This window comes from Canis aureus, chromosome 19 (assembly GCF_053574225.1).
Source record: "Canis aureus isolate CA01 chromosome 19, VMU_Caureus_v.1.0, whole genome shotgun sequence".
Taxonomy (NCBI): Eukaryota; Metazoa; Chordata; class Mammalia; order Carnivora; family Canidae; genus Canis; species Canis aureus.
In genome coordinates this window covers 17,662,557-17,734,645 of record NC_135629.1, presented here as the reverse complement: position 1 = coordinate 17,734,645, position 72,089 = coordinate 17,662,557, and the positions used below count along the sequence as shown (strand labels likewise).

The 72,089-nt window shown below is 35.4% G+C and overlaps 1 long non-coding RNA gene across 1 annotated transcript; it reads right to left on the bottom strand.

Annotated features, from left to right (window-relative positions):
• Positions 1-44,569: 44,569 nt before the first annotated feature.
• LOC144291194 (uncharacterized) lies at positions 44,570-71,014 on the bottom strand. Its single transcript, XR_013358523.1, has 5 exons — positions 70,936-71,014; positions 70,013-70,085; positions 67,846-67,992; positions 49,856-49,963; positions 44,570-45,022 (listed from the first exon to the last, which is right to left on the bottom strand). It is a non-coding gene; the product is annotated as an uncharacterized LOC144291194 (long non-coding RNA).
• Between the last annotated feature and the right edge of the window lie 1,075 nt (positions 71,015-72,089).

The following is a 72,089-nucleotide window of genomic DNA, read 5'->3' as shown; positions in this document are numbered from 1 at the left end:
AGGAATCCTCTGATCCGCACTAGTAGGTCTAGTTAGGTCTGCCTTATAGACTCCTGACATCCCCCAAAGAAAAGAAACTTGGCAATAACCAAATTGCTTTTTGCCTCGTCCAAATTCCTTGTTCTGTTTCTCTCTGCCTATAGTCATTTTTGCGCAGCTCCACAGAGCTTCTTTCTATCGGCTAGATGGGGATGTTACCCAATTAGATCTGATTTTTTGCTCAAGTAAACTCTTAAAATTTTGAATATGCCTCAGTTTACCTTTCAACTGTTCTGTTGTCAGAAGAGGGATCCAAAGGAGGCCTCCTTCCCCATCCCAAGACCCCCTTGGAACAACCCAGCATAGGTACCTGTTGAATTCCTTGAGCCTGCTGCTCTCTTGCTATCTATAGAAGGGGTGCTTAAATCCCTCTGGGATCCTAGCTCTGCAATTTTTGCATTATGGGCTTTTGGACTTTAAACATTATTTTTTCTGGATTGGGTCCCAATTAGAAACTGGACTAGGTGCAGGGTGGACTAGGTTCAAGTGGGATGGTGTGGGATTTAGAAACTGGGTTAGTGAGGTGCAGGAGTGAGTCCAATTTACAAACCCAACAGGAATGGGTCTGGACTGGGAATGAACCTGGAGGGAACCCAGGGTTGCGCTGGGCCCCACTTAGAAAGCATACCAGATGCAGGGTCGGACTTGGGGTGGGTCCAGAGTCAGAATGGGTCCACCTGAGAAACCAGGCCAGGCTCTAGCAGGCTGGTAAGAACTAGAATCTGGGTGGGATCCGAAGTTGGACTGGCTGACTAAAAACTGGATGAGATCTGGGGCTGAACTGGGTCTCACTTAGAAGCTGGACTTGGGGTGTTCAGGACTGGGGTCAAATTGGATCTGATTTAGAAACCAGGCTGGGTCCAGTGTTGGACTGGGCCCCATTTAGACAGCAGACCTGATATAGGCTTGGACTAGACACAGGTCCAGGGTCAGAGAGGAACCGACTTAAAAACCAGGGCTGTCTCTGGCTGGGCTGAGTAAGAACTAGAATCTGGGCGGGATCTGGAGTTGGACAAGGTCTGACTTAGAAGCTGAACTGGAACTGAGGTTGACTGAGTGAGGCAGGACTGGGACCAACTTAGAAGCCAGGCCGGGTCTAGAACTGGATTGGGTCCCACTGAGAGACTGGATTTGGTGCTGGCTGGACCGGTGTCCAAATGTGTCTGATTTAGAAACTGTGTGGGGTGAGGTGAGATTAGGTTCTGCTTAGAAACTGGACTTGATGCAGCTTAGATTGAGTCTGGGGTTGGACCAGGTCCAATTTAAAACCAGTGTGAGGCTGGTCTAACTTGGAAGCCAGAATTGGTCTGGAGCAGACTGGGTATGACTTAGAAATTAGACCATATCTGGGCCAGAGATGGGGCCCAACTTGCACTGGACTGGGTCAGTGTGAGGCGTCAGGCAAGTACCATTTTGTTTTTAAGGATGAAAAGTAGATTAATTCTACCAGAGATAATTTTAAATTACAGTGGCCATAGTGGAGAACTTTTAATCCAAAGTAATTTATCCATTTATGGGGTGCACTAGAGAAAAAGGGATCTCAGCCAAGCTCTGACTATAATGCATTATATAATTTGCATTAGAGCAAAATTATTTTTTTGTCCTTTACAGTTTCTCTTGACCATTATGAGACCCACAGGGACATTCCAGTTGCTCTAGACTCTGTGACAAGATCCTGGGAAAACTTGCAAGAACTGGCAAAGGGTAACAGTTCTTATCAGCCAGCTGTACCACATTTAGGAGAGAAAGGTACAATTCCATGCTGTCTCTTCCTTTCTGATTGACAGGCAAAAAACAATTGTGACAATTAGATCTTTGAATTGTTACCTGTGATTTTACTTTTGGGTACACATCCCTTGCCAGTACTTTTCTCTCCCAGGGAGAGCTCTTGCCTTCTTGTTTGTCTTGTTTTGTGTTCCAAGAACCTGACTTGACTTTTTGCCTGAACGCAGAATAGAGATTCTTGTGTGTGCACACAGTTCCTTATTAGGTTGGGGGCCCTCAAAATATGATTGGACAGAAATGTGGGGTACACTCCTTTTGTGGCTAGGGTCCTACCAACTATTGTCAGCTCTCAAGGGAATTGTCTAAGCCAGTTATTTTTTTTTGGAGGGGCTCTCAATGGTGGAAGCATAGTATCTTTTGCACCCTCTTTGGGGTTGTTCAATACTGCCAGGAATGTTTACTGTTTGTCCTGTCTGAAACCTGACAAGGCATTTGGAATGATTCTTTTTTTTTTTTTTTAAAGTAGTTTTTTGTGGTCCAAACTTGGTCACACTGAAAGCTAATACTCAGAACCTGGTAGGAACTTTTCTTAAAGGCCCTTTCCCCTAACTAAGAGGAAACTGTGTACCTAGAAGGAAAGAAAAACCTGAAGCCTTTGTGGGAGTATTTATTAATATTACATTACAAAGACACCCAGCCTTAAACCTAGAACATGGGAATTTTTGATTTCCATTTTAGTTGAATATTTTCTCCCTGACATAAAGCAGGAAACTGAGGATAATATAGTTGGATGTGTGGGCAGCCTTTTAATATTATTCAGATTGCAGTTTGATTCTTTGAGGAATTAAAAGCAACTACAAAATCTGGTCTCTATAAGAACAGAAATGTGGCTCTGGAAACAGTTCAAAGCCTACTTACCTTTTTTTTTTTTTTTTTTTTAAACCCAATCCTAAGACCTCCCTTATTAATCACAAAAGGCTTTGCAGATATTGTAGAAGATCTGGACTTGGGGAATAGTCATCCTTGGTGAATTTGATTAGTTTCTGTGATCTAGGATAATCTTCAGTAAATAAAAGCTAGTTTAAATCCATTGGTTTAATTAAAACAGGCATGTCTTTAGAATTATCAGCATTAAATATAATACTTTTATTCTACCTAGGTTTACTAAAATTCAAATAAGCTTATGTTATCTCTGCTACAGAACTTGTCAGCAAAAAGCAAACTTCATATGATGGTTAGTTCTTTAATGTCTCATGAAATTTTCATGAATAATCCAAACATAATTGTTAAGAACAAGTAAATTAAATAGATATAAATAACAGAAGGATATAAATGAACTTTTCAACAATAATTATGTTTTGTTGGCATGTCTACTTAAAAAATAGTTTCCAAAATTTTTGGCAACTTGAAATCTTAAACAGAAATAAGTTAAATGATACATATTCATTGACTAGATCATTTCCAAATAAAATGAAATACTGAAACATTAATTACTAAATCCAAGTTTACCTACTTTTGGCTTCCTTTTACAGAGAAACTGAAGATATGTGGGTCTACTAGTACACATGTTTTGTGCCACATGAAAAGTTTTCTATGAGGAACAATATACTTCTGAAAATTATGAAAGGTATGGTATTTATAAATTTGGCAATCCACAGAACGCTAGTGAAACAGTCCGTAATTGCTTACTTCTTCGTTTTCACTAGGAATTAAGAAATCAAAGTGTTAAGAATTCTAATCAATATGTATAGTTAAGGCTACTTAGAAATAACAAAGGTGAAAAGAAACAACTGTGTATGAAAAGAAAGCAAAGAAAGTAAAATGTTCTGGAATGACAAAGGGAAAAAATAGGACAAAATCTGAATGGCTGTAAAAAAGTCATAGAGAGTTCTGTGCAGAAAGAATCTTGTGAAAGGAATTTTGCGTGTGGTCAAGCTGGCTAAGATAGGAGTGGATTTAAGTTTTAAAGAATTAATTTTAACATCAAAAGTGCACTGATGCAAAATTAGAATTTGACTGTCTATTGCTGACAAGACAACTTTCTTGGCCTAGCGGTCTGCTTGTGTGAAAGTTTTTGTTGTTGTTTTGTTTTTGTTTTACCTCATAGGTAATACACTTGGAAAGCATAGATTTTGTGTCTTACCAAAATGGTTCAGTGTGCTTCATGTTGTCTTGGATTATTTAAGTAAACCCAGCTTTCTCAATATTAGAAGAGCTACGTTTTTGAGATGCCTGGGTGGCTCAGTCAGTTAAGCATCCAATTCTTGGTTTTGGCTTAGGTTGTGATTTTGGGGTACTGAGATCCAGCCCCAAATTTGGCTCTGCACTTAGTGTGGACTCTGCTTGAGACTCTCTCCCTCTCCTTCTGCCCCTCCCCGCTGTTCACGCGCTCTCTCTCTTATACATAAATCTTAAAAAAAAAAAAAGAGCTAAGTTTTGTTCACAACCGTGTAATCTTCCATATTTGCCTTTAAAATCTTCTGTTGTCATTTTGGTTAAATATATAATTGGACATTATTTTATAATGATCTGTGATGTTATTTAATCAAATGTTCAGACCTTTTGACATTTTCTCAAAATCAAATTTTAAATGGAGTTTTTGGTCTCAAACTAATTTTGAGATTTCTCACAAGGTCTCTGGAAAAGCTCAAATGATTTGTCTCTTACCTTGTAAAGGAGTCATGATAAACTCTTTAGGCTTATTTGGTATGTTAAGTTATGTGGGAAATAAGTGATGATAAACTTTTTTAGGTTATATGTGTATGGATGTATATTATTAATACAAGTATTCCTGAAATTGACATACTAGAAATTCAACATTACTCTCATTGTCCAATTATTATCTAATTGTTATAATTATTATAATTGTCCTAAATTATTATATACCACAGAAATAACTGCATTTCCTTATCTAACGAATTTTCTCTAGATCTTTAACTATCAGCACAAGTTAGGTGATTTACCTGAATGATCCCTGCTATCTCCTAAGCAAAGCAACTTCGCAATGGTCAACTTGCTTTTTTGGCTCATATAAGTTCCTTGTTCCCACTCCCTTGTGCCTATAAAAGTCTTTGATCTTGTACCTCCTCCGAGCTTTCTTTCTTCAGAATTGGCTGCTGCCTGAATTAGATTTTTTGCTCAAAAAACTTATAGTTTTAAGTATGCCTCAGTTTATCTTTTAACAAGTATAATACCACAGTTTAAAGACCCTTGTCCACTTTGTTCCCATAATCAAATTACAAATTATGGTAGATCAGAACCTGCTTTTCTACTTAGCCATGGGTCCTCTAAGGCAAAATAAATTGGACATTTTGAGCAGCTATTTAGTAATATAGTAGTAGTAGGCAATGGGAATGGGGAAAGATTATGTGCAAATTAGTGTGGATCATTTAAGGGCCCAAGTTAACATTTATTTCAGTAACTTTGATGAGGCCTAGAATGTCTATAAATGGCTATCATGATGAATACACATCTGTCAGTATGTGTTTTCCCAAACCAGCTCATTTCTTTCGACTATATTATAGCTTTTTCACATGTATTAGATGCTTCTCATTTTTTTTTTTTACCTTCCACATCTAATGTGCTATTAGCCCATAATGTACCTTTGTACAAAAAAAGAAAAAAAAATACTACTGGATACATTCAGCACCATACCAGGGCTCATGGTATTTTGTGGGGCCCAGTGCAAAATGAAAATGTGAGGCTCTTTGTTAAAAGAAAATCTTGGAGTGCCTGGGTGGCTCAGTTAGCTAAGTGTCTGACTCTTGGTTTTGGCTCAGGTCATGATCTCAAGAGTCCTGAGATTGAGGCCTGCATGGGCAACGAGGTCATCGAGGAATCATCCTCTCCTCACCAGCTCTGTCTCTCTGTCTCTCTCCCTCTCTCTGTCTCTCAAATAAATACAATCTTATATAAAGAAAGTCTTAATAATTTCAAGACAACAATAACAGAGCATTAAACTAAGTTCAAAAACTTCCTAGGTTTGGACCTTTGTGACTGCATGGGCTACATGCCTATGAACATGGCCCTGGCTATGGTTTGGTCAAAGGAGCAAAAGCTGGATTTTGAACCACATTTGCCTCTCAGAGCCAAATACTCTCAGTCAGGAATAGTGGAATGCCTAGTTAACCGGGCTGCGGTAGATTCCAGCATTGACAGGAGTTATATAAAATAAATTCATTTTAAGATAGTATTGACTGCAATTTGTGTTTGGCTAGAGTATTTTTCTGGATTTTCCCCCTGGATTTCTGGGCGTGCCTGGTTCCCCAGAGCACATATATGCTGGTAAGTGGCAAATGGGGCACTAAGTAACTTTCCTTGCTGATCCAGCTAAGTACCCAATCAAAATTACAGATGGTTTTATTCATCTGTGATTCATTTTCATTGCTTAGTCACTGGGATAAGAAGTAGTATACTATCATAGATTAGACTCGGAAGTTAGATCTGAGTGAGAATCTAGACTGCATTACTTCTTGGTTAAGAACATTTGGCCAAATGACTTAAATTGTTAAGTCCCTCATCTGCAAAATAGGGAAAATATTTGTAACAGAATAAGTTAGATGCACCTCTCTGATAAGCATTCACTAAATAATATTTCTGATTATGCAAAAGTAAACTCAGGTTATTTCTTTAAATAGCAAAGAATCTATTAATGACCAATAGGTTTAGTAAAGAATTATTCAAGTTATTACAAATGATACCATGCAAATCTGAAATAGAATTTCTAAAGTAAATGAATTAAGATCCTTTGTAAAGAGAGAAGGGGTTGTGAAATCAAGAATGAGATAATATCAAACGTATAATGGCATGAAGATTTTCTTTAATAATACTGTAATAGAAGCTTAAATGAGGACTTTAGTTATTTTCTATGTGTGTGTATGTGTGTGTGTGTTTTATGGGAAGAAATTTTTCTTGTTATATTTGTGCTTTCATTTACAAAGACCAATTATTTAAAGATACATCAGCACAAATATTAAGAGACTTAACCATGGATGAACAATACAAAGGTAAATAACTAATACTCTGTGGAAAGAAGGCAAAGAATTTAATTTGGAAAACTTGAGTGTTAGTCAGTTAAAATATTTGCATTGTGCAAAATGATTTCCATAGCAATGGGATTTGGAGGTCTCAAACCAATTTAATTCTAACATTTCATCTCATTTCCTAATATATTTCATCTTGATGAGAGGCCAAAAATTCTTGTGATATCAAATGATATAAATATCAATGGATAAATTTTTGCCAGAAAAACATATTTTAAGTATAGAAAACATGATGTATTGGATATAGTATAGGATTTGGATTCAAACAGACCTTATTCAAATTCCAGCTCCCAACATTAAATAATATTTTTGTAATTTGGTAAGTTATTTCACTTCTCTGGCCCTAAATCCTTCATTCTTAAAATTAATAATGCCCACTTTATAAAGATTGAATTAAAAATGGAGTATAACACAAACAAGTAGCCTTCCAACCTAGTTCTTGCTCAATAAATGATAATTGTTGGTATTTATTAACATTAAGACATATTTCACTTTTATATTTTCATTTTATCTTCCTAAATAGATTATTAGTTCTTTGTGGGTGTCATAGCAAAACTCCTTCCAGGAGGGATGAGATAGATTAAACAAGTACATAAATATAATGATAAATAATACCTGATGGTCTATCCCAATGTCAGGGGGCAATGTGAAGTGGAGGAACTATGACAAATGGAGGAGCTTATGCTTCATCCAGAAAGATAGCTATATTTCATCCTTAGCCAATTACTTTAAAAAAAGGTTTATGTATTTATTTTGGTGGGGAGAGGGGCCAAAGGAGTAGGAGAGAGAATCTAAGCAGACTCCTTACTGAGCACAGAGCCCAATGAGGGGCTGGATCTCATGACATGAGACAAAATCAAGAGTCAGATGCTTAACCAATTGTACAACCCAGGTACCCCATCCTTAGCCAATTATTAATAGTGAGATGTAGGCCCAGTATTGCCAGATAATATTTTTCAAATAAATATGGAAATTTAATATTTTGGTACAGTTTTCTTAATTGGAAACAAATTCATTTTATTTTAACATGACTATCAGCATTATGTTTACAAAGCCAAACATTTTTTGGATCCATTCCACTCAAAGGGCCACCATTTCACAGCATCTAATTTAAGGACTAGTAGATCTTAGAAGAATCTATAGACCTCTTGAAGACATGATTCTATGGCCAGCTAGCTGAGTGGTAGTTCACTGACCATTCCTACCTAGAATAGAATGGCAGTGAAAAATTCAATACACATATTCTTATTACTAGATACAAACCCTAGCATGAATAAATGTCAATTTCCAACTGTACCTATAGAGATCATTTATGAGACTTATTGCCTATGTATTACTTGTCCTATTGACAATCACTCCTTTTTCTTCATTACAACTTCTCTGTGTGCTCCCCCATTTTCAAAAGTAGAAATAGATTTAAAAAAAAAGGAAGAATTAGAATATAGCACAAATTACATTCTGGTAATAGTTTTGACCCATTTTCCTAATTAATCCAAGTGTCAGGATATCTTTGATTACTACTGACTGATTGAAATTAGTCAAAATAATAGTAATCAATGCATTCTTCAGGCCCTTCCTAATCACAAGGGATTAAAGAAGAATTCTTGCTTTATTGCTGTCAAATGGAGGTGTCTTGTAAAGATGTGTAATGAGGTAAGGAAGACAGGAATAAGCCTCAACAGCTAGAGTAGGGTTTCATAGAGGAACAGAATGCTATTGTTCTGGTTCAGAAAGAAGTTTCTGAACTTGTGGTGATTCATCACCTCTTTTAGCATTGCCTCCTGAAACAGGCATTCATTTTTTTCCTAATACAATTATGTTACCCTGCTACTTTCTCAGCTTTTTACTTTCAAATTTTGTATGTTAAAAAAAATAATAATAAAATAAAATAAAAAACAGAATAAAATAAAAAAACACAAAATTTGTATGCTACTATTGAATTTTTCTATCTTGTAATTGTTACTACACTGTTGACTTGCATAACTGCTACTTGTCTCATGGTTTTTATTGCTTGCGCATCAGCTCAAGCTCATACGGAGGGAAGATCTTAAGTCTGTTAGTCACCATTCATATTATATGGTATTGTTCTTGGTAGAATTTTTAGGACAGACACTTAGGATAGGCTTAGCTGGGGGCCTATCAGTCAATCCATGGACAGATGCCTTGAGGTCAGGTGTCCATTTGGCCCAGTTATGGCCAAAGCTGATGGAATCACATGGTTTGAAATCCAAATACTCAATCATAAGAAATTTCTTCCAGTAGGGATGAGATCATGACAGAAACTCTGAGGCTCCTCAGATGGAAAAATTTTAGTTTATAGTGCCTTGAGGGGCAAGTACAGATAATGTTTCCCTATACCCTCTGTATAACTATTGGTTGTAAAGATTCTTGATGATTCACTTTCAATTCAGTAAAACAATGCATTATTCAATATTTAGTTTATTTGTGTTGTGGCTTCTGAACTTAGAGGGGTTACTGTGTCTCTTCTGTTCTTAAGTGGTCAAGACTTTTGATATTAAAATTCTGTTAAGAGTTTGAAAGGTTTTATTTTTTTAAAGATTTTATTTATTTGGAGTGGAGGGAGCACAGAGGGAGAATGAGGGAAAAGCAGAGTCCTCAAGAGCAAAGCACCTGATATGGGACTTGATCCCAGGACTATGAGATCATGGCCTGAGCGGAAGACAGACGCCTAACCAACTGAGCCACCCAGTATTCCAAGAGTTTGTAAAGTTTTAAAATAGAATTAGAAATTTCCATATTACTCTCCACAAAGCTTACATACATAAGAGCTCACTAATATTGTGAAGTGGAACTGCTTATGCCATGTAATTCTGGACAGTGGATTAGTAAAATAAGAAATCAATTATTGGGAGAGATTTATACAAAGTTTGATTTCTAATAGGTAGCTAAAGTATCTGTCTTGAATGTTTGATTTCTAAATAGCTTTGAAGTTCTAGAACTAGGGAATTATGCATCGACTCAGGAGGGAATCCTCCTTTGACATAAACAATGAAACTCTAGGATGAATAATGCCCGTTAAGAACTCATATCTCCATTTTGATAGATCTATAATTTCTTATTCTACTCAAAGTGCAGTAGAGTTCAGGTTTCTGAACAAATGTTAAATTTTAATTCTGAAACTTTATATCTGTGAAGCCATTTTATTTCTTGTTTAAATTCAAAATTAGAATGTTGTATTTAGGGGCACCTGGGTGGCTCAGTGATTGAGCATCTATCTTTGGCTCAGATCATGATCCCATGGTCCTGGGATCGAGTCTTGCATCAGGCTCCCCACGGGGAGTCTGTTTCTCCCTCTGCCTCTATTTGTGTGTCTTTCATGAATAAATAAATAAAATCTTAAAAAAAATGTTGCATTGGTAATAAAGTCCATCTTCTCCTCCAGAAGGATGTTCAGTTGGTTCTCACACATTTACACATGCACACATGTGCATCTGTATACACAATGAGAAGTGGAAAATTGAGATGTTCTAATTACAAATAATTCAACATTCCCTGAAATAATTTGTTTTCTATTCAAGTTTTACTTTAGTAAGTCTCCAAATTGAATGTCTTGTCTGTGGTGGTTGGAAAACTTAGAGAAAAGCTATAGTTAAAAAACAACAAAAACAAGTGATCAGAAAGGGAGATCTCTGTGGGGTATATTAACCTAAGCCAATATTAATGAAAAGACAATTGTCTTTTCATGTCCTTTTTTTCTGCTTTATGTTGATTTTCAGTAAACTTCAAGTTGGAACATAATAAAAATTATGTCCTTTGTGGGGCTTTTGGGTAGCTCAGTCAGCTGTGTGGCCAACTTTTGGTTTCAGCTCAGGTCTGAGATCAAGCCCCGTGTTGAGCTCCCTCTCAGCATGGAGTCTGTTTGAAATTTTATGCCCATCCCCTTGCTTGTGTCCTCTCTCTCTTTCTAAATGAACAAATGAATTCCTTTTTAAAAATTATGTCATTTTCGTAAAACTCAGACCACAAGAACTTTCCCTTATGATTTTCCCTTTTCTAAATTCATGATAATGAACATATAGCTTGAAATCTACCCTTGAAACAAATTTTATATACCACAGTATCATGTTGTTCACTATAAGCATAATGTTATAATGTTATACAGTGGATATCTAGAATTTTTTTTGTTTTGCGTAATTGAAACTTTACACCCATTGAGAAACTCCATATTTTTCTTTCCTCCAGTCCCTGACAACCACCATTCTACTCTCTGCTTTGATGATTTTGACTACTTTAAATACCTTGTATATGGAATGGAATCGTGTAGTATTAGTCCTTCAGTGACTGGCTTATTTCACTTAGCATATCTTCAAGCTTCAACCATGTTGTAGCATATGACAAGAATTCCTTCTTTTTGTGACTGAGTAGTATTCCACTGTATGTATATATCAAATATTAAAATTCATTCATCCCTTGAGGGGCATCTAAGTTGTTTCAATCTCTTGGCTGTTGTGAACAATGTTGCAGTGAACACAGGGGTGCAGATAGCTCTTTGAGATCCTAATTTCAATATTTTTGGATAAACACCCAGAAATAGGATTGCTGGATCATCTGATAGGTCTGTTTTTAGGTTTTGAGGAATCTCCATACTTTTCTTCACACTGGATGCGCCATTTTTTATGTTCCTAGTAACAGTGCACAAGAGTTCCATTACCTCCATATCCTTACCAATGCTTATCATTTTGTTATATTTATTTAATAATGGCCATCTTAATGGGTATATGATATCTCATTGTGGTTTTGATTTGCACTTTCCTGATAATTGGTGATACTGATCATCTTTTCGTATATTTGTTGGCCATTTGGATGATTTCTTTGGGAAAAACAAACAAATCTGTCCCAACCTTCTGCCCATTTTTAAATTGGGACATTTTTTGCTATTGAGTTGTAAGAATTCTTTATGTAAGTTGTATGGTTTGCAAATATTTTCTCTTATTCTTCAGGTTAGGTTTTCACTCTGCTGATTGTTTCCCTTGCCGTACAGAAGCTTTTTAGTGTGATGAGCCCCACTTGTCTATTTTTGCTTTCATTGCTTTACTTTTAGTGTCATGTAAAATAAATCATTTCTAAGCCCAATGTCAATGAAGCTTTTCCTCCAAATTTTATTCTAGGAGTTTTACAGTTTCAGGTATTATATTTAAGTCTTTAATCCAAAAATCAAATCAGTGATTTTTTGTCTATGGTGTGAGATAAGGATCCAGCTTCATTCTTTTGTATGCAGATATTCCAGTATTCCAAACTGTTAGGAAGACTTTCCTTTCCCCATTGTGTATTCTTGGCACCCTTGTCAAAGATCATTTGACTGTATATGTGTGAGTTTATTTCCAGATTCTGTGTTCTGTTCTTTTGGTCTATGTCTGTCTTTATGTTAGTACCACATTGTTTTGGTCACTATGGCTTTGTAATTTGTTTTGAAGTCAAGAAGTAGGAGGCTTCCATCCATGTCTTATTTCTCAGGATTACTTTGGCTATCTGGAGTCCTTTGTGGTTGTATATGAATTTTAGGAAAAGGGTTTTACTATTTCTATGAAAAATACTATTGAGGTATTAATAGGGATTGCATTGAATTCGTAAACTGCTTTGCATAGCATGAGCAACATCAAGTCTTCCAATTCATGGAGTGAACATGTCCTATCTTTCTGTTTATTTGTATATTCTTTCTTTTTTTTTTTAAGTAATGTTTTATAGTTTTCAGTGTTCGGTCTTATTACCTTGGTTAAGTGTATTTCTAAGTGTCTTATTCTTTCTGATTCTGTTGTAAATGTGATTGTTTTCTTAATTTCCTTCTCAGATTATTTGTTGTTATTATTTAGAAGTGTGGTTGATTTTTGTATGTTGATTTTGTATCATGCTACTTTGTTGAATCTATTTATGAGTTCTAACGGTTTCATCATTGTCACTGTTGAATCTTTAGGTATTCTACACATAAGATTATGTCATGTAGAGCGGTACCTGGGTGGCTCAGTTGGTTGGGCATCCAACTCTTGATATTCACTTGGGTCATGATCTCAGGGTTGTGGGATCAAACTCTGAGTTGGGCTCCCTGCTCAGCGTGGAGTCTGTCCTTCTCTGTCTGCTCCCTCTCACCTCATTGCCCATGCACACAAGTGTGTGTGCATGTGCATGTGCTCTCTCAAATAAAGGAATAAATAGAATCTAAAAAAAGAAAAGATTATGTCATGTAGAGAAAATTCTATTTCTTCTTTCTGCTTTGGGTGACCTTTGTTTCCTTTTCTTGCCTATTACTCTGGCTAGGACTTTCAGTATTAAGTTGAATAGAAGTGGTAAGGGTGGGTGTTTTTTCATTGTTCCTGATCCAAAAAAAAAAAAAAAAAATCAGGTTTTTTATTGTTGAGTGTAATGTTAACTTATATGTGGCCATTATTATTTAAGAAAGTTTCCTTCTACTTGATATTCCTACTTTGTTGAGTGCTTTTTTTTTTATTATAAGAGTATGTTGAATATTGTCAAATTCTTTTCTATATCTATTGATATGCCTATGGAGTTTTATTCTTGTGTAATACACTGATTGATTTTAATATATTGAACCATCTTTACATCTCAGGAATAAATTTAGGTTGATCACAGTCCAAATGACCCTTTAATCTGCTATTGAATTGAGTTGGTTTGTGTTGAGGATTTTTGTATCGATGTTTATAAGGAATATTGGCCTTAATTTTATTTTCTTGTAGTGTCTTAATTTGCTCTGGTATCAAGGTAATGTTGGTATCATAAAGTGAGCTTAGTAATGTTGGCTGCTCTTTAGCATGTTGAAAGAATTCGAGGACTGACATTAATTCTTCTTTGAATGTTTAATGGAATTCACCAGTGAGGCCAACTCATCATAGTTTTTATTTGCTGGGAGATTTTTGATTACTGATTCAATCTCCTTATTAGTTATAGATTTGTTCAGTTTATTTATTTATGTATCTCTCTTGGTAGATTACATGTTTCTTGAAATTTATCCATTTTTAAGATTGTCCATTTTGTTGTCATGTATTTATTTATAGCAGTCTCATAATCCCGTCTATTTCTGTGGCATGAGCTGTGATGTCTCTTCTTTCATTTCTGATTTTGTTTAAATGAATCTTTTCTCTTTTTCCTAATTCTAACTAAAGAATTGTCAGTTTTCTTGATCTTTTCAGAAAAACAACTCTGAGTTTTCTTGATTTATTTCTGTTGGTTTTCACTCTCTATTTTGTATACTCCTGCACCAGTCATTATCATTTCCTTCCTTTTGCTAACTTTAGAGTGTTCTTGGATCATAACCTTAGGTATACTTCTTGTTATGTATACTCTTTAATTATAGGCCTTATTTCCTTCCTACTTTCTCAGATTGATTTTCTAAACCCATGGCAATTCTTCAAGCTTTTGGTGTCTTTCTACTGCACTTCCCTTTTACTTAAAAAAAGTCAGCCATATTCCATTATCTCAAATCAAGAAGCTGTGTTAACTTTCTTTTTTTTTTTTAAGAATTTATTTATTTATACATGAGAGACATAGAGAGAAAAAGAGTCAGAGACAAGCAGAGGGAGAAGCAGGCTCTATGCTGCTTCAACAGTGACAATGATGCAGAGAGAGAGAGAGAGAGAGGCAGAGACATCAGGCAGAGGGATCCCGATGTGGGACTCGATCCTGAGTCACCAGCATCATGTCCTGAGCCAAAAGCAGACGCTCAACTGCTGAGCCACCAAGGCATACCAAAGCTGGGTAACTTTTGAGCATGAAATGTAAATCAGACTGTTCATTTGATTAACTTCTATTATTGAGGTAGACTGATGGCATTAATGGTTTACTTTTTCTTTGCTCCCTGTATACACATCCTTTGTGATGTAACCTTAAAGCTATTTCCATAAATAAAAATATATTTCCTTCCCACATGTTATTTACTTTGGCTAGTGTATTCAATGGAAATGCCAGTGTACCAGTTCTAAGCCTGGGCCTCAAGAGGCCTTAAGTACTTGTTTACTTTTTCATTTCTGCTGCCTGCTATGAGAAGACATTTCTAGGGATTCTCTGATCCCATGTGAAGGATGAGAGGCAAATGGAGCAGAGCTGAATCACCTAAGGCCCAGCCTAGAGCAAATGAGCCTGAACTACATCTGCTAAGTGACTTAGACATACGAGAAAGAAATGCTTATTGTGATATGCCAAAACATTTTGTTGTGGCTTTACATGGCCAAAATCACCAGTGTAATTGTGGTGTGTTATTAATCTCAAATTTTCAAATGAGATACAGAGGCTTGAAAAACTAAGGATCTGGTACATAAAATTTAACTAGCTAGTAAATAGAAGAACAAGGATAAAATTGACAGTGACTGCAAAAAAGTGCATGGGCTTCCACTATTCTATGTGAAATCTGATATAGCAATATTTGTGTATGTTCAGTAGCCTACATATAAGATGGAATCCAGTAAGAAATATTAAGTTTATTTTTTATGATTCGAATTATTTTCTTTTACTCTGAATCCAAGCATCTCCCTTCTTACTTGTACTTTTAGTCTGATATTGACTCACTCTTTATCAAACATGTCTGATACTGACCCTTCTTTATCAAACATAATTTTTAATCTTTTTTTAAACTTATATATCGGTTAGGAGGACTTTATACATTACCGAACACTATTGCTACAAATAGTGTGGTGCTTGGAATAAACACTACCACCATGGAGACACAGTTATTTGCTTAAAGAGATACTTAACAAGGTAGAGGTAAACTTTTCTCCCACAGGAAAATATAGCTCATAATTTTACTACCATGGAAATCTAAGGTATAGGAAAAAGAGTTTCAAAAAAATCAACCTATATTAAAAAGGTAAAATTAGTGAATAAAAGCTTCCTCTAATAAAATCCCTCTCTTTAAAAATAACTGTTAATATTTTGTTTTATTTTATTTTTTTATTTGAATGAAAAAGAGAGAAAGAGAAAGAGAAAAACAGAGCATGAGCAGGGGGAGGAGCAGAGGGAGAAGCAGACTCCCCGCTGAGCAAGGAGCCAGCCATTGGTCTGGATCCCAGGACCCTGGGATCATGACCTGAGTCAAAGGCAGATGGTTAACTGACTAAGCCACCCAGGTGCCCCAACACTTTATTTTTGATATAACGTGTATATGCATATTTTCCCCCATCAATTATTTTTCCTTAGTGAGGAGCCTTATAGGTTATTTCCATTGGGGGAAAAAACTCTTACAAATATATCTTTGAGTGCTTATATAATGCTTTATCTTCAGGTTAATGTCAAACTGAGTTAATGAGTATGGGCAAAATTTTCTTAGGTAGTGTCATTTTGATTCCTAGAAATTTGCCCTGATTTGTGCTTCCACACATACAGACACACAAATACTATCTCAATTGGCATTTATAAAAAAATTCCTCATCCTTGCCATGCTTAGTAATTTGGCAGGTTAAAGAAAAGAAATATTTTGATTATATTTCAGCTCTTTGCATAGTAACAGCTGCCTACCCCAATCCTACAGTTTTGTGGCTGGTAGCTGTGCAAATACTCCAAGAGAAGCTTACATATTACTTCTGGGAGCCAAGGTAAGCAAAAAGGACACTTTGGTCCAAATGTTGGAGATAGAGGTGCAGACAAAGAGATGGACAGTCATTGTTGCACCTATCTGAATTGTTGCAAGAGCATGCCCCTACAGACAGAGTGACTTCTTGGGATTTAAAGAGCCAGTGCCTCCCACTCTCTCTTCATTTTTCTCTTTTCCTCCTTTTGGGAATTGAACATTAAAGATTAGGACATTCAAAAGCAACTGCACACTTAGTAGAAATTGGGAAGTTGTTGTGCATACATAGGAAAAGGCAGAGTAGAAGACACGAGTATGTCTTAAGTGTATACCTTAGGCTGATCCTTGGCACAGAGCAGTCTATAAAAATCAAATAAAAATGAAACAAGCCCTGCGGAAGAGGAAAAATCTGATTTCCATGGTTACATAATTAGATTCATATATATCTAGTTTTCAACAACAACAAAAAAAATCACAAGGCATATAAAGAAATAGGAAAGTAATGTCTCATTTAAAAGAAAACAAAGAATTATTCCTGAAAAACACTTGATAGCAGGTCTACTAAACAAAATTTCAAAACAATTGTTGTAAAGATATTCAAAGAACTAAAGAAAACAGAAAAAGTCAAGAAAGTGATTAATAGACAAAATGGAAATATCAATAAAGAGGTAGGAAATCTAGAAAGAAGAAAAAATTATGAAGCTAGAAAGGACAATAATTGAGATGAAAAATTTGCTAGAGAGATTCAAAGACAGATTTGAGGCAGAAGAATGAATCAGCAAACTTGAAGTTAAGGTGATAAACATTATTGAGTCTTAGGAACAGAAGGGAAAAATGTTGAAGAAAAGTGAGGAGTCTAACAGAGTCTTTTAATTTTTTTTTTAAAAGATTATGACGTTTGAAGAGATATAGGGAGAAGCATCCCTTATATAGCATGTAGACAACCTCTCATTTAACTTATCCTGAAACTGACATTGTAAGTGGACAAGTTTGATTGAGATTATCTTGTCCATTTTTTTTATTATTATTTATGATAGTCACAGAGAGAGAGAGAGAGAGAGGCAGAGACATAGGCAGAGGGAGAAGCAGGCCCCATGCACCGGGAGCCCGACGTGGGACTCGATCCCGGGTCTCCAGGATCACGCCCTGGGCCAAAGGCAGGCGCCAAACCGCTGCGCCACCCAGGGATCCCCTAACAGAGTCTTTTAAAAATAAAAATTTACAAGAGACAAAGGACACTATTAGCAAAGATTCAATACAGCAAGAAGATATAATAATTATGAATATTTATACACCCAATAATAGATCAACAAAATATATGAAGTAAAATTTGACAGAATCAAAGGAAGAAATAGACAATTCCATAATAATAGTTGGAGCCTCCAATACCCCACAGAACAACCAGACAGACTATAAGTAAAGCAATAAACTTGAACAGCACAATAATCTAAGTAGATCTTATAGACATATACAGAACACTCTACTCACCACCAACATACACTTTTTTTTAAAGGGAGAAGCAGGCTCCATGCTGGGAGCCTGACGTGGGACTTGATCCCGGGTCTCCAAGATCAGGCCCTGGGCTGAAGGCAGCACTAAACTGCTGAGCCACCCGGGCTGCCCCAACATACATGCTTTTTTTAAGCTCACATGGGTTCTTTTTCAGGTTAGATCCGCGCGTTAGGTCACAAATTAAATTTCAATAGAGTTTAAAAGATAGATATAATACAGACTAGTGTATTCTCTAACAAAAACCAGATGAAGTTAGAAATAAGTAACAAAAAGAAAATTGGAACATATACATATTTGTGGAAATTGAACATTGGATTTTAAAATACAGTGGATCAAAGAGGAAGCCACAAGGGGGATAGGTATGAATGAAAATGTGAAAACGTAACATGTCAAAACTTAGGAGACATAGCAAAGGAATGCTGAGGAAGGAATTTATAGTTAAAATTGTTTTAATTAAAAAAGAAGGGAGATTTTCGAATCAACAACCAGCTTTACAATTCAAGGAACCAGAAAAAGTAGAAAGTAAGTGCAAATTCAGAGAAGGAATGAAATTATAAAGATTAGAGGAGATATACATAAAATAGAGAATAGAAGAACAATAGAAAATATCAACAAAACCAAAAGTTGGTTCTTTGAAAAGAGTGACAAAATTGACAAACTCATAGTCAGATGGATTAAGGAAAGATGGAGAAAAGGGAAGAGAGAAGTCTCATTTTACTAAAATCAAAAATAAGAGTGGAGACATAACTACTGATTCTACAGAAATAAAGAATTATAAGGGTACTCTGAACAACTGTATGCCAACAAATTGGATAACTATATGACATAGAGAAGATCCTAGAAATTTAAAACCTACCAAGCCTTAAGTATGAAGAAATAGAAAATCTGAACAGACCTGTAACAGGTAAAGAGATTGAATCTGTAATCCAAAATCTTTCAACAAAGAAAAGCTGTGTACCTGATAACTTCATTAATGAATTCTAGCAAACATTTTTTAAAAAAGATTTTATTTATTTATTCATGAGAGACAGAGAGAGAGAGAGAGAGAGAGAGAGAGACAGAGGCAGAGACATAGGCAGAGGGAGAAGTAGGCTCCATGCAGGGAGCCCGATGTGGGACTCATCCTGGGACTCCAGGACCACGCCCTGAGCCAAAGACAGACTCTCAACTGCTGAGCCACCCAGGCATCCCTCTACCAAACATTTAAAGAAGTAAAACCAAGATTGGTTTTCCAAAAAATTTAAAAGAAAGGGACACTTTGAAAATCACTATAGGCGGCCAACATTATCCTGATATGAAAACCAAAGAAACTACAAAAAAAATGAAACTGCAGATTGATAATTAATATTCCTTGTGAAGACTGATAGCAAAAATCCTTAACACAATGCTGGAAAGCAGAACTCAGTATTATACCAAAAGAATTCCACTCATGAGCCTACTACAAATATATATACACACATATATATGTAATATAACCATATATTTATGTAATTTAAATGTCAATACTATCCAAAGTGATCTATAGATGAAATTCAATCCCTATCAAAAATATCAATGATTTTTTTTTTTTTGCAGAAATAGGAAAACCTATTCTAAAATTCTTATGGGATCTGTAGGGCTGTGAATAGTCAAAACAATCTTTAAAATGGAGAACAAAGCTGGAGGACTTACACTATGATTTCCACACTCTTACAAAGCTAAATGAAACAATGTGATATTGTTATTAAGACAATAGACCAATGGAATAGAATAGAAGAGGGAGTCAAGAAATAAACCCTCACATATATTGTCAAATGATTTTTTAAATGCTATTTTTTAAAAAGATGAGAGATAGAGACAGAGATTGAGATAGAGAGAGAGAGAGAGAGGCAGAGACACAGGCAGAGGGAGAAGCAGGCTCCATGCAGGGAGCCCGACATGGGACTGGATCCTGGGTCTCCAGGATCAGGCCCTGGGCTAAAGGTGGTGCTAAACCACTGAGCCACCCGGGCTGCCCCCCCAAAAATACTATTTTGAAGTAATCTCGATACCCAGTTTGGGGCTCACACTCACAACCCTTAGATCAAGAGTTACATACTCTACCAACTGAGCCAATCAGGTGTCCCTATGGTCAAATGATTTTTTAACAAGGGTACCAAGGTCATTTAATGAGGAAAGGACAGTCTTCAGTAATTAGTACTGGAAAAATGGAACATTTACAGGCAAAAGAATGAAGCTAGGACCTTACCTGACACCACTTACTGAAATTAAATCAAAATGGATCAAAGACCTAAATGTATGAACTAAACTATAAAACTACTAGCAGAAACATGGAGCAGAAGCTTCCTGACACTTGATTTGACAATGATGTCTTGGGCATAACATCAAAGATGTATGAAACAAAATAATAAATAGACACATCAGACTTCATGAAATAAAAACATTTGTCCATCAAAAGATAATTTCAATGGAGTAAAAAGCAACCCACAGGATGGGAGAAAGTATTTGTAAATCATATATTTGATAAGAGATTAATATCCAGAACATTTATAGTACCTCTTAACTCAGCAACAACAAAAAACTAACAATTCAATTAAAAAATGGGCAAAGACTTGAATAGGCATTTCTCTGACATCAAAATGGCAGTAAGCCCATAAGTAGATGCCCAATGTCACTAATCATTAGGGGAATGCAAATCAACACTATAGTGAGGTATTTCTGCACACCCACTAGAATGGCTACAATCAAAAAAATAGGAAAAAACAAGTACTGGCAAGGATGTGGAAAAATTGGAATGCTGGTTCATTGTTAGTGCAAGCCTTAACTGGCACACCCATTATGGGAAACAGCATGGAGGTTCCTAAAAAAATTAAAAATACAACTACTATAAAAATCCAGGAATTCCACTTCTTGATATATACTCAAAACAATTGAAAGCAAGATGTCTAAGAAATATTTGTAAAAAAAAAAAAAAAGAAAAAGAAATATTTGTATACCCATTTGCATCTGAGCATTATTCATAATAGCTAAAATGTGGAAGCAAATCAAACATCTGTGAACAGATGAGTAGAGCAAGATGTGGTATATATATTGAATGGAATATTGTTCAGCCTTAAAAAGAAAGGAAATTCCGACACATGGTACAACATGGATAAACTTTGAGCACATTATGTTAAATTAAATAAGGCAGTCACAAAAAGACAAATACTGTATGATTTGATTTATGAAATGTGTAAAGTAGTCAAACTCATAGAGACAAAGTAGTACAGTGGTCACCAGGGGCTAGAGGTAAGGGGAGAATGAGGATTTATTTAATAGATTTTCAGTTTTGCAAGCTGTGTTCTGGGGATGGATGGTGGTTATAGTTGCACAAAAATACAAATATATGTAATTCTACTGAACTGTAGGTTTAAAAACTTAAAGTGGTGAAAGTTTGTTACAGTATTTTATCACATTTAAAATATTGGAAAACTGGTACCACTTTTCTGTTTGATTTCTTTAATTGAGAAGTTCAAGTCCATTTCATATATTTATTGATTATTGGTACTTCATTTTCTGTGAAGTACCTGTTCATATCATTTGCCCAATTAAAAGAGTTTTTTTTTCTTATTGATTTGAATGAAGCGTTCTTAAAACAGTCCTCTGTCTGACCTGTCTATGATAAGCAAAAGATTTAATCATTATCTGGGAAATTAGAATAACAAAGAGTTAGTCTGGTGTGGAAACAATTAAGGCCGAACAACACAGATTGGTGATGGGCTACTTTTTCAGTGAACCTGTAATTTGTAGTTCACTCAGATTATATTATTCTTTCAAATCAACTTTCAAAAATAAAGTATTTCTATATCCCTAGGAATTAAAGTCCCAATAAGGTTTTTAAAGTTTTATTTTTCCATAAATTACAATTATTATGGTGTGTTTGGCTTTTATTCTGGGAGATTTTTCAATTCTAAAAGATGTTATAAAAATAAATGAATTGATTTATAAAAAACACTATGCATATTTTTATTTTTTGTTCTCATAATACTCATTTTCTGTCAATTTCTAAGTGAGTAATGTATTGCAGTAATTCTTCACATACACTATTTTGATTTTAATTTGTTGAACAATATTATCCATAAATAGTAAAATAAATAATTGCATGTTAGAAAGCCAATTCAAAAATGCATCTAATTTTCAGCATGGTTTGGTGTTTGTCATCTAGAATATTTGATCCTCCCAAACACTCATATATATTTTGGATACTTTGCAGCATTTCTATCATTATGCCCAAAACAATATGTTAAAATAGAGAACTTAAACTATCCTAGAAACCATTAAACTATCTTCACTAAATACATTTAAATTAACACATTTAAACTCTCACAATTTAAATGAAATTTTAGCTGCTATTAATTAAAATGCGAAGGACCAGGTGTGATGGCGTTGCATAAAACTGATACTTGACACTGCAAATAATTAAAAGACTTCAAAATGGACCAAAAGCTGCTGCTTCGCCTATGGATTTTTAACAGCCAATTGCTTTTTAATATTCAGCAGTGAGAGAAGGATACTTTAAAGCATTTCCTTTCCACTTCAAAGGATGCCCTGTGGGTGTTCTCATCATTCCTTTTATGGAAGTTGAAAAAGAAATATATGTATATAAAACTCAATGTTGAATATATAAATATATGAGTACAGTATGAGGAGTCAGGAGATCTAGAGGTTATTCTCAATCCTACTTCTGACTTAGTGAGTGAGAATATGGTCAATATTCTTAGCTTTTTTTGACCTCCATTCTTTATCCTCCTAAAGGATGGTGGAAATCACAGAGGAATTTACTGTAAAGCTTATGAAGTTTAAGCTTCAGGGACTCTTGCACAGGTCACTTCCAAAACCCTCTGTTACTTGAGTATTTTTATATTCATATTTTAAAAATATTTTTCCTTAGGAGAGGCCTCCTAAATGGAATGCATTCCTAGATTTGCAAAACCTGGGTTCATCACTGGCCAGAATACATTCTCCTAAGATTTCCTCCAGTTCCACACTTCAGTGGGTTTCATATGAAAGCTCAGTAATCATTCATATACAGCAACTCACCACTGTTTCTTACCCATAGTGTTTTCTTTTGTAAGATATTTCTGCTCTTCTTAAATGCTCTATAACTATTTATGAGACTAATTTTCACTGAAATGTTATAAAATCTTCGAAATCTGTCTTCTTTAATGTTTCTCTTTTCTAACTTTTCTTGTCTTTTAGAGTAAAGATTCTCAAATTGTGATTCCATCATCCGGTATGTATATCATAATCACCAGAGTATTTTTTTTAAATGCAGATTCTCATGACTGCAACCTGCATTTACTGAATAATGAAAGGAGAAAAGGGTGGCAGTTATAAGAAATCAGCATTTTGAAGAAGCTGTTTCTAAATGCTTTTTGTGCCCACTAACCTTTAAGAGCACCTGCTTATCTGCATGTTCTGGAAAGTGTATATGAATGTTTCTTAGAAATTAGGGCCAGATGGCAAAGAGAGTAAGAACGCAAGAAAAGATAAATGCAGGTAAAAATTTATGACCCTTTCTCCAAACAGAAGTGATAAGATTATTATATTTTATTATATTACATCGTATTATATTTCATCTTTCAATTTATACTCCCATTTTATTATGTCATTTCTCATTTACATTCTTCTCTGTCCTCTTCACTAGACTAAAGAGAGGAGACACAAAAGTTGAAAAGGAAGGCTGCCTTACTTTCCCTTGCCAGACTTCTTGCTTGGAGGTTTAGAACCCAGGGTACCAGAGGAGGCATGTTTGGGTAGGCAAAGAGAAGACCCAAAGTGGAGAGACTTGGTATCTCCCCTCTATTAACACTATCTCCCTAACTAGTTGAACTGTACAACAAGGGGTTGCCAAATAAAGGTAAAAGGGTAAAGCAGAGGGAGAAAAGGTCTGGTTTGCACTGTTGAGTCTTTCTGAGTCTCTGTGCAGTAGACTGAGTTGAGAACTTCTGCCTGTGTGTTAGAACTCAGGATGAACCACAGCAGGCAAGACATCTACTTACTAAATGTGGGTTGGTATCTGTATGGAATGACCAGTAGACACTCAGAGGACTCTGATATGTTTTGATACTGCAAGAAGAGGTCATTTTAGAATGTTGTTATTGTTAGACCAATCTCACTTTATCCTATGTTCCCTCTCCTGGAAGCTCCTAAGAAACAGCTACAGAACACATTTTAGAAACATAATGTTTACTGTGAGAAGCAATCAGCATTAAAACTTGAAGAACCAAGGGGGCATTTTCAGAGAATTTTTTACCCCCTGTAACATCTGTAGCCAGTATTTTAGGGTGATGGTTTGCTTGAATAAGTGTGCCTGCTAGAAAAACAAAGACATAAGAAAATTATTTTCCAGTAGCCAAAATTTCTCTGCTGTGTTCCAATTTTGTGATCCATTGCTGGGATTCCATGCAGGTCTCGGAGAACATAATCACATGTTCTATATGATTAGAAGAGATAAAAGCAAGCATGAATGTGTGTGTATATGTATGTATGTCACAGAGAAAAACCTACTTCATTTGGTCTGTTTGTTGCGCAATTGAAATGTTTATACCACTTTAACTGTTCAGGTCATTTATCCCCTATTCAATAACCATGCTTTTTACTTGCACTTAAAAATGTAGACTTGCCCCCCAAATTCTCTGGAAATGGAATTTTCTGTAACTAGTTGAAAGTTACACTTTAATAAAGTTTTTGTTGTTCTTTTTTTTTTCTTTTTCGTTTATTTTCAAGTACTTGAGAGTAAAACATGGTTGAAGACAGATTAGAGACGAATTTTAGCAAAAAGTGTAAAGGAACATTTGGTGGGGGATGGGGATTTTCAAAATAACTTTTGTAAAAATAATACTTTAAGGAAACAAGGCAAATACATTAAATTGTTCCTGGATTTTGAGTTCTGAATATTGAAAAGATCTGGTAGGAAAATATTGAATTTGAGTGCTCAAATGAATTTCCATTAATTAGTTATCATGCATGTTCATGGTGCTTATAATCTTCCTTTTAATATCTCAGCCAGCAACTTTAGTCTTTCTGGCCACATTTAAAAATACAGTGGATCTATTAATATGATGTTTGGCATTGACCATCCTGTCTAGTAAATAGCTCTTGGTGATCGAAACTATCCTTACATTTTCTATCTCAGACTTACTTGGTGGTGTTCTTATTGAAGATACTGTGTGTTCAAAAAAGAATATATGATCGGTATATAGAAGTCAGGCCATCCATTTATAGGAACTATTTATAACCATGCTTTTAAAATTCTACCTTTTATTTCAGCTTGATTTTTTTATGTCACTATTAACATTTACCCATATTTTATTGACAAATGTTCTGTTTCACGAAGATACAAAGTAATGCACACAAAATGACAAATGCTATTATCATACATTTTCCTAAATGATAGCTTTGAAATTGGAGGAAATTCCTTCAGGCTGTCTATCAGAAAGGAAAATGAGCCTTGGGAAAGAGACTTAACTTGGTTTATAAAATTATTTGAAGGGAATCATCTTGGGAAGTTGCTTCTGTGAGAACTTTCTGTTGTTCTAGGGTCATTCATTATCTCTAAGTTTGGCAGATTAGTTAGTTGTGTTGTCTCTGATAACAGAAAAAATAAGCTGAAAATTATGACATCAATTCTGATGTTAAAGAGTTAGTTTCAGGGTGCCTGGGTAGCTCAGTTGGTTGAGCATCCAACTCAATTTCAGCTCAGGTCATGAAATCAGGAGTGTGAGATTGAGCCCTGTGTCAAGCTTTGGGCAGTGTATAAACCTGCTTGAGATTCTCTTTCCTGTACCTCTCTCCCCCCTAAAAGAAAGGTTTCACATTGTTGCATTGTTGAGCTCAACCAGGACTCTAGGAGCTATTTGATAATTCCGAGGTGTTTATCACAAATCCATTTTCACTACCCAGGATATGCTTTCGTCTACATATCAGTGGTTCCAATGACTAATGCTGGGCATTACAGCAAAAGATGGCATAGCTTTTAAAAGAAATTCTTAGTTATTTGGAAAACAATGTAATTTGTAAAATTTTTAGGGAAGTAATGCACAATCTGCAATCTAATTAAGTAGATGATTTCCAAATTATATCATGAACCTTACCAATTCCCCTCTTCCCAAAAATTCAATGTCTTTCGGATTTTTCATCCTGTATCCTTTGTCCGGGATTTTAATTCCTTCTAGCCAACAATTTTTAAACCTACAATTTTTTTTTCAATGAAGTATCAGTATTATTACCAAATATTTATTAGTCTATATGCATTTTTAGCTTGCCCTCTCAAAGATATTATCCCTATTTGCCATGGGTTGAAGCAGATGACTTGCCATTTGATTAGCATGGCTGTATGAATCAGAGTGAGAGAAAATGCTAGTGGTGATTGAACCTTCTAGCTTGAACCTTCTAGCTTGTATTTGCTACAGTATACTCATTTCCTATATATAAAAAATAGCATCTTTTGCTTAGTACTGACTTTTTTCATGCCTGAGAAAGTATTAAATTCTCCAAGAGAGGAATAAAGTACTGTAGTTACTACATATTTCTGTAGAAACAGGAAAATAAACTATAATAAAAACTATAAATTTGGATACTTATTAAATGACTGAGGAGTATATTTGGTGCTGTGATAGCTATTAATTGCATTTTAACATCCATAATAGTTGAGAATAGTAGCAAAGCAATCATTATGAATAGTGAAACAAACATAAACTAAAAAGAAATTGCTATCCATTATACTGTGGCTTTTTCTAGCATCAGAGAATTTTTCCCCACTGTGATAATGGTATAAAACATCAATGTAAGCTATAAAATATGAAGCAACTTTCAAAATATTTAATATTATTTCATTATGTACACTTTCATTTTCAAAAATATCTCAAAATAAGATAAATCTATAGTTGAGTTAATGAAACTGGACCTTCCAAGGAGATTGCACTGTATTTCATAAAACACTTCTTTCAGTAATATTTATCGTGGACTTATTGTATGCAAAGGTTGTTACTATGTTGTAGGGATACCAAGATGAATGAAACATATGGCTTGTTTCAATAGAGTATAAACTAATGATAGAGAAAAAAAACATTAATAGAAATATGGATAAGGAACCATCGAGAGCCCTATAGAGTAAGATGTAGGAGAAGATGACCCATGATTACTTGGGAGGAGATTAAGAGATACATTAGACTGCCTTTGCCTTACCAACAGCAAGTAAGATAAACTTCAATTGTCAAAAATATGACTCTTTCCCTCCAAATACTTACCATTTATTTCTTTTCCTTTCCTCTCTCTTTGGGGAATGAGTTTAAAAGAGAAGGGTATATATCCCATATGTATAGAAGATTTCCTCCATTATGAGCACTGGGTGTTATTCTGTATGTTGGCAAATTGAACACCAATAAAAAATAAATTTATTATTTAAAAAAAAGAAAAATGATATAGAAATGCAATAGACCTTAGATTACCCAGAACTAAAAATAAAAAAAAAAAAGATTTCCTCCATTGGATCATGCAAAAGTAATAAATTTACCAATAATACACCTAAAAATAGTGACTTCCTTGGTTTAATTTATGGCATGATAACGTTAAGTTTTGTGACAGAAAAAAACCCTTTAAATTTCTTGTGCAGAGCTCATTGTCTATAGTATAGCAGGATAGACTCACAGTGAGACCTGCCTACATTTGGGACAGGGTAATTGAGTTCCTAGATCTGCACTCTATAATATGCTAGGCTGGCAGTTAATTCCTTTTCTGGTGCATCAATAAATTTCAAAATTAGCATTCATGAGAACTCAAGGAAAACTAGCTAGCCTAAAAGATTTAGGCTTTGTCTACATTTGTCTCCTACATAAAATAAGTAATTTTATAGGATAGTGAAGTGTCCTAAAATATTGGTAACACAGAAGCATTTCACAATTAAAATTCTTTAGCTGGTTCTTGGGTATTTTGGATGAGGACATTAGATCATTCTCAGTACTTACGACTACACAGCAGAAGTAACATCTGGAAAGGAAATAAGTCGTTCAAAATGGGTATAGACATCTGTTTCCTAGTAGAAAAATTGCTCCTATCCTGTAAAATATTTTATCATAATAAGGGATAATAGTGTTTTTGTTTGTTTGGTTATCTTTTTGTTTTTGTTTGTTTGCTTTTAACTTGAGGCCACAGAATTTTCCTGAATAATACTTACTCTCAATATTCTTCCCTTTTTTAAAAGACTTTATTTATTGATTCATGAGAGACACAGAGGGAGAGAGAGAGAGACAGACAGACAGACAGGCAGAGGGAGAAGCAGGCTTCATACAGGGAGCCTGATGCGGGACTCGATCCCGGGACTCCAGGATCACACCCTGAGCTAAAGGCAGGCGCTTAACCACTGAGCCACCCAGGCCTCCCAATATTCTTCCTTTTTAAAGAGCATTTTATTTCGTGGAAAATTCTCATCTCTGTAATGATAATGACAACTAATAAGTGTGGCACGGTGTGGCTTTGGTGTCAGGAAGACATTAATTCAAATCTCAGTATATGTAAACAGAGATCTCTTTAAATTCCCTCTGGAATTCTATCCCCTTATCTATCCTTTACTGAGGAGAGGAAAATCAGTCAAGCTGTTCTTAAATCCTACTCAATAATTTAACCTGGGACTAATGGAAAAAAAGTTAAGATTCTTCTCTGGCAGCCAAAGGCCCTCAAGTGAGAAAATGGAGAATGAGAATGGTTTCAAGGGGGAAAAGTGACCAGAGCAATATGGTAGCAGATGATCTATACAAAAGACATTCAATGATGATTGTGCAGCTTCCACACACTTAGGTACATCCCATGTCAAGTTAGCTTCCTCTAATTGTAGAAACTGTTTTTTACATGTGCCTCTATGTGTACTTTAGTCACTTGAAATAATATGAAGACCAGTGCATCCTTAACTAATAATAGAAGCTAAGTAGATTTGTGCCCAAGCTATCATACTAAAACATGCAAAGATTTTTGTCAAACTTATAACTAATGATTAAAACATAGAAGTGTGATTTTTCCCCTACCATCTTGGAGTATCAAAAGGCATTTTTAACATGATGCTATAATTAATAATCAGTAAAATTTTTCCAGTATGTGGGAAGTTGAAGTATGCTTTCAAAAATGAAATTGGTACTCTACCCCCATTAATGAGTGTTTTAAAATATGTATAGAAATAGTTCTCATTTTCAATAATTCTTCTTGTTCATTACAGCACTTAAAGGGGTAGAGGGTGGGGAGTAAAAATATCATTCTGCAAGTGCAAAAACTTTAACTAGCACCAGATGGTGAGACTGTAAAGAAACTGCTCTTCACATCAAGCTTATGGAAATCAGTCTCTTTCTGCTATAGTCACACATCATTTAGTTCTAGAAACAGGGGTCAGGGCAATACTTGCCATATGTTAACCCTACTATATCTACTTTTTGCTGATATAGGTGCTACATTTTGAGGAATTTGATTTGAGTCAAAGTGTGCTGTAATTTTTATAATAACAAGCCATGACCTTGGATGTATTTTGCCATTGCCTTGATAATGAATTCTCTGGAAAGCTTGAATCTTTTTTTTTTAATTATTATTTGAAATAAAGCCTGATCTTATCTAAGTGCTTTGTGGAACAACAACAAAAACGACTGCTATTTTTTACATGAAACCTGGGCTTTCTATCTGAGGATAGAGAAAATATGGGAAGAGCATATGTGTGTCTGTGTGTTGATGTGGAGGTAGGGAAGTCATGGATGGAAAGGTGGGCTAGAAGTTTGCAGGAGAGGAAGGACCCTTTACAGTCTCTCTGTGGTAATTAAAAATATAAATGCATAAATTGGGGCAGCTGGGTGGCTCAGTGCTTGAGCATCTGACTTTGGCTCAGGTCCTGATCTTGGGGTTCTGGGATCCAGTCCCTCATCAGGCTCTCTCCGCAGGGAGTCTGCTTCTTCCTCTGCCTATGTCTCTGTCTCTCTCTCTTTCTGTCTTTCATTAATAAATAAATAAAAACTTTAAAAAATTTTTAAAAATAAACTCATAAATTCTTGAATAGTCTTCTTTTCTAAAGTTGGAAGCTAATTCTTGTCTATAGTACAAGAATTAGTACACTAGATTCTCTGACTCTCTACTAATGAATGGAATGAGGAAAGTATGATGCTATGTAATTTCCAAGAGTAATTCATAAAAATAATAGCTTTTCTAAGGCTTTCTGTTGGATCGTTTGCCTTGGGGGAAAGACAGCTGTCATTTTTGAGGTAACAAAGATACCTCTATGTGGTATTCTGTGCGAGAAGGACCTGGGGCCTCCTGCCAATAGCCAGCCCTGACTTGTCAGCCATGCCTGTGAGCCAGTTGAGAGCAGAATCTTCAGCTCCAGTTAAGGTTTCAGATGACGATAGCCCTTAAACATATAACTAAACCTCATGAGAAACTCTAAGTTAGAGATGTCCAGCCAAGCCACTCTTGCATTCCTGTCTCATTGTCATTGTGAGCATTTTTAGAAGTTTATTGTTATTTTTAAGCTACTAATTTTTGCAGAAATTTGTTACTCAGCAATAAATAACTAATGTGCACAAGTTGTTTATGCTCATTATTTTACCATCATAACGGTAGTCAGATACTATTGTTATTATCTTTTATTTTATTTTCTTAGACGAGAAACTGAGGCTTTGAGAGTTTAACTAAATCACTACATTGTTTATAATATCTATATATCAGTAAGAATTAAATTCAGCTGCAAATAATAAAAATGAAACAAAAATAATAAGGCAAATAAATATTCTCGCATATAAAAACATGCTTTAGGAGGATGAAGGCTGGTTTTCTTGCTGATGGAATACACAATCTGTCCTAGCTCCTTCTACTGTTTTGTTCACTATTATAATAGGTTTTTATATTCATGTTCACATGATGACTGCTGCACGACCAACTATTGCAACCATATTTTGAGGAGGAATAAGAATCAAGGGCAGAGGTCAACATTCTTAACTTTGACTAGTTTTTCCTGTTTATATTAAGAAGAAAAACCCTTTCCATGACTCTCTCCTATGTCACAGTGGCCATGGTTATGTTGGATTGCCTCTCTTAGCTGCGAAGGAGACTCAGCTTGTTGTCCAACAAGAAGAAAATCAGGAATCTTTTGGGAAGTAAGGGGTGAAAAAAATGGATATTTCCAGGCAACAAGCTGCAGTTGTCATCATTGGCCTCTTAGGTTCTCCTATATTCACATAATCCTCTCCCCTCTTTTAATTTACACACACATTCGTCCCATAGGATATAGCCTCTGCATCTCACCCAGTTGTTGACTTTAGTTCAAAGTCTGAGAACAATGGGTGGTATACAGATCAATTTATCTGTATACTAAGAACTAAGAATAAAAGTAAACCTGTGCCATGGAAGCCAACTATTTCATGGCTAGAAAAGAGAGGAGTCATTTATTAACAGTTAGGAAATCATTAAAATTTATCAAACAATGAAACAATCCACATTTTCCATAATACTAACATAATACTAACATGAACAAATCATTCCAGATATAAAATTATTCTTGCTCCAACTTTCAAGTTTTTTTTTATATCAATCAAATTATTTGTTCCAAATTTTTACAATCTCTTTAGATTTTCCTGTTTCACGTTACTTTTTGTTGTTGTTGTTTCACCAGTTCTTAAGTCAAGGTGGTGACTGTAACCAAAAATTAATTTAGCTCACTCCTCATGTGAATAATAAATTAGAATTTATTAAAATGAATACTTCATTATCAAGAAACAGTTATGTATAATCACCATAAAATTTTGTCAAACTTGTACAAAATTTTCCTTAGTTTAATTGCATTAAAATTGTTAATTAAATAATATGAATATATGCACTTTTTCCAAATAGACCATTATTCTGGTCAGTTCACAGTAAGTATTACATGACAATAGTCTATTAGAAGCATAACAGTATTAAGAATATCTTTCTAAAAGCCTTATGGACTTTACACTCAATTACGTTAACTGAGCAAATTATTTAAGTCCTTCTCCAAATTATAATAAACAATGAAAAGAGGAGTTAAAAAGAATAAGTCCTTATTATACATGAGAATATGAGAATGGAATTTTATGAAATAGACTTAGAATGGTAGCTGTGAAGCATACTTAGAAAGCAATCAGTTCAAATTAAAGCAAATCTATGGTCTGGATGAAGAATGTTTTCAAGAAAAAAAGTGTTTTCCTCTTTATACTACAGTTATGAATGTGAAATATCTAATGACAAGAAAGTCATGGTTCTAGGAGATACACTAAAATGTTTTATCATTTTTTACAATTGCCAGCAATTTAGAAAAACAAAAATGAAAAGATATGGTGGGGTTTTACATTTGAAATCCTTTCCTCTGAGCTGCCAGGCCTAGTAACATACTTTTATGCTATCAGTCTAATGTTACATGATTCTGTAATAAATAATACTCACATAATAATGATATTGGCATATAACCTCTGTTACTTCAGAATATGACTGTATTTGGAGATTGGGCCTTTAGAGAACTAATTAATTTTAAGTGAGATCATTAGAGTGAGCCCACATACAATATGACTGGTGTCCTTCTAAAAGGAGGATATTAGGACCCGAGGGGCCAGAACAAAGAGCATATGAAGATGACAGAGAGAAGGAGGCTACTTGCAAGCCAAGGAGAGAGGCTTCAGAAGAACCAACCCTGATGACGGCTTGATCTAAGACTTCTAGCCTCCGGAACTATGGAAAAATGCATTTCTGCTATTGAAACCGTCCAGTCTGTGGTACTCAGTTATGACAGCCATAGCAGACTAAGACCAGAAGTATGATACTCAGAAGTATGAAATGAGGATATGTGAAGTTATTTCAGTGAAGTAACTACCTCATCTTCATAACATAGAGAGAATAGGTCTTGAATAATTTGATAAAGAAAAAATGGTATAAGCATATAATGCAGAAAATTGGTGGTGAACCTGAGAAGAATTAAAATGATCAAAAGGGATTCCTTCTTAAAAGCAGTCTAGAAAGAATAGATGAGAGGGACTTAGTTTTAAAGTAATTCTTTTCTGTTGTTTTGTTTTTGTTTTTGTTTTTGTTTTTTGTCTATGTTTTTGGATTTTTTACTTTTTGCCAAGAAAGAAGTAGATATAATCAATTACTTAGTTTTAAACTATTTATGGATAGTTACCATAGACTTGTGGCTTCTGCATCATGCTTTCTTTTTTCTTAGTGTGTCTTTATTTCATGAAGCATTCTGGTTTATGGAATATAAAAAAGAAAAAAATAGCTATGAGACTAATTTATTCCCTGGTTTCCTAAAATGGAGAATATATTGGTGACAATACACGAGGAGAAAGTCTAATGTAAGGGACAGACTTTAAAGAAGTTGTTACTGGAAGAAGCAGACTAGAAGTGAGATATAATGTAGGGAAAGTTTATAAATTATAGCCACAGCAATTGAAACAGATGGAGTAACAGGTGGTGAGACAACAATGAAATATAGAATGCTTATGGTGAAGGGGAGGGAGAAATGACCAGATTCGACTTTTTGGAAGGGTTTCATTTCAAAACAGTATCTTTCAGAAAGTTGATACCATTTGAAACAACTGAGGGATAATTCTGTTATACTCTTGTCCTAGCCATTGACATCAAATGTGTCTAGTAATTCAAATCCTAGAATTATTAGAAAATAAGTAATAAAATTTGATTAATTTGCAGCTAGTTAGCTCTTATAGATGAAACTAAGGGTCATAATCAACAAAAGAAAACGCAATGATCATTGTGAGACTAGAAGTCTGAATTAAATTATTTACTAATACATGTCCAGGAAAGGGATAGCTTGGGTCAGAAATTTAAAGATCAGAGTTACCATAGGTTCTGGTAGTGCAAGAGAGATGTCTTTCATGAAGAAAAATACATTTTTTTCCCATTATATGCTACATCATTTTGTTACTCGGTTTTAATGATATAAAATTTGGAAATTATGAGCAGATTGGAATATGTGGACAAATTTAGCACAACTACATAATCTCAGATGAAACGCATTCAGAATGAATTTTTTTACTTTTGTTTTTAATTGCCCACAAAAAATTACTTTTTTGTACATATAGTAAAAAAAAAAGTCACTAACAAATGACTGACCATGACAGAGTTCCCATCATGTATATCAATTGCATCTTCAGTGTAGCCAGCCATATTCTTCTACACTTGTCTTTAGTCCCTTCAGGTTGCTATAATAAAACACAACAGACTCAATGGCTTAAAAACAAAATAAATTTATTTCTTATAGTTCTGGAGTCTGGAAAGTCTGAGATCATGGTGCCAGAATGGTCAGGTAAGGACCGTTCTCTAGGTTGCAGACTCATGGTTGTATTCTTACATGTCAGAAGGTGCTGCCTTGAAATTTCTTTCATGAGGGCATTAATCTCATGCGTGAGAATTCCACCTTTATGACTTTACCACATCCCAAAGACCCCACATCCTAAAATCATCACATTGGGCATTAGGATTTTGACATATGAATTTGGGGAAGATACAAACATTCAAACCATAGCCATAATTGTTCACTCTACATCTTCATGTCCCTATCACTCTTCAATCTTTGAAAGATGGCTCTGACTCCCATAATATGGCTAAAATAATCCTCAGAGATGAGCAAGGACTTTTTGTAACTAGGTCTCCATCCCATTTGACTTTTAGGCAGCTCTGGGCTCCAGACTTATTTATCTAACTAGCTAATGGTTTTTCTATTTGAATGTTCCCTAGATACCTCAAAGTCAACATTGCAATGTGGAACTCAGTGACTTTCTCTTAGCTTTTTCACATAGTAACCAGTGGACCAAACCAGAAATTTGAGTAATATTTCTGATTCTTCCAACTAATTTTCTAAGCTCATGCCATTGATCAATAATTAAGGTGACTGGTATCTCTTAGATATTTTTTTTCTAATATATCTTATTTCTGTGTCCATGTGTCCTCATTCTTGTTTACGAGTCTGTTCTCCACATTGTAGACAAAACAATATTTTTCATAAAAGCACATATATATATGTATGTGAATCATACAAGCACATATATATAAATTACATGTATTCGTATGTTTATATATATATATATATATATATATATGTAAAATTCAGGCATACATTGTGTGTGTGTATGTGTGTGTTTGTGAGATTTCATAGTTTTTTTAAAGTTCCTGGTTTCCTCTCAGGATAAAATTCCAAATTACTTATTCTAGCTTATAAAAAGCCTATACAATTTTGGCTATCTCTACTTATTTCTGTTTACTTATTCAGCCCCGTTTCATACTGTATCATGCCAAATTTTACAGCCTATCCATATTTTGAGTATCCATAGCCATTCCTATTTTGAGTTCCAGAATAATGATAACATGTTTTCTTCTTCTTTCAGTTTCCTATTTTTTAATAGTCATGGTGGCATTATATGTATCAGGTATACAGCATTATAATTTGCCATCTATACAGACGACTGTATCACTACTTAAAGTCTAGTTACCATCCATCATCATACAATTAACCCCTTTCAATCATTTTACACCGACCCATTAACTTCCAATATGTTCTCTGTATCTATGAGTTTGTTTTTGTTATATTTGTTCATTTGTTTTGTTTTGTTTTAGATTCTACTAAGAGTGAAATCATATGGTATTTGTCTTTATCCATCTGAATTACTTCACTTAGCATTATACCCTCTGGGTCGATCCAATTTGTTTCAAATGGCAAGATTTCCATCTTGTTTTATGGCTGAATAGTATTCCATTGTGTACATATACCACTTTGGCCTTTCATTCATCATCGATAGATATTAGTTTTTTTAATAACTTAGATATTATAAATAATATTACACATATTATAAAGCATGGGAGTGGATATATCTTTCAAATCAGCATTTTTGTATCTTTTGGATGAGTACTCAGAAGTGAAATAGCTGAATTGTATGATAGTTCTATTCTTAATTTTTTAGAGGAATCTTTATACTGTTTTACACAGTGACTGCACCAATTTACATTTCCACTAACAGTGTCTATCGGTTCCCTTTTCTCTACATCCCTCCCGTCTTTTTGATGATAGCTATTCTAACTGGTGTCAATGATGTTTCATTGTGGTTTTGATTTTTATTTCCCTAATGTTTTGAGTATCTTTTCATGTGTCTGCTAGTCATCACTGTCTTTGGGAAAAAAGTCTATTCAGAATCTTTGCCTATTTTTTAATTGAGTTATTTGTTTTTTTTCATTTGTATGAATTCTTTTTATATTTTGGATATTAATTCTTTGTTAATATAATCTTTTGCAAAAATCTCCCATTCAGTAATTTGCCTTTTCATTTTGATTGGGTTTTTGTTTTGCTTTGTTTTTCTGTGTAGAAGCATTTTAGTTTTCTGTAATAACATTTGTTTATTTTTGCTTTTGTTTTTCTTGCTTTTGAAGTCAGATCCACAAAAATATCACTAAGATTGATGCTAAGGAGCTTACCACCTATGTTATCTTCTAGGAATTTTATAACTTCAGGGTCTTACATTCTTCAACCCATTCTGAGTAAATTTTTGTGTACGATGCAACACAGTGGTTCTCTTTCCTTCTTTTGCATGTGATTGTCCAGTCTTCTCAGCACCATTTATTGAAGAGACTGTCTTTTTTTTCATTGTATGTTCTTAACTTATTTGGTTATATTTATCACTTTGTGGCTAAATTTATTCCTAGGTATCTTATTCTTTTATAAAAAAAGATTTATTTATTTATTTATTCATGAGAGACAGAGACAGAGGCAGAGATATAGGCAGAGGGAGAAGCAGGACCCTGGGATCATGACCTGAGCCAAAGGCAGATGCTCAACCACTGAGCCACCGAGGTGCCCCTGTCTTTAATGAATACATTTTTAATGGGATTTTTTTCCTTTTTGAAATTTGGAATTTTTATTTATTTATTTTTTATTTCTAGTGCAATTAACATGCAGTATTCTGTTAGTTTCAGGTGTACCAATATAGTGATTCAACAATTCTATACATTAGTACTCAGTGTTCACCATGGTAAGTGTATTTTTAATCCCCTTTACCTATTTCACACATCCCCCTAACCACCTCCCTTCTAGCAGCTGCCAGTTCTCTATATTTAAAAGTCTGTTTTTTTGTTCGTCTCTTTTTTTCTTTGTTTTGTGTCTCAAATTCTGTATGAGTGACATCATATAGTTTTTGTCTTTTTCTGAGTTATTTCACTTATCATTATATCGTGTAGATCCATCTATGTTGTTGCAAATGGGAAGATTTCATTCCTTTTAATGGCTGAATAAGATTCATGTGTGTGTGTGTGTGTGTGTGTGTGTGTGTGTATTTATCTATGGAAGGATACTTAGATTACTTCCATACCTTGGCTATTGTAAATAATGCTGTAATAAACCTAATGGTGCATATATCTTTTTGTATTAGTTTTTATTTTCTTTGGGTAAATACCCAGTAGTGGAATTACTGGACCATATAGTAATTCTGTTTTTAATTTATTGAGAAATTGCCATAGTGTTTTCCACAATGGCTGCACCAGTTTGCATTCCCACCAACAGTGTACGATGGTTCCCTTTTCTCCACATCCTCTCCAACACTCGTTTCTTCTGTTTTTGATTATATCCATTCTGATAGTAATTTTTCTGATATCAGCCATAGAAAGATTTTTCTAGCTATGTGTCTTTTGGTAGAGAAACAAAAGCAAAATTAAACAATTGGGAGTACACCAAAATAAAAAGCTTTTGCACAGTGAAGGAAACCATCAACAAAAGTAAAAAAAAAAGTCCATCAAATAGGAGAAGATATTTGCAAGTGATATATGGATAAAGGGTTAATATCTGAAAAATATACAGAACTTATACAACTGAACACCAAAAAATCAAATTACCCAATTAAAAATGGGCAGAAGACATGAACAGAAAGAAGGCATACAGATGACCAAAAAACACATGAAAAAATGTTCTACATCACTCATCTTCAGGGAAATGCAAATTAAAAGCACAACGAGATATTACCTCACATGGGATCCCTGGGTGGCTCAGTGGTTTGGCGCCTGCCTTTGGCCCAGGGTGCGATCCTGGAGTCCTGGGATTGAGTCCCATGTCGGGCTCCTGGCATGGAGCCTGCTTCTCCCTCCCTCTCTCTCTCTCTCTCAAATAAATAAATAAATAAATAAATAAATAAATAAATAAAACTTTAAAAAAAATATTACCTCACAAATGGGATTTTTTTCTACTTTCTTTTCCTGATGATTCACTATTCATATATATAAATGCCACAGATTTCTCTGTTTTGATTTTGTATCCTGCTACTTTTATGAATTCATTTATTAGTTCTAGCAGATTTTCAGTGGAGTCTTTTGGGTTTTATATATATAGTATCATGTCATCTCCAAATAGTGACAATTTTACTTCTTCCTTTTCAATTTGGATTCATTTTATTTATTTTTCTTGCTTGATTGCTGTAGCCAGGACTTCCAGTAATATGTTGAATAAAAGTTGAAAGATTGGGCATCCTTGTCTTATTCCTGGTCATAGGAGATAGGCTTTCAACTTTTTACCAGTGAAAATAATGTTAGCTACAAATCTGTTATATATGGCCTATATTATGTTTGGATATGTTCCCTCTATGTCCATTCTACATCCACTTTCTGGTGAGCTTTATCATAAATGGATATTGAATTTTACCTTTTTTTACATTGAGTGTATTTTATAGTTCAGTTAACTATATTCTTTAGCTCTGTAGCTTAGATATGGGACTCTCATATATTTTCCATCTCTTTGTTGAGGATCTCACTGTTTGTCCATTCTTTTCCCAGTTTTGGTGTCTTTATGACCATTGCTTTGAACTCTTATAGGGTAGATTGTTTATCTTTGTTTTATTAACATACTTTCTGATGTTATGTTGTATTTTTGTTCTTTTAGAATGTATTCTTCTGTCTCCTGATTTTTGCCTGACTCTGAGTTTGTTTCTGTGTATTAGGCAAATCAAATACCTCTCCCAGGAGAAGGAGTAGCCTTGTGTTGGAGATGTCATATGGGACCTAGAAGCACAGTATCCCTACCACCAAAGATAGGCACTCAAGAGGCAACCCTTGTAAGGGCTGTATGTACCCATCTGCTGTGGCAAGGTCATGTCTATAGGGTAGGATAGATAAGGGGTGGTGCCCAACCTGCCTGAAACTCCTGGCTGTGCCACACCATTGGGGGTGGGTAGGGTTGGTTTCTGGCTTGGTCTGAAGTTTGTCTGTCCTGGTCGGTTCTTGGCTTGTGTGCCTGCTAGCTTTGGTGGGTTAAATGGATAGTTCCAAAAAGGCACTGGCAGGCACCATTACTAGCAAGTTAAGATGAGGTTGCAAATCTGGCATCTACCAGTATCTCCATCCATGGAGAATTTCCCAGTGATTTCCTGCCTCTCCTGCAGGTGCTTAAAGATTAGTAAATTGATCTCCTTCACATATGGTCCAGGCACTTTTCAAATTGGTGTTTTGCACTGGCTCCCCAGGACAGTTGAGTGTGTGCAAGAGCCCTTTATGAGGGGATTCTTTGTTTTCTACAGTTGTAAGGTTTTCCTGGAAGTAAGCCTCATTGGTTTTCAAAGCTTGTCATTTAGGGGACTCATTTCTCTCAGGCAGGATCTAAGGTTGGAGTGCTGGATGTGGAGTCAAACCCATTACTACCTAGGGAAAAGTTTCATATTTTTGAGATATCTCTTGGTTATGGATTTATGTGCCTGGGCAGGGGTCTTCTTGCAAGATGGTATCTCTGCTTCTATCCATCTCAGTGCTGTCCTTTTCATCCTTTATTGTGTAGGTTCTGTTCATCCAGTTTTCTGATATTTTTCAGAGGAAATTATTTCATATATAGTTGTATATTTGTTGTATCTGTGGGAGGGAGTAAGTTCAGAATCTTCCTACACCAACATCTTGAACCCAATTCTTCTGCCAAATCTTCCTTTAGGGTGTTTTGAGCTTGATTTTCCTTCTGTTTGCAACTTATTTTTCTTTCTCAAACTGTGTTCTCCTGCATTTCCACTCTTACTTCTGGATAGCTCCATGGATGAAAAAGCCGGTTCTGTAAACTTTCTGTAGCTCCTGCACCCCTAAGGGTTCCTTGTAGTCAATTATTCCTATGACATCAACTGAGGGAGCTGCTGGTAATATACCCATATTGGGTCAAAATAAGTGAGATTCCAGTTGGGAACAATAGTACTGGCTGAAGCACCTGTTTGTTTTTGTTTTTGTTTTTAATAACTAGTATTGGTAAGGTGTACCTACCCTAGACTGTGAGAGAAAGTTACATACCGTTGAGTGACTGCCTAATAAACTAGGCAGAAAAGATGAATTGAGCTTAGAGTTGGGACTTATCAAAGCTGAAGCTCTGCATATACTTAGCTTGCCTTTCTTGAGAATGCTTCTCTTGTGTGTTGGGATGTCAAGGAAAGTGCGCCTGGGAGTCATGAGAACTCTATAGTGTTGCTTTTGTACATGCCTACTTGTTACTTCTTTTTCCTTCTCTTTTTTTTTTTTCAAAGATTTGTTTATTTATTTTGGAAAGAGAAAGAAAATGGGGTGGTGGAGAGGAGAGAGAATCTTAAGCAGACTTTATACTCAGCATGAAGCCTGACACAGGGCTCAATTTCACAACCCTGAGATCATGACCTGAACCAAAATCTACAGCCAGACACTTAACTGACTGAGCCACTCAGGCACCCCTCTGCCATTTCTTAAAGTTGAACATGGTGCTAGTTGAAGTGTGTTATGTCCCATAAGATTGTCAATGCAAACTCCAGACCACTGCTGCTAGTAGAACAGAGAGGCAGCTGCATCTCTATCCATTATTTACACTTAGCTTATAAGTCATTTCCTTCAGGAAGTATTTCTTGACTGATCAGCTAAGTCAAGAATTGAGAATCCTAAGCATATTCAATTCTCTCCTCAACATTTAACAAGCTATATTCTAATTATTTCTTATTTTGATCCCTTACCGAAATTCATGGACAGTCTACAGTTTAGTTAACTTGAGGATCCCTGGGTGGCTCAATGGTTTAGTGCCTGCCTTCGGCCCAGGGCGTGATCCTGGAGTCCCGGGATAGAGTCTCGCATCAGGCTCCCTGCATGGAGCCTGCTTTTCCCTCTGTCTCTGCCTCTCTCTCTCTCTCTCTCTCTCTTTCTCTCTGTGTCTCTAATGAATAAATAAATACAATCTTTTAAAAAATAAAGTTTAGTTACCTAAAGCTATGTTTTCTCTTGTTTTATCAAGTCATTCTTGCTATGTAATAAACCTTAAAAACTCAATGACTTAAAACTATGATAATAACTTATTATTGTTCATATGTCTGCAGGTTGTCTAGGATGTGGCTTATTAAGGCTAAGCTTAGTTAGGCAGCCACATGCTGCTAAAGCAGTGCTTTTAGTCACTGTGGCTGCAGTGACTGGTTGGTTCTTTCAGTGCAGGACTATAGGTTAGTTATAGCTACTCTACTACCTACATCTCTCATGGTTCTTGGACCATGCTTTCTGTATGGTGGCAGTGGAGGTTCAAAAGAGGAAGTGTAAGCATGTCAGTCTTCTTTCAGCATAGGCGTGGCACTGGCATGCTTTTACTTTTGCCCATATATCACTGAGCAAAGTGAGTGATAGAGCCGTATCCAAAGTCAAGGACAAGAAAGGTATACTTCCTTGAGCCATGACAGAATAAGTGAAGCACCAATGTGAAATTTTTTAACTGTGTAAATGATGGATGTGTTAACTAACTGTATTGTGGTAATCATTTTTGCAATATATACAGGTACCAAATAATTACTCTGTACCTTAAACTTACACAACGTTGTATGTCAGTTATATCTCAATAAAGTTGGAGGAAAAAAAAGTTAAATTTTATAGTGCCTCAGATTTCTGTTTTTAATTCCAATTTGTCCAGTAGAAATTTTAGGCAACATGAAGCTGAACTTTAATAATATGAATTTCTTGGGGTGCCTGGGTGGCTGTCAGTTAAGCTTCTGACTCGTAATTTCAGCTCAGGTCATGATCTCAGAGTCCTAGGATCAAGCCCCACATCGGGCTCTGTGCTCAGCGGAGAGTAGACTTGGCATTCTCTCTCCCTCTCTGCTCCTCCCCTGCTAAAATAAATAGCTAAATGTTGTAAAAATATAACATTTTTCATTGATTATAGGAAAACATTTCTCTCTTTCTCCCCGTACCCTCTTTCTCTCTCTCTCTCTCTCCCTAGATAGATAGATAGATAGATAGATAGATAGATAGATAGATACTTATGACCAAATTGGTTTCTTATGAAATAAAGACTGGTTGACTTAAATGTAGAATCCCCACTGTTCAAGCCTTTAGGTTAAAGTATTGCTTTTGTTGTTTTTACTTCAATTATGTGGATAATTTTCTTTAAAAAAAAAAAGATTTTATTTATTTATTCATGAGAGACACACACACACAGAGAGAGAGAGAGAGAGAGAGAGAGAGAGAGGCAGAGACACAGGCAGAGGGAGAAGCAGGATCCATGCAGGGAACCTGACGTGGGACTCGATCCTGGGGCCCCAGGATCACGACCTGAGCCAAAAGCAGAAGCTCAACCACTGAGCCACCAAGGCACCCCAATAATTTTCTTGATCATTAACTGGTCTGGTCCTGAAAATATCTGACTAAAGTTGTATTACTTTCTGGTAAACAGTTGAGATAATCATTAGCATTACTGAACATGTTTTTACCTTATTGTAATTTATTTTAGTCAAAGGGAAGATCAATTACATTTTGAAAATACTGTTCACGTTGTTAGAATCCTTCCAATCAATTCAAGCTGGGAAGATGTAGATTCATTATTTTATAATCTAGGTAGCATCTAAGGTAATGATAAATGCTTTCCTCAGAATAAAAACACACATTTATTTCTTTTCTAACCTACAAATTATTTGTATAACTCAATATTTTACTCTACTTCCAACATTTAAAAAGTAGATGATTTAAGGTGAATCAGTGAATTCATTCCTCTTGACTTTAAATGTGTCTTCATTATATGCATTCCAAAGAAAAATTATTACCTAATCTACAAAGATATATTTTAATCACTAAATAATATGCTGAATGCATTTACAACTGTAATTTTGTGCATGTGAAGCACTTAATTGCTCAATGTTAACTCTAATGCTTTGCAAACAGAATCAGGGTGCAAAACTATTCAGAATATACTGACTGCTGATAAGCAAATGCACTCAGGGACAAGAAGAACTTGGCAGTATTTGAAAGACAGTCAGTTTCCTAATTCTTAAAGCCTTAATGCTGATTATAAAAGTGGTTAAGGTAGTGAAGGAGGAGAATATATTTGTGTGGAGGGGGTTATAAAATAGAGAGTTTTTGTATTTCTTCTGTTATTTTTTTGTGGTAGTTATATTAGTTATATTAGGATGGAAACTATTATAATCTGAGCCATTTTGCCAGAATATAATGAAGAAAGTTGAGAAGTAGTAGGAACTCAATAAATATGCCAGTGTATCATTATCATAGAATGGATGCACCCCCAGGTCCCCCATTGATCAGTTGAAAACCTACCTCCCAAGGTGATGGTGTTAAAAGAGATGGGCCTTTGGGAGATGATTAGGTCATGAAGGTGGAGCTCTTGTGAGTGGGATTAGTGATTCTATAAAGGAGGCCTCAAAGAGCTCTCTTGCCCCCTCTTCATGTGAGGACATTGAGAAATTAGCTATGAACTAGGAAAAGGACTTTCACCAGATACCTAATCTATAGGGTCCTTAATCATAAGCTTTCCAGCCTCCAGAACTGGGAGAAAAACAAATTCTATTGTTTATAAGCCACTTAGTCTACTGTATTCTGTTATAGCAGCCTGAATGGAGTAAGAAAGTGACCTATAAATCCTTGTTTTATTTTACTGAATAGATGGTAGGTGAAAGTAGGATGTTACAGGGTTTTGTACCTTTGTATTTATGTACACATGTGTTTTCTTGATAACCTTAGGATAAAGGTCACCATACTTTGGGGGGCAGAATAAGAAAAGTACATAGTAGAAATCAGTGGTGATAGTTTGATACTTGAATGTGTACATCCCTATAGATCTTTTATGATGTCACCTAAGTATATACAACTTCTTACAATACTTGATGTTTCAAAGAGAATGTACATTGATTCACATATGACCTTTAGGATGATGGTATTGAAGATAATTAGACCCTGAGGGACAAGGGATGAATGTTAATAGGACTGTTTCCATCTTATTGTAGTATTTCCCTATTTCACATATGGCAAACTGTTGATATTCATTGAAAGAATGAATAAATTAATGGTATAGGAGTCAGGAATTATGAATTAAAAGTGTAGCATATAAGTGAGAGAAAGAGATTTATATTATGAGGCAGATAGACTGGGATAAAAATAGAAAGCAAAACCTGATGGAAAAAGTAAAGGAGATGAACTGGGAAGGATGTAACTATAAAGCAAGGAGGACAAAGTCATTATATGGGACCTGGTTTGACCTGAACTGAGCACTTAAAGACAGACAGAAATTGAGATTGAGTGTCAGAACCAAATATGGAAATTAGTGTATAGAAACTAAAATTTAGCCTTGAACTGGAGATCCTGGATCTGAGTCAGAGAGGGTCTCCTAATAAGACTCAAATTTGATAGATTCATACTATTTTTCAAAAACTGTATAATGTAATTTATCTGAAACATCTCATTCATTTCTTGCAACATCCCTGGAAAAAGCATTATTTTATGAACTGTCTTTTGAAAAAGGAGAAATTGAAACAGTAAGAGGTTTGAGTAATCTACCTTGGGAATGGGAGAAGTCACTATAGGAACCCAGGTAGTATATTGTGAGCACGTGCTCTTAACCACTGGAAGGGTCCCTGGAGAAAGAAAGGTTTTAGGATTATGGCTTCTCACACTGTGCAATGCAATGGGTAGGTGGAAATGTCCCGATGATACACAAGCCTGCCAGAAAATCAACATTTCCATCAGCAAGTCTCAGCAGGTGTGAAAACAATAGCACCATCTGTGTGAGTTCAGATTCCCAAGGTGTCAGAAGAGATGGCCTTGAACGTTCTTCATTCTGAGGCTAGATAGGTATAGTTCTGACTTTGGTCAAGATTGTACATCAGGACATGATGTCATCAAGGCCAGACTGACATTCTGTGGTTGGAGCTGCCTGGGAGAAAAAAAAAAAAAAAAATCCCACTAACTCTTTTAAAACATAGTTCAAAGTCAGTTATACCCTTAAACATTTCAGAGAGCATTGGTGCCTAGATTTAAACTGCTGAATTTAATCATTTTGCATTATCCAGCTTTATAACAAAGGTTTATAGGTTTTAACTATTTTAGGGGACAGTCTGGTGACCACAGAAAGAAAATTTCTTTTCAACATGCTATTTGCTTGAGAGGGTTCTAGCCCTCAAGAGGATTATGCTAGGCGCTCATAGACAATAAAATAAAATGAAATAGAGACTCCCAATACTGTTAAGTTATACTCGGTTACTAGTAGATGGCTTCATGGTAAAGTGCTGAATTTGGAGTCGCACATTGAATTCTATCACAATGGCTACTAACTGTAAAACAAATGCAGTATGTTTCTTATAATTTCAGACTTCTTGAGCAGCATTCATTGAATTTTCTCAGATTATTTATAACTGGACTCATTGTTTTAAATTTAGAAGTACCCTCCTGAACAAGATATCTGAAAACACTTGAAAATGCAAATAATATCCCTTTATAAAGTTTATCTCATGTTTTCTAGATATTCAGATTCACTGATATGTACAGAGTAAGTGCTCGATAACTTGTAACTATGAGGCTTTCTATATCCAACTTTTAAAAAACTGATTTGTGATTTATTTGCTAAGCTGTTGTGTGCTATACTAATAGAATACCTTTGTATTGATGAGTGTGTATCATTGAGGATGCTGAGGAATAAGGCTGAGTTTCTAGGCCTGTTATCTCAAGAAATAACTGTTATTTAAGCTGGAATATCTCTTTATTTCCTTGGACAGTAGAATGAATACAGATATGAAAGGGGAGAATCTTTGCTGATAATTTTTTCAGATCTAAGGATCCTGTGACTTTTTATACATTTATTAGTACACCTGTGGGACACGTTTGAAATAGTGTGGTAGAGTTTGAGATTTACATAGCAGACAAAAAGAAGGTTGCGTAGAAGAGTGTGGCTATTTTATGTATTCATGTATGTATTTACTTGGTTTACTCAGCATTTTATCTTATCTAACTTCTATAGGTAGCATAGTCCCATCTCCTTTGAGAATATTCTCCTGCATTCCACATGATCCTGATAGGGATAGAAAAGCCATACACTGTAGTGGTAAGAATGCAAGACTCACATCCAGATTTTAATACTTACTATATGACCTGGTGCGTGTTACTTAACTTCACTATGCATCTTTCATCTTAAAAATAGGTTAAATCATATTAGGCCATTGTAAATTAGGACATGTATAGTCTGGGTTCTTTTTAAAAGCAGACCTTAACTAAGGATTGGGATGCAGGGGCACCTGGGTGGCTCAGTGGTTGGGCATCTGCCTTTGACACGGGCCATGATCCCGAGGTCCTGGGATCAAGTTCCCATCAGGCTCTCCGCAGGGAGCCTATGTCTCTGCCTCTTTCTCTGTATCTCTCATGAATAAATACAATCATTTTTTTTTTTTTTTTTTTTTTTTAAGGATCGGGATGCAGTTGGTTTGTTCTGTGAAGTGATCCCAAAGGGTTGGGGCTTAGGAAGAATATAACAGTGGAAAGGTAAAAGCTAATCCAAAGTTATGTTATTTAGCTGGTCGCTACTGTCGGATGGAGCCTCCACCCTGCTGCAAGTCCTTTGAGGCCTGTGCAAACTATCCCATTGAAATGTCTACCACAAGATTGAGGGGGAGAATGTTTCTTTTTTTTTTTTTTTTTTTTGGGGGAGAATGTTTCTTAAGATGATAATTCCTCTCTTGGCCAACATTTGTGCTGTGCAGTGTTAACTGTTACACACTTATAGGTTTGCATACATGTATCAGAATAGTTTCATAGGAATCTCTCCCAGCTCTGGCACAGAAGCCCAGGGCAGAAATTGGGAGGTTTGTTGTGACACCTAGGCCAGCTACAACCAACCAGGTGAAGTAGAAATGAGGAGTAGGAGATATGACATTGGGAAGACATTGATACAGAATTCAATGAAAGAATGTGTGCAAAATGTCTAGCCCATTGTCTGGGTCATGGTAAGCACTCAGTACATGTTAACTAACAGAGTTGTATACTTTTCTGGGCAGAGGTCTATAAAAATGTTACAGAAAATCATGTCTGTATATTTCTTTCCCTTCTTTTTTTTTTTTTTCTTTCCCTTCTTATAACATGTATACTTTGTGTCTTAGAATCATATGGTCAGATCTCCATTGTACCATGTTCTAGGAACAGTCATGACCATCTTCCACCTCCATTTCTTCCCAGGAACAGGAAGAATTAATTTGTAACTTGACCAATGTCCAAAGAGTCCCCAGACTCGCAAGCATCCAGGAGATGGAAAGGCTAACAAATTCCTGTGGGCTCAAAGATGCCTGAACAGTATATGTAACTAAATAGGATAACTTCACATCCTCAATGCTTGTGCATACAACATACAGAGTGAGCTAAATGAGAGTATCTGTGAGTATGATCTGTTTCTCAAAAAAAGTTTTAGATCTGTTTCAACCCACAAATAAAGCAAGCAGTTTGGGCTGACATTTACACCTACTTATTTTCTTAATTCCCAGTTGCTTCACCTGGAACATTGAACTTTTCCTAATCATTGTGAATAATGAATTAGCAAGCTTAGCTGTAGATCATTCATAGCTTTTTTTTTTTTTAATCCATAATTGAGAAAGTGCCTCCTTTTGTCTTTTTTTCTTTGATGCTTCTTCATAATATTTAAATTTTTATTTCTTATGCTAAAATATTTAGAAGCACATAGATAGTGTTCATCAAGATATGTATCTATTAGTTAAGACCTTTTCAAATCTATCTTTCTTAGAAAAGATAGGGAGATTGGATATATTATCTGAGGAGGTAGGTAGACATAATGAACATAGTATTTTTTTTATTAAAAGTAGAAAGGACTGCTGAGAAATGTAAAAATGCAAATGATCATCAACCTTTTTGCTCACAAAAAACGTTCTTGTGGTCAAATGTCATTTTAAATATTTTAAATTTATTTTGAAAATTTTCAGTTATTTGTGCATTCTTCTAGAATATCTGTTTGGTATATATTACATGTGCTTTGCAATATTATCAAAAGCCAAACTATCAGTACGCTTTTTGACAAGATCCTTTTTGGTTAAATAAGATATTTTGACTCTTGTGCATGACCTTAAAAAGCAGCACACTGGCTCAATTTTTAAAAAATCTCAAATATAATGAGATTGGTACCCAGAAGAAGTGTTGAGGGCTGGGGAAAGTGATGGGTAAGGGGAAATTAAGCTTGTCAAGTCATTTTATTAAAGAATGTAGTGAGGGAGAGTTAGCTAGAAGGAGTACTTGGACTTGATTAAAATCCCCTGAAGCATCTGTCAAGGTAGTTCAGATGAACACGTTTGTGGTTCTGCATGCTATTTCACAGAAAATGCTAACGATATCAGGTATGTGCCCCATCATGGATTTACCTTGGCTCCAAACAACACATTTAACTACATCTGTGATAATGAATGGTCACAAATCTAGGCATAAATTTAAGACTTGGGAAGTTTGGGTCTGGTGTTAAGAGTGCCTTACTATAAATAAGGACTGGCTGCCCTTGAACATTTTTAGAGCATGTGTGAATCTGGTGTTAAAACTAGCAAAATTCATTGCCCGTTTTTCCTTTGCTAGTGGAAAAATTTACAGTATCTCTCTTGGGTCTCTTGAGCTATGTGGGGATACACAAATCTCTTTTTTAGTGAGCACCATACACTGACTTTATTAGTCTTATGGGAACCAGAATCAGCTACATTGACTGGGAGATTTGCTCATTTTAGAAAATTACATGGACTTCTGTATTTAGGATACTCTATATTATCTTAATTGTGACTCTTAACATAGTTATTACTTAATGTACAGCTTTTCTTTGCAATTTTTATCACCTTAACTCTGTTGCTTGAGGTTGAAGATTATAGCAATTAGGACAAGATGATTGACCTTCCCCAGGGTCAGCACGGAGAGCTTGTGCCAACCATGGATTCTATGAGGACAATGGTGATCTAGATTATTTAAGGTAGTAATGACAATAACTAATAGAAATTTAGGAAAATGGTTTGTTGCCTGATTTCTCATTTTATGGAAAGTGGCATTTTCCAATGGATTTTATACACCAACATATTCAACTTATAATTATCTATATTCATTGCATGAATGCTCTAGGCAAAAACCTGGAAAAGAAAACAACTAGAGACATTGCCCTAAAGATGCTCATAGCTTCATATGGGCAAGAGGCAGTTTAAAAACAACTCTATACCCCAAATAAATGCATATATATGTTCATATATGAATTAAATATAAATGTTTACATATTAACTAAAATACCCATAACAACACTATCATGAAGTAAAAACCTGGAAATTATCCACATGTCCATCAACAGTAAAGTGATGGACCATCTCATAGTTGCATGATAGGGTATAATACAGCTATGAGAATGAGTAAGTCACAACTACATGTAGCAACATGGATGAATGCCATAAACCTAATGTTGAAAGAAAATAGACACAAATGAATTTCTATGATATGATTCTATTTATGAAAAATATAGGCAGACATATTTCTGTGCCATTAGAAGTCAGGAGAGTTACTATGAGAGGCATAGTGACTTAGAAGAGGACCAGAAGGGAACCTCTGCAGTGCTGGCATCATTTTTCTTTGAGCTATATGCTGTGTGTTTAGTTTATGAAAATTCGCACACTGCACATGTATGATGTATGCATTTTTTGCATAGATATTCTTTGAGTTTCCAAATGAGGCAGTGTCATTAAGCAGAAGAAGATGATACCTTTTTGGAAGAAGTCTTCTTAAGAGCCTGGGCTATGTCTATCAGTTGTCATTGCCTTAGTTTTCTTCATAAATCGGGAAGGGTTGGAGGTCTAAAGAGAAAACATTCCTGAAAGAAGTAGTACAAACAAAAGCAAAGAAGTGGAAAAATATGAGGCAACAGTTAGATGAATTTTCAAGTGCTTGAGCAAAGTTGGGAAAGTATAAAGGGGAAAGTACTAAGTTAGGTTTGTGCTAGACCATGAAACAAAAATACTATATGCAAACTTGTCATTTTTTCTTTAGGTTTTAGGTGTCTTTGGAAATTTTTGAGCTATGGAATGGCCTAAGTTTGCTTTTGAAGTCTGGAAATGGAGCTTTGGAGAGTGGAGGGACCAAAGGGGCAAAGATCTGACCACTCTTGTGGTGTTAAAAGGGAATTTCCTGCAGATCTGCCCTGGACAACTAGCAGCAGTGGGATGGTGACTGGCACATAGTTGGCACTCAGTATTTACTTAGTGAATACCAACAGAAGCAATACATGAAAGAATAGGATTTTGTATTAGACTGTGTCAATTGGCATTCTTGAGGAATGAGTTTGCTTTTCTGGTGGCTCATCTTTCCAAACAATCTGTTTTCTGTTAGGTAATGCCATTTGAAATCAGATCTGTATCATGTGGTAAACTCCCCCACAATCTCAGGTGACATTTAGATTACTGAATCTTAACTGCTTGAGGTCCACAGTGTATATTGAGCACAATTGTGGGCCAGATGTGTTATCTTTTTGTTAATTCTGTCAAAATGCATCTTGAAGTAAAATATAAACTTCCCTCAGGTGGAATATTGTATCTCTTTCTTGTTAATTGTCCTGCATAGAAAAGCAACAGTGAGTAACTCTGGGTTATTTGGTTTGGAATTGTTTACACTGTAATTCTTAAGTCGTTTTTTTTTGTTTTTTTGTTTTTTTTTTTTTTCCCCTTGAAGGTCACTAATTCCAACATTTTGAGAAAAAACCTCCATGGTGGTAAGTGTTACATTAGTGTTTTCCCTTAGAATTCTAACCACTTATTAGGTTTTGTGTCAATTTTCACGGAAAGGTTTTGTGTCGGTTTGTGTTGAATTACATTGTCAAACTTAGTCTTGATTGTGAATACTGGAAAGAACTTGGGGACATTTGGTGACAATTGATGACGGCCATTTGCATATAAAGAGGGTAGGAGGGATGATACAGCTCCCAAATCCAAGCAGGGATGTGTGGCAGGTGAAACATGGAGACAATTTATCAGAAAAGCTTGTTGGATGAAAAGGGTGTCTGAATCATCTTATTTTTTTCAGCTAGTGTTAGGTGAAGTGAATCTACTAGACAGTTGTCTTCATTTTCTCTTTTCACTACTTGACACAGTTTAATTGTAGAGTAATGAAACAGACAGCAAGCTGATCCATTGTATATCAGTGAACAATTTTAATTCTTATTTGTCTCTACACCCTTCCTACTTCCTTTCTGCTGTTGCAATTCTACTTTCAGTCCACATTTCAGATTCTCATTGTTATCTTTTTATAAAGATTTATTTATTTATTTAAGAATGAGAGTTTTAGGCTGACTCCACACTGAGTATAGAGCCCTGGCCCTGGGCTTTATCTCAACACCCTAAGATCAGTACCTGAGCTAAAATCAAGAGTCGGACGCTACACCAACTGCACCACCCAGGTGCCCATTAATATTATCTTTAAAAATTTTTAATTTATATTATGTCATATCTCCATTCAAAAAGTTTGATGGGACATTTTGGCTTCTGCATTTTGGATCAACACTCATTGAGACAAAGAGAAAAATCTATTCTTGTAGGTGTGCTCAGAAGTAATATGACCCTAAAACAATTTTAGCATAGTTTTGTTTTACTTGGCTGATTATATATTGAACTATGCATTCTATGTCAAGGTCTTCAGTGACAGTAATGAGTTAATTAGCTCTGGAACATGTTCTGGAGTTCATTGTAAGTAAATATTGTTCAAATTTCAATTCTGATTTAGGAATATTTATCCGAGGTTGCCAAATGTTTTTCTAAATAGTCCTGTTATTCTTTTTTTTTTTAATGTGGCAGAGAAAAAAGAACCTTTGAATTTAAATTTACATATATGAGAGCTGAAAAATGTACTCACTGCCCAAGGAAATATATTCAGAATTTATAAAGGGAACATAGTGATTAGAAGAAATAACGGGTTTAGTGCAGGTTAATTACGAAAGGGATCAGGCAACTTTACCTTCATAAATCATATCCATTTCTCAAATTTGACTATTATGTGCCAACATGCTATACTTTTAACGGAAATTCTTGTAACATTTTAAACTTTTAGCACACATACCTCATACAGTCCATAAACCTGTAAACATGGAACTATTTAATGTTCCATTTAATGTTCCAATAATGTTCCATTATTTAAAATTTTAAAATGACAAACAAATAAATCTGAAATACTGTTTTGCTAGGTTTTTTTGCTAGTTTTTTATTGTCGTATAGAACTGAGACACAACTATAGGAGATGATATATGCCACCTATGAATTGGGATGTGGAATCAAAGATTGTTCTTAGAATTTTCACTAATGTTTCTAATATATGATTTTTTAATAAAAATAGTAGAAACCAAATTCATGTTTTTCATCTTTCAAGGTGAATTTTGCTCTTTCTGTTGACATTGATCTTTTCTTTGCAAAGTGACAGACAAAATCATTTGTAGGTCATGGTTTCTTTCCTAAGATATGATTATAACAAGATAAGCAATGCAAATCCAGTGTTTCTTGTTTTCTTTACCTTTTCAAAAATTTTCTTTTGCTTCCACAGATTCACTTTCTTACACTCCATCTAAAAATATTTTTTGTTTAAGAAGGAAAAAAGTGCCTTGTGGCAATTTGCATAATATGTTAATGCAGATATGCATCTAGACATCTGGATGGCATTTTAATATCTCATTCTCATTCAAGGAACTAGACCTTACACAGATGGTAGAGACAATTTTAAGAGCATTGTTGTAAACAAATAAGGCAGCCAGGAAACCAAACACACTCCAAGTTAGGCTTTGCCGCCAAAGAAGCTTTTTAGCGAGATGTTTTGACTACAAGATTGTACAGCCCTTATCAGTCTCTGACAAAAGGAGAGGTACCAGTAGGCAGTTTTCCTATGCAAAGGAAATAGGAAAAAATCCACATACCAGCATGCATTTTCAGTTTTGAATATTTGAAAGACTAAATGTATTTTTTACACTTGTACAGAATATGAGTGCATATATATACATATATATACATATACATATGTTAACATAATACATATATGTACACATATGTAGATTTTAATAAAGTGGGCATATACGATTTAATAAGAAGTCATCTTTTTCTTCCTTCTCTCCCTAGAGAGACTTTCGGTCCAATTTTTGGCTTTTAAAAGGACAGGACTCTGGAATCACACTGCTTATGCTTAAACATTGAGTTTAAATTCACAGTTTACTAGCTTGGTTATTTGAGCAAGTCACTTAGTCTCTTGTTGCATATATTTTGTCATCTGGGATAATAATGGTCCCTGTTTCATAGTGTCAATAAGAGAATTCAATGTATGAAATCATAGCATATGCCCATACATGGCAAGCATTCAATAAATGTTAACAGTTATTATCATTGTTTTAATTAATTATTTTTTTAAAAATATTTTATTTATTTATTTGAGAGAGAGAGAGAGAGAGATAGCACATGGGAGGGAGAAGGAGAGAGAATCTGGAGCAGACTTTGAGCTGAACCCAGAGCTCCATGCAGGGCCTGATCCCACAACCTCAAGATCATAACCTGAGCAAAAACCAAGGTCAGACACTTAACTGACTAAGCCACCCAGGTTCCCCTTAATTTTTTTAAATTATACTGTGTTTTTTAATCCTTCTTTTTTCCTTTCCTTCCTTTTCTTTTCCCCTTCCCCTTCCTTTCTCTTTCTCTGTCTTTATTTCTCTTCCTTTCTTTTCTTTTCTTTCCTTCCTTCCTTCCTTTCATTTTTGGCCATCTTTAATACAAAAGCATTTGAATTGTTCTCTTACAAGAATAGGTTTCTGGGTCTCCTGGGGGGTGTGAGAAGACTAGGCTCTGGAATCAGACAGATTGTGTTACACATGAGTCTTTCTCTTACTAAATGGACTGTCCTTAAAACTGTGCAGTAAGTTTCATTATATAATAGGAGGGGATAATTTCTAATTCATGGACTTGTTGCCCATGTGAAAATGTATATAAAGTAAAATGCTTTTAGGGAAATTTATGCAGGTCACACTCTTTGTTACTGAAATTTGCATGGATCCTGCTATCTAAGGAAAAGAACACTCAGCCAACATTTCTCCTTACTTTAGTGCTCTGGTAATCACTGATTAATTTGGATTAATTTGAGCCTATTTAGATTTGAGACTGAGTAGTTTGTGAGTCTAGGTTTAGCTTTTAAAATAATAAAGATTCAGTTGAGGGACTATGTATTTGTCATGTTTGCCCTTGGTTATGACAAAAGAAGTAATAGCTTTTCAGTAGAGAGAATCGGAAAAGGATAGAGATAGAGACATGAAAGCCCATCTAGAAGAGAGAGAAGACACTCAGGGTGAAATTGAGATAAGATAAAATAGAGAGTGTATATGATAGATTTCTTTCACTGGTAACTTAAGTACCCTGATTAAGATAACAATCAATTTGCTTTTCACTATTAGATCATCTCTGGGACTCATGAACTAGTCTATCTTGTCTACAGAACACAAATGAACATTTGCAGATTCCATACTTTAAATATGGAAGACCACATATGGAAGACTATGAAGACCACATATGGAAGACTATGAAGACCACATCTACTATGAACTTTAGACATATATTGACAGCACCACGCAAGGGAGAGAACAGACATGGCAAATTTTTGGTATGTCTGCTGGCACTACCTTATGTTACACCCTTGAAGGACATTACTAATCAATCAAAACTTCTCCCATTGAATACAGATGCAGTCTTAGAATGCTTTTCATTGAATAACTTTGGCAAAACAGGGATCCCTGGGTGGCGCAGCGGTTTGGCGCCTGCCTTTGGCCCAGGGCGCGATCCTGGAGACCCGGGATCGAATCCCACATCAGGCTCCCGGTGCATGGAGCCTGCTTCTCCCTCTGCCTGTGTCTCTGCCTCTCTCTCTCTCTCTGTGACTATCATAAATAAATAAAAATTAAAAATATTAAACTTTGGCAAAACATTCCATTGGGTTACATTTAGAGTGGGAAATGTTATCACAAATAGGTCAAAAAAAATGGTTTAGAACTAATCCCAGGAAAAGCATTCTAAGTGGGAGTTACCTTCCATGTCATATGTGGGGCAAGTTTAGTGTCTTAAAGGAAATCAGAAAGGATAGACGTAAAAGATGAACAATATATTACATGATTCGTATCTTAAAGAGACAAAATGAATCCTGAGTGATAAAGCAAGTATATCAAAACAAAACAAAACAAAATAGTACTTATACTACTAAGGGCCAAATAAACAGAATGGGTATTAAAATCAATAGGAGGTCATATGCCCTGAGGATTGAGGAGATTGGCCAGTGCTAATAAAAAAGAGGAGATGAGAAGGGTTTGTTTGAACACCAATAATCAAGACAAGTTTTCTGAAATGGACATTCATGTCAGAGAACAATGGGAGGTAGAATTGACAGGGCATGCAGGAAACAAGTTGTGGAAGGCCTTGAATGACACACCAAGAAATGAGTTCATTTGTAGGCAAAGGAGAACATTTGGAGATTTTGAATAGGCGATTGTAAATGTCAGAACTGAGAAGGATCTTAAGAGATCAGTTGGCCTAACCCTCTACATATGAGGGCTTTTACTTATTTGATAATAGCAGCTGATTATTTATTTTCAGAAGATTAGATGCCTTTCTAATATAGCTGATTATATATGTCCAGCTTTAAAAAAAAATGGAGGGAATTTTCCACAGTAAAGGGGGAGATAAGATGACTTCGGCCATGCTCTCAAGGACACTGATTAGAGTCCATATGCTTTTCTTAGTTTTTTATAGTCTATTGCATGCACAGCATCAGTTTCCACTTAGAGAAGGGTTTGTTAATTTCAGCACTATTGATATTTTGGACCAGATAATTCATTATTAGGTGGGAGGAATCCAAGGCATTGTATGATGTTTAGCAGCTTCCTGGCCTCTATCACTGGATGCCAGTAGCACCCCATTTTCCTCATTGTGACAACCGGAATTTTTCCCCCAGACATTATCAAATGTCTTCTGTGGGTTAAAATCATCCCTGGTTGAGAACCACTAGTTTAGAGGATGGGCTTCTGTTTATAATTTCAAAAGAGGGGGATCCCTGGGTGGCGCAGTGGTTTGGCACCTGCCTTTGGCCCAGGGCGCAATCCTGGAGACCCGGGATCGAATCCCACATCGGGCTCCCGGTGCATGGAGCCTGCTTCTCCCTCTGCCTATGTCTCTGCCTCTCTCTCTCTCTCTGTGTGTGTGACTATCATAAATAAATAAAAATTAAAAAAAAGAGAAATAAGTTACTTAGAGTTCAAAATACAATCTTTACATGTAATCAATCAGGCAGTGATTTTCAGGATACATTAAAGGAAGTAGAGATGGGAGACAATGAGTATGCAGGGATGACCATGTTAATGTAGTCATGAATCGAGGAGATTATTAACTAGAACTGTGAACCTGGGAATAATGGGAATAAGAAATAGAGGTGCTAACAGGAGGAAGGAGTAGCAGCAGCAGTAGTAATAACTATAGAAGCAGCATTTATTGTGCACTCATATTACTCCTCAAAAGAACCCTTTCACACCATTGCTACTATCATTATTCACATTTTACAGATGAGGAAACTGAGGTTTAGTGGCTTCCCAAGGTAGAATCAAGACTCCACCCTGCGCTTGTCTTACTTCAACACTCTATTACGGTCACTCCTCAAACAGTGAGGCTTTGTGTTGCAAATAGTCAATAGGAAAAGGCCCTCAGAATGGTTACACTCTCTGTTAAATTATGCCATTATTACCTGAATCCACTCACTTTATTTAAGTAAGGAAACACAAATGACTCCCCTTAAGAATAGAATAGGCTGGTTCAAGGCTCAGAGCCCCATCTAGAGGAGTTGCATACTGCCACAGCATGCTAATTCATCAAGAGACAGCATCCACAACATATAATGTGCCCACTTTCCATGGGCATATTTTGCATGTCTTTTCATTAAAAATTCATTACAAAGATAAGAGTTTGATTATCATATAACAAATAAAGCCAAATTATGGCATAAAGGAAGTTTAAAAAATGTAGACAGAAGTAGTTATAAGATTTTAGGCATTATAAAATCTATTTCTTACTGTTAGCATTGTAAAAAGTTTTGTGCTATCTTAAAGACTTTTTATAGATATTATTTTATGCCCCTAACTCGGTTTCACAATTTGAATGTGTTCATGAATATAGCAAACTTCCATTTTGCTCTGAAACTAATTAGCTTTTTTGTGGACCCCCCCAAGCTGGTCACATCTTTCCTTTTATTTGGAGATTAACAACAACAACAAAAAAAAACTTTTTGTTTATTTGTCAAACACAGAAACAACTACATTAAGACCATGTGGGAGAAATATAAGGAGAAAAACTCCAGAAACCACCTTTTGGAGCTGGTTGTAAAATATCTGGATGGAATCATAATGATGGAAAAATACAGATGCCTATTTTGAAATCAGCAAATAAATTATGCTTATGATAAAATTCCGATTTTCTCACGTTAGAGTTTTACTATATATGTCCATTGAAGCATGAGTCTAAGAATAGATCAAAAACAGGGTTCAAATATGAACCCTGATTATTCAGTTCTTCTTAGTTTTAGTTTCTCCACTTGTGAAATGGGAATAAATTATAAACCTCACAGACTGTTAAAAGAGAAGTGAGATAATGTATTTAAAATGTTTACACAAGGTCTAGCATAAAGCATATCAAACATGGTCACTTTCCTATAGAAACAGAACCATTTACTAACCTCTGCAGTTGCCATAATGGGAGGGTAGCAGAACTGGACATAAAAGGCTGATGTTATTTCAGTTCAATATTCAATATTTATGGAAATAACCATTATTTCAGCTTTTCTGGGCGTGGCAGTTTTTCTCTCCCAAACACCTTTTTAGGTGGTCTTTATTTAACCACTAATGAGTCAGTAACCTCCCTTCTATTGCAAAATTCAGCCTATGTTATCAGGAAAGGATATATGCTTATGTACATAAGAAGTTTAGGCATGGGACACCTCAATTTGCAATCATAAATGGGCTGAGTGAATGCTATCACATTCTAGCATTGCCATTGAGATCCTGGGTTAACTCTACATTCTAGAGCCTAAATTTGTGTTCTTTGAAACTTCCCTAGGCAAATATATTTCAAATGCACTTTCTATTTTTATTATTAGTCTCCCAAATTTTAATTATGCATAGTATAAATAATAAGAATAACACAGCATGAGACAAAGTGCAGTATTTATGCATATTCCTTGTGAAAAACCAAACTGAAAGGTTATGAATAGAGTTGACACCCATTTAAAAAATTGAATCTGTCTGGTTTAGTTAAAGCTATTACTGAGGGAAGAAACCATGCTCACTTATATTTCTGGTATGTTTTGTTTCTAATAGGAAAAAACACATACACCAAAAACATGCTACATTTGTCATTCTCTTTCTGTGTAGATGAGGCTAGCATGCCTCTCTATTTTTTAAATTTTTTTTTTTTTGAAAATGCCAGTGAACACTTTGCAGAAGTGTACGCTGTATTAGCAATTAGATTTCGTCAAATGGCAGGTGGTTATGAATTTTGTTTCCAAAAAGGAGACCTGAGGGATACTCCATATTAAAGGCTTTATTCCCTTTTGGTAGAAACATGCAAATCATTTGCTTTTGCTAAAAAACATCTATGAAACATTTCTTCACTTATTATTTCCCTTGGGAGCAACAGTTCCCTATTATTCATAATTGTAAATGCGATTGACATTTGAAGTTTATGTTCATGGGGATAAGATATTTTTGGGCATTTTTGGGATATGAAGCCCAGGAAAATCTAGTTTTTCTTTGTAATCCATATGTATCTACCATATGTTAATTGGGCTAACTTAGATGACCATTTCAGATTGGCTTTATTATTCATGTTTCTAGGGAACAAAGAAGGTTGGAAAGTGAATTTAACAAGCAGAACAATGGACTCTTCATTGAAATTATGGAGAATAAAGACATATGCATGAAGCAACAATTTGTGAAGTAAAGTGTCATTAAATGGAATCTGTTGCCATTGTAAAGTAAAAAATGTTTGAAACAAGGAAGGTCTGTACTTTCAGTTAAAATGGCAATAAAAAGACGACAGGAAAGCAGGACACTCCAGGCTAGGCTAGCTGCTTCTGTGATGTCCCAATCTTTATTTATCTGCTGGAGAGTCAGTCAGTGATAGCACTGATATACCACACCTGAAACACTGGAAGAGCACCTTTGAATCTACTCCAGTCTATCATGTGATGCAAGTACCAGGACATCTGGTCTTCCTAGTAAAGCTCCATAAAAATCTCACCAGGGAAAAAGGAATCCTCTATATGTGGAGTAGAGATGTGAATCAGACAACTGCTAAACTCCATGACTTATCTGCCTCTAAATAATTGGTTAACTTAGGCCACCTGTATTTATAAGCCCGGAGGTGTTCCATGCCACTACACATTCTCCACTACTAACAACTGCCTGGAGTTGCCAAAAGAGTAATTGCACCATGGTGAGACACTGCTGTTTGAGCTCTGCCAAAGTAAGGGATAAAAAATGAAGAATATCAATGAAAAGTAAGTGAGGACTGCATTATAATATAAATTCTATCTCGGAGTTTGTTCTGACCAGCAGAATTGGCATATAACAGATGATGGGCTGACGCTACTTTCAATGCTTACTTCCCCAACCTCATTTTTTCTCAGACCCCAAAACACAAACCCCCCGGCAAATAGACACACAGCTGTATGTGCTTGGCAACTAGCTACCCATTTCATTGTTCAGTGCTTCTGGAAGGGCATCGGATGCAGTTCTAGCCTGGAAGCATTCGGAAAACTAATCCTGTTCCTGATATCTTTGTTTCTTCCTGATTGACAGTTAAAGGTGACTTTCCCTCATACAGTCCTGCCTGCCGTTAGCAATTTTCCAAAATTAAATACCATATTTTTGTATTTGATAGGCACAGCTGTGTCTTACCAAGGGCAAACCCACCTGCACAGCACTCTGTGTTCATTTATATACTGAGAACTTTATTTAGAACCCAGTTTTAGTGTGGAAAAAAAAGTCAAATTGTGAGAACCAATTTTGAGAGCAGTGAATTCTTGAATTCCACATTGAGTTGTGAAAAGGGCAAATTCATTTGCTTCTAATAGAAGTAATATAGGCCTAGTCAAAATCTTTGCAGTGAGGCAAATGGGATGGCCATCTACCTGCGTGAACTATGTATGTATTAGTTTCTGCATCTAGTTTTAAAAACTCCACAGTGTTCTGCACTTGATAAATACAAGTGGAAAGTAGCAAGTTTAAGTTTAGAGATTGGTGTGAAAGTATTACCTCTGGTGTTTGGCCAGATGTCTCCATTTCTAAAAGTCTCCATTATATTGACTGCCAGTTGTACTGTCTGAGTAGTTGAATGTTCATAGTCATTTGGGGCTCAAAGAATTCTCTAATTTGGGATTCAGGGAGGTGGACTATATGAACCATTCCAATTAAAATAGCATTTCTCCAGGCAAAATTAATTTGATACTTGAGGTAACATTGGTTAACTCTTGATATTTATGAGAATCTGCCATTTTCCAAAGTGTCACTCAAGGGGCATTTCCTAGTCTCAAGGTGTTTTTTTAAGAACAGAGATTCTGTAATAATTACATCTGAGTCATAATTCATATTAGCATTTCAAGGCTGTGAGAAATCCTGCAGTATGGAAAATTGTTTCTCAAAGTTCATTGACCTTATGCATTAGCTATCATCTTTCCTTTGCCCCTCCAGGTTTATTTTTCCACCTCTGTATTCATGGAGCTACCCTGGATGGGTTATAACATTGGGTTTCCCTTCTACTGACTTGTAGTATTGCAGTAGTGCTGAGCACCCTCTGGAGAAAGGAGGGAGGGAGAAGGGTTTGAGGGAAGTGAAGTCAAGATTATTATTTCTCTGGCTTCCTTCTTACATCCTGTATCCTTCCATCAAAGATCATACTTCCTGCCACGTGGGCCTCTCCACAGAGCTGTCCCTCTAGGTTCTGTAAACTCTTTTCTCCCTGCACCCTTTCATTCATATCCTGGTAACACACTGCCTTTTGGGTACTGGCACCCCTTCTGATTTTGCTACAAGTTGCCCACACCTTTAAAAGAATTTCTGCTTTTAGACTCTTCTTAGATGACTAATTTTGAGTATGTCTTCTGAGTGATACGCATTATATTCTCTTTACCTCTTTACCTTGCTGCTTCATGCATGATATTTTGATGGAAATAAAAATTGCAACATTTAAAGTGAGGAAAATTATTGTGGTGTCAAAGTATCTAGAACATTATCGATTAATATATAGCTAACAATAAGTAGATACTCTCCCTGTGTAGACATATTCTCTGGCAGTAAAATCAGATACTTCTTAATTTTATCTGCGTTTATTTCACCATTGTCACCTTTCCTTTTGCTCTTTTAATTTTTTTATTTGAATATAGTTGGCACACAGCACTGTTGTTCTTAATGGATTTTATTGTTATCCAAGAGTGATAACAATTTAGATAGTCAAACATCAGTAAGCCATGCCATTTATCTATTTAGTCAATAAATATTTATTAAGCTTATATTTTTGTGTGTCTAGCATTGTATTAGGTGCTTGAAAAACAAAATGCAGAGAAAAATTAACATGATCGTGGCTCATCCCAAAACAATCTGTATTCCCACCACCACGGTAATAATAGCATACCAATATCAATACTGAACTTACTAATAGTTAACATTTACATAGCTCTAAATGCAATGTAGCATTTATGTAGTATGTTTTTCCTGTATTAACTCATTTAGTTTTTCCAGCAACCCTATTTTAAAAAGTATTAATATTATCCCTATTTTACAATAAAGAAAATTGTGGCAAAGGCAGATTAAATGACTCTGTTTAAGTTTACACTGCAAATTAATGCTGACAGAGCTGGATTTTGAGTCCATGCAGTCTGAGTGCAGGGGAGGCATAGCTGATGAATGAAGAGAGGGCAATAGGAGGCCTTAACTAAATTGAGATCCAAAGGATGAAAAGATGAAGGGAAAAGAGTGTTCCAAAACAGAAGAACTTGTGCACATGCCCTTAAAAACCTAAAAATAGAACTACTGTATGACTTAGCAAACCTACTTGTGGATACTGATATAAAAGAATTGAGGTTAGGATCTTGAAAAGATATTAGTATTCCCATGTTCTTTGCAGCACTATTCACAATAGCCAAGATGTGGGAACAACAAAATGTTCCAGATCAATGCATAAAGAAAATTAGACATATACATACAACGGAATACAATTCTGCAATATGTGACAACATGAATGAGACTGGAGGATGTTATGTTAATGAATGTGAAATAAGCCATTTCAGAAAGACAAATACTGCATGATTCCACTTGTATGAGGTATCTGAAATCATCACATTCATTGAATCAAAGAGCAGAATGGTGGTTACCAAGGACTGGGGGGAGAGAGAATGAGGAGTTACTAATCAACAGACAAAGTTTTATTCAAGCAATATAAATACGCTCTATAAATCCACTGTATGACACAGTACCTATGGTCAACAGTAATGTACATTTTTAAAAATTTAAGAGGTTAGAGCCCATGTTCAGTGTTCTTGCTACAATAAAACACAGTTTAAAAAATTGGCACAGCACTGTATCATCCAGAGAAGAAGCTACACAGTGAGGACAGTCAAAATGGAATTGTTAGGTAGTTGTCTATACAAAGATGTCAGTCATTGACTTACTGGCCCTATATGTAGCAGTGGCCATAATATGTGTTGGGAAATGATCACAGACCCTCAATTTAAAACCTTGGTTGTCAACCTTCTTGTATAATCAATACATTTTAAAAAAACTGGATAATTTGATGGCACTCTTGAAGGAAGAACTAAAGTAAAAATAAATTAAGTTTCTGAATATTTAAAAACTACTTTGGCAATTATTGAAAAATTTGTTTGTGATTTTTGAAGAGCTAAAGAACTCTTTACTGTCCTGACCATATTTTCTTGAACAAGTCGTGATGCAAATTTCTTACAGTGTCTAGCATACAAGATATCTTTCTTTAACACTAGTGTGCCTTTATATTAAGCCTTATCGCTTCCTTGCAGCAACTTACTCCCAGCCCGGCTGAATGAGCAATGCTCTACCAGAGAGCACACTGTAAGAGTGTGTTGTCTCAAACGTAGCAAAAATTGGTTTTCATATGGTGTCAGGTAGAAAGCACTTTTGAAAACTGTTTCTTGCTTTCCTGACAATACTGAAAAGCAGAGTAAACTAAGTGTTCCACACTTCCAGGTTCAGAAAAATGCCCACTGTTGTGCCAGTCAGCGACTGCAGAGCTTGCTAGGAAAAGGTACTGAAAAAGTATCACTTCTGGAAGCCCAAGTCTCTGGGCATTTAGAGGTAGAGGAAAGGCCGAGAATTCCATAATCTTACCTCTGTCCATGCTAAGGGGACAGAAAAGGATTCGAACTGTCTCCTACCCCTCCCTTTCACATATGGCTACAGAACATGAAAAAAGGTGTAAGAAAGAGGCTAAAGTGTCAGAGGAAATCCCAAAGCAGCCTGTGTTCCCTCAGGTTGCCATGGCAAAGACACTAGAGTTTTCTCAAGAGTGAACCTTATTCTACAGAAGTTAGCTGGGACTTAACCATTTTCTTAGTACTCGTCAAGGACTCTGATAAAGGGGAGCCTAGCAACAAGAGTATGGAAGGTAGATCACTTTGGGGGCCAGGAGTTTGGGACAGAGTGGTATTGGGGACTTTGAGACAAAAGTGTGAAATTTTAGTAATTGGATTGCATCACAGAAACAATCACGCCAGGCTGGATTTTCCACCAAAATCGAATGAAAAGAAAATTATGAGTGCTCTAGGCAGATGGAGATAGAGGACTGCTCTAGACCTAGAAGGCTATATTCATATTTACCCTAATAGCAAGATACATGTTGTTTGCACATATCTGTGTTGATATTTCTTTTTTTTTAATGATTTTATTTATTTATTCATGAAAGACACACACACAGAGAGAGAGAGAGAGAGAGAGAGAGAGAGAGAAGCAGGCTTCATGCAGGGAGCTTGATGTGGGATTCAATCCCAGGACTCAAAGGATCATGCCCTGGGCCAAAGGCAGACGCTAAACCGCTGAGCCACCCAGGGATCCCCTGTGCTGATATTTCTACCTGAACATTGGCTACCTTATCTAAGGTCAAAATTTGGGAGCCCATTTGTAAAATGACTTAGTGTAATGTACTGTTGATGATCATTTAAGAGCTGCTGGTCTATGGTCTTCTGGGAGGAAAAAAGAATATTGCTTATCTGTGTAAAACTCAATGTAAGAAATTTCCCTCAGACATGAATACTAAAACAACTGCCCTCCACCCTAAGAAACAGGGTGCTGAGCTGCTAGGAAGTTTCAGTCTTGGCTTGCTTTATACTGGCTCACAGCTACTGTTATACTTAGCATAGTTGCCTTTTTAAAATTGCGACAACTTTTTCATATTTTGTGGGTTTTTTTTATCTCGATTTTGTGTTCTCTTTCTCCCTATCAATTTTATCAGACCAAAATCTTTTTTAGAAGTGTTGATGTTAGGGGGCCTGGGAGGCTGAGTCGGTTAAGTGACTGCCTTCGGCTCAGGTCATGATTCCAGAGTCTTGGAATCGAGCCTGGCATTGGGCTCTCTCCTCAGGGGGGAGTCTGCTTCTCCCTCTCTCTCTGACAGCTGCTGTGCCTACTTGTGCTCTATCTCTGTCAAATAAATAAATAAAATCTTAAGAAAAAAGAAGTGTTGATATCTAAATAAAATTAATTATGTTTGTTAGATATATTGCATTTTTTCTTGATTTGTTCATTTCTTCTATGATACATGCAATTTGGAAATAGATCTATGTAGGTAAAAGTTACACATTTATAGATATTGATTATGCAGTTATATAGTATATATATACATATATGAAACTTTAATCATATATATGATTATATACACACACGGGACTTTTAGTAAATTCTTTTTAAACTTTTATTTTTAAATGTGAGTGAAAAGAGCTGGTGTGATGGTATCTGAATCTGTTGTCCCAATTATAATCTCACAACTTTGAGCTCCCAACACAGTTGGAAATACCATTTATCTGCAGAATTCTTCTGCTGGTGTTTTGCTCCTAGGGAAGCAGAGAAAATAAAGAGCTGACTGCCTTTAATGTTTCAGCTTTTTACGTCCATCATAGTGTTCTGCTTTTAGCAAACACCCCCACACATTAAAAGTTTGCTTCATATTTAACCTCAGGAATTTCCTTCGGTAAGCTGGTCCTAAAAACTTGCCCCAGCATTATACAAATGCTGTTGAAACATCTATTTGTGCTTTTCTTTTCTCTCTTTTTTTCTATTTCAACTGAAAGTATACTTACCCTAAAGTGCACATTTGCAATAGGCATATATTACTAATGGCAGAAATAAATTTCAATGCAAATTCATATTGTTCTTGTACATAGTGAAGTAACAGCTTTTTGGAAATCATGTGCACAGGCTCTCCAGGACATCTCTGATCTATTATTGATTTCATGCATTGTGAGACTTTTATTTTTGTGTCCCCCACCCCTTGCTTTTAGGTGAAATTTTTAAGCCTCTTAGTATTATCCTTGCTCTTTGGATCGCCCAGGAATTTGTCTAAGACCCCTCCAGAGAAGATGACATACTAATATGTGACTGTGTAATTGAATTTTTGACATATGCAAAAATAGTTGTAAAGTCGGTAAGAGAGAAAGTACTGTAAATAGATATTTAAAAGAAGGGAACAGATGGCCTCTTTGTGAAGATGTTCAGATAAAGCCGAAAAATCACAAACAGATGGTTTATATGTATGGGGTAGGTTGATGAGGGAACCTGAAGCTCGTGGGGCGGAATGGACAGAGCTCCAACATTTCCTAAAAAACTGGAGTTTGGATTGTCAGATGAAAGCGTTATAGACCACATGAAAACACAGGCAAGCTATTAAAAATGTGGCACACTCCATTTCATCTTCCTGGAAACCTCCATTTGCATTTCCTTGTTCCAACAGTAAATATATACCTAACACTAAACTGTTGAGGAGGAACATTTTAAATGTGAGGATGATAGGGCAGATAGAATACAAATATTGCAAAGTGTACACAACTAAATTAATGCTGACTTAAGTTTAATTCCTTTTCAATATTGGCTTAGCCTTGTTTATTTACTTTATAAATAAAATCTTAAGAACATTCAAAATATAGCAGCTCATTTTCACACATATACCTATTTCTAGTTGTGGAGAATATATAGAGTTTTTAAGAGAATAAATAGTCCATGAGCTCTCAGGCAGCACTTTCCATGTGAGATGGTTCTTATAACAAAAAGGCAGACAAACTTGTGTTTTTGTTTTGTTTCATTTTTTTAAAAATAATTACACAAGCAATCCTTGAATAATATAGCTGAAAAAATGTAGAATTGTGTAGATTTAAAAGTAATCCCTCACCCCCCATCTTCGTCTGATTTTAAATCTGTACTGATCTTTAGTAGTAACCACTGTTACCATTTTAATACCTATTTTCTTCTATCATTTTATAAGAATTTGAATGTGTGTGTATATATATATGTGTGTGTGTGTTCAAATTCACATATATGGATTTTATTTAAACCTTTATTCAATCATTTCTGTTCATAGGCTCCCCCTCCCCTACTCCACCCCCGTTAATAACGTCTTAGATTTTTACACAGAAATCCAACTCATTTTGATGAAGGATCACATACTATTGCATAGAATCAAAATACCACCATCTATTTGAGGAGTATTTGGCATATTTCTGTTTTAAGCAGTCTATTACCAATATGCTTCATTGAACAAATATGAACAGATGTATTTATAATCATGTGTGGAAAAATGAAAGAATTGTTAGGTGAATACCAAAATCCAGAACCATTAAAATTTTTTTGAGAGATGGTACCAAATTGCATTTAACAAATTACATTTCCCTCAAGATTATGTGAGGGCACCATAACTCAATTCCTTATCAAAAGCAATTGAGATAGTGATTCTAACTTAGTTTTACAAGTATTAGTTTGTAAAATACCTATAGAATTATTGTTTAACACCTAACTATAATTTGACCTGTTAGAAAAATTTTCTCCTCACATCTGAGCTGAAATTTCCCTTTAACACTGATCCGTCCATCCTGGTTCTACTGTTAGGAATCACAGAGAAAATGTTTCTGATCTATTATAGTAACATATTCACATCTTAGAGACAACCATGATGTCTCTCTGAAATGTTGTCTTCTGTCAACTAAGTGTCTGTACCTAGTTCCTTAAATCATTTCTAATTAGATTCGTTTTTGATCATTTCACTCACTCTCCTCTGTATGTATTCTGATATAACATACAAAAATAATATTCAGAAACAAAGACTAGTCACATGGGAAAAAACAAGTAGTTTACAGAGTCCTACATGAAGAACAGCTTTGATATTACCTGTGTTTTATAGCCTTATACTTACTCATAAAAGGAATTTGAATAATATGGAACAAATTTTATGGAGTCGCATTTCTTTTTTTCTTGAGAACTGATCTATATATTCATGCATGTTCCTTGTACAATTTGGGCAAGAAGATTGATAGGGCTATGCTCTATCTACTCCTCCAATATATCCCCCTGGAAACTTGCTCTATTAGTTATACATGTTGATTAAGATCACCAAGTTTTATTCCAATTCTACTTTACTTGACCTTTGCAGATACTTTCTTTCTTCCTATCCGTCCTTTTTGGCTTCTTCCAGGCTTCTGCTATTTCATTCTCATTTTTTTTTTCTATTAAGCTCCGTACTCTTCATGGTCTTTATCATGACAATCCACTATAATTAATTTCTCTGGGTTCTAAAAGAGAGCATATTTATCTTGTTTCATTTAGGTGTGCTTTGTCCCTGAGTAACACAACCTTTGAAAAGATATATTGGCTGATTTCTTTGAAAATGATATTCATAACTCTTTGCAGCAAATATGCCTGATTCTAATTTTTAAAACGCTCTTATTTCAGAAGATTCCAATTATATTTTAAAACAAATTTAGGCTCAACAGACATTTTAAGGAGCATCTGTTTTGAGTCAGACATACTACTAGGAACCTTTACTATGATTGTTTTGTTAGCAAAACTTATTAAGTACATGGAAGTGAAACTTTGAAATGTGAGCCACTTTTTATATCAGAGGAAGAAGAAACAACTCCTATTTTAGGTCTAAATCTATAAAAAAGAATACCAGTATTTTATGTGTGCGTGTTTTCCAATTTCAAACCACTGAGATATATTAGCTCAAGTGATACCACAATATGGTGGAATATAATAGTTTCATTTTTAAAGAAGAGAAAATTGAGTTTGTTACAAATGCTGATGTTCTTACCACTATTCCACAGTTACCTTGGCTAGGTCTGTAGTGTTTTTCTTTCTCTCTGGCTTCCAACAGGGTGCCAAATTATTTCTTAGTTTTAATTGCCTTACTCCAGGAGTCTCCATAATCAAAACAGGCAGCAATTCTTTCTTAGTTATTGGTCTGCATAGTAGGTTCATATTATTTTTAAAATGAATATATTTTACTCAGGTTTCCAACTGTTTTGTGTTTGTGTGTGTGTATGTGTGTGTGTGTGTTTTCCAGTGAGTGAGGAAAGAAGGCATGCATGCCATTTTTGCTCAACATAATCCTATATTTCCATGAAGTCGGCTTATTTTCACTGTTTACTTTGTTTACCATACATTCTATAAGTCTTTATTAAATGAATGAATATAGGAACTCTGTGGTATTTAAGTCACTGTGAACATGGTCCCTAATTGGCCTATGTGTCTATTTGCAGCATCTCAATCTCCAGTATTTTGATAGCACTTACATAAATATTCACTTCACCGTAGCAACTTACTTTTTTTTTTGCAACTTACTTTTTGAATAAATATTGTGATTTAAAACTTTGTACATTGGGAAAAATGAATATACTTAAATAGCAACCATTTTATTTCTTCTGATATATCTTTGTCTATGTTGATATAGACCATATACGTATAAATTCTAATAGCGACATACTTTTACACTCCGCTGGGAAACTATCTTTTGCTTGAAACTTTTGCACTTGTTGAAATTCATAGTTGATTGAACTAAGTTTTGCATTTCCATTATAAAGAGTGATACATAACTTTTCTTCTTTACATACTTGTAGTTCCATAGGTGTACAGTTGTTATTCATATAACAGCAAACTTGTCTGTGACTAAAGTATGTTTTTTACAAATTTTCAACAGTGATACTCTCATTCAAGCTTTTAGGACAAGATAGTTTGTATCCTTAATACCTTACCACTCCCCCTTATACTTGTAATTTTTTAAATGCTTTCAAAAACTGGAAACTTTGTGAAAAGGTCTAAAGGCACTTGTTGATTTTTTTTTTTTTCTGATACCACTTGTGAATGGTGCTGTGGCCATTTTCAAACAGCTGAGCCTCCCACTCATTTAGCATATTTGTTGTCATTTTTTCCCTTAATTATAGTTTCTACATTGAGAGAAGTTTTTTTTCTTCTGATACCTTCATTAACCCCAAGTTGAGTCATTCTTTTTTTTTTTTAAGGTCTATCAGTTTATTTTGCATGAATTAGATACATAGTTAATTTAGCCATTTCCCAATTTGCTCTCCTAATACACAATATTCATAGTAGAGTATTTTTTCTGCTGATCTTATTAACCATATATTATTAGGTAATCGAGTCTTCTTGAAGTATATAATATAAACAATAAGATCAATATAAGACTATATTTATATACTTATATATACATATATATGAGATCAATATAAGACTATAGTCATGTATATATGTAAGATCAATATAAGACTATATAAATATATAAAATCATTTTCTTACATTGAAAAAATGCTGTGGTAGCAACAGCTTTTGAGGTGTGATTTTGCTAAATTTGTGGTCTTAAATGATTCTTCTAATCATGAAAAGAACATGTGAGTGGAAATGCAAACGTCATCTATTCTTTTAATAGAGTTCCCAGTCTTCTATAACTTTGGGAAAACTCTCCATTAATTATTGGCTTTCTAATTCCCCTTCAAAGTAACAATATAGTAGGCTATTATAATTTTCTCCCTAAGATTGGTTCATATCACCTCCTAAACCAAAATGGATTTTGAGATTTTGTCTTCCTTTCCGTGTGAACTGGTCTAAGAGAAATAATTGCCAACAGTATCGCTAAAAAAGCTATGACAGTGATTTTAAGCAAAATATCCCACTTACTACAACGGGTCTTTGCTCTTGGTGACACCAAATGTTCATTTGGAGTAATGTTTCTCCCCACTCAGCCAAATATTTTGGTATCCTCTATAGATACCTCAATTTCAATATGGCCAAAAAAGTCTCTCCAAATCTCTCTCTTTCCCAAACTGTTTTCCCTCCATTATTTTTAATTTTGTTACTATATCTGTATCCACTATTTCCAGCTTAAAACGAGTTACCATTGACTGTTTCTGTTACTCATTCCCACAAATCTTTTTGAGTCTACTTTCAAATACTTCTCAAATCTTATCTCTTCTCTCTTTGCCCCCTTTTTTTTTTAAGATTTTATTTATTTATTCATGAGAGACACAGAGAGAGACTGAGAGAGGCAGAGACACAGGCAGAGGGAGAAGCAGGCTCCATGCAGGGAGCACCACGTGGGACTCGATCCCGGGTCTCCAGGATCACGCCCTGGGCTGAAGGTGGCGCTAAACCGCTGAGCCACCCGGGCTGCCCTCTCTTTGCCCTTAGTAAATGCTTTCTTTTCGGTAACTTTTATCTTTTACCTGGACTATATCTGATCATCCTGACTTATCTCCCCATCCTCTGTTCTTCCTTAACCTTACATCCCTGGATATTTCATTCTATTATCTACATAGTTCCCCAAGTTACTTTTCCTTTATATTGTGACATCACATTAAAGGCTTCCAATGCAAGCTCACTAGCTATTAGGGAAATGCAAATTAAACCCACAATAACATACTGCTACACATTTATTAGAATGGAAAGACATACTGGCAATACCAAGTGCTGGCAAGGATGTGAAACAGTGGAATCTCCTCTGTGTTGCTGGTGGGAATGTAAGCTGACACATCCATTCTGAAAAATAGTTTGGCAGTCTTCTACAAAGTTAATAATACATTGACCAATGACAAGCAGTTATACCCTTGGGTATTTATCTAAAGAAATAAAACTTACATTCACGCAAAAACCTGTACACAAAAATTCATAGCAGCCCCAAACTGAAACAACAGAATTTGCATTCAGTGGGTGAATAGGTAAACTGTGTCACATCATGACAACAGAATACTTCTTAACAATAAAAAGGAACTACTGATACACACTATGACTTAGGCATTATGCTAAGTGAAAAAAAAAGCCAGTCTCAAAAGCTTACTTCCTATATGTCCATTTATATAAGTTTCAAAATGAAAACTGTAGTGATGGAGAACTGATCAGTGATTGCTAATTATTAATGGTTTTGTGAGGGCGAGGTGTAATTATTAAGGGATAACCCTAGGAAGTTTCTTTATGATGATAGAACAAACAGTTCTGTATACTGATTGTGGTGACTACCTGTTTTTTATGAATATGTATGTGTGAAAGTATTTCAAAGAACTATACAGTGAGGGAAGAAATTCCTGTAAAAGCTGATGAAATCTGAATAAGGTCTGCAGTCTAATTAATAGCATTGTATGAAAGTTAATTTTCTGTTTTTTTTTTTTTTGATAAGACAGGTACATAGGAATCTCTGTACTATTTCAAAACTTGTTCATCTTTAGCTAATTCAAAATAAACTATTAAAAAAAAAAAGATGAGGGAGGCTTCTGATTCCTCAAGGTGCAGAGAGGTAAATCCAGACTCTTACCAAAGCATACATGTTAATGCAGATCATTTTTAACTTCCTTAAGTATCATTCCTCTTAATTCTTACAAGTAGT